General features: G+C 37.5%; 1 protein-coding gene across 4 annotated transcripts; it reads right to left on the reverse strand.

Annotated features, from left to right (window-relative positions):
- Window positions 1-909: 909 nt before the first annotated feature.
- LOC121380652 (solute carrier family 23 member 1-like) lies at window positions 910-53200 on the reverse strand. 4 transcript variants are annotated; one of them, XM_041509579.1, is made up of 14 exons: window positions 53070-53200; window positions 42223-42361; window positions 36653-36825; window positions 23109-23206; window positions 20914-20981; window positions 20195-20376; window positions 18896-19016; window positions 17616-17772; window positions 16488-16637; window positions 14602-14705; window positions 13586-13715; window positions 13042-13185; window positions 3779-3874; window positions 910-3144 (listed from the first exon to the last, which is right to left on the reverse strand). In XM_041509579.1, the coding sequence occupies exons 2-14, from the start codon at window positions 42343-42345 to the stop codon at window positions 2795-2797; spliced, it is 1896 nt and encodes a 631-aa protein (XP_041365513.1). In that variant the 5' UTR covers window positions 42346-42361; window positions 53070-53200; the 3' UTR covers window positions 910-2794. The 4 variants fall into 4 exon arrangements, with proteins under 4 accessions (XP_041365513.1, XP_041365514.1, XP_041365511.1 ...); XM_041509580.1 differs by lacking the exon at window positions 53070-53200 and adding an exon at window positions 45704-45813; XM_041509577.1 differs by lacking the exon at window positions 53070-53200 and adding an exon at window positions 45425-45572.
- Window positions 53201-72089: the final 18889 nt, after the last annotated feature.

Raw genomic sequence — 72089 nt, forward strand, 5'->3', positions numbered from 1 at the left:
GGCAGGCAGTTTGTATTATTTGGCACACATGTGTGTTATTGGCACCTCTGGCAGGCAGTTTGTATTATTTGGCACACATGTGTGTTATTGGCACCACTGGCAGGCAGTTTGTATTATTTGGCACACGTGTGTTATTGGCACCACTGGCAGGCAGTTTGTATTATTTGACACACGTGTGTTATTGGCACCACTGGCAGGCAGTTTGTATTATTTGGCACACATGTGTGTTACTGGCACCACTGGCAGGCAGTTTGTATTATTTGGCACACATGTGTGTTACTGGCACCACTGGCAGGCAGTTTGTATTATTTGGCACACATGCGTGTTACTGGCACCACTGGCAGGCAGTTTGTATTATTTGGCACACATGTGTGTTACTGGCACCACTGACAGGCAGTTTGTATTATTTGGCACACATGTGTGTTATTGGCACCACTGACAGGATGTAGCTCATCTGATGCAGGGTGTGATAAGATTGATGTCTTCAGTGAACATAAGATTGATGTCTTCAGTGAACCAGTTGTTTTCCCTGTCCAATCCACAACTGGGAAAGTGCATTTAAAAGATATTAATTAATTAATTGTCATTTTTGAAAATATTGATGTATATAACAGTCACAAATTGTATAAAATCGCCCTACCTGAATTTTTATCGATGTAAATTCCCAAAATATTACAAACAAATTTTTATAATTATAACAGCTAGCATTTCCATTTAGTTGAAATACACAAATATCTGTTTCTAACATCATTTTCATGACTTATTTTAATGTAATGATGTCCCATTTAACGTAATGTTTATTGAAGGATAACATTAAGATTTTTTAACAAGGTTCTCCAATCAGAATAGAGTGAATCATCTAACGTTGTGAAGTTTGTAATTATAAATACTTAACAACATAACACCCAGTAACTTTGTAAAATATTTAATATAAAAACCATTGATATAGCTACATTATGTGTCTTGTGACAATAGTACATATGAAAAATCAAAGTTTCTAACTATAACTAAAACAACAGAGTAAATAACAGATTATTCTTACATAGAGTGCAGTTATGTTTTAGCATTATGAATATTATAACCAATATAAAAAAGGACAATTAGTATAAACTATGTATAAAAATATGTAATTGCATTTGTAAACTATACAATATATATGAAATAAAACATTATGTATTCAGTTCATTTCTTAACAAAAGTTAATTAATTAAAATGGAAACACCCACAGGCCTGTACATACAATTCAAAATCTACATATACAACCTTAGAAGTGATTATGCAATTCTGGGGTTGTTTGTTTCAAATTTCAAAAATAATAAGTTAACTACATTGTATATAAAAAAAACCCACACCATCTGTAAACAGGAATTCCCTTAAAACCAGATATTTTCTATAGTCCCTAAAGCAAATACCCCTTAAAACAGGATTTTTTACTTGATCCTGTGAGTGTCTGGTTTACACTGTATATATTATAACTAATTTATGGATATTGAGGGAATTTTAAATTAAAATTTATAGAGGGAATTTTAAATTTAATTTTGGCTAATGGTGGTTCTTTAAAATGTTTACAAAATGGCTTATTGTAGTGTATATTTAAAATGACATCCTCTGTATCACTGCCTTTTGTACATGTACTATGTTAAATGTAGTGCAAATCTTCTTGTTAACAGATAGGACTGAATACACACTGTTACAACAGGAAGAGGTCACGTATGAAACTATAATTATATGTCATGGTGAATCATAATATTATTTGAGATAGCACACCATTATTTCTGGTGTACATGAAGATGGTGCTGTTGTAGCCACCATGGGAAATTTGACAAAATAAAAAAAGATGACGCACAATATCAAAATCAACGTATAATATGTAATTCAGGCTTCTTAATTCCTGATCCATTCAACTGATTGTTTTTTCTCTCATTCCAACCAGTGTACCACAACTGGTCAAACTCTGTGGTATGTGCTGTCCTGTCTGTAGGAAAGTGCATATAAAGGATCCCTTGCTGCATTATGAAAAATGTAGCAGATTTACTCTGATGATTATGTGTCAGAATTACCAAATGCTTGACATCCAATAGCTGATGATTAATTAATCAATGTGCTCTTAATTCCTGCATCATTGGGATGTCACATAGCTCATAGGTAGAGCACTAATCTCAAATGTGATAGATCAAAGAACTATGGACTTGGTTTTTTTTTTTGCCCATACCAACCAGTGTCCCGTTACTGGCACTTCAAAGGCTAGAGTATGTACATGTAGGCTACTGTCTTGCCTGTAGGAAAGTCCTGCTTTTCCAGTAGGAATAATCTATTTTTTGGAAGCAGGTATCCTCTCAAGCAAATGTTAAAATGACAAAATGTTAAACACCAACTAGCTCGAAGTCAATATTGCCCGAGTAGGGCAGGACACAACCCAGAGGTAAAGTGCATGCTTGATGCATGGTTGTTCTAGGATCGATCCCTGTTGGTAGGCTCATTGGGCTTTCTTTATTACAGAAAAATTATGTCCTGAAAATCTGCCTGGTTTGTTCCCCATTTATATAATAAATTAAATTGGAGTATGTTTGACAGTAACTGTATGTGAATTTATGACTAATAAATGATTTCGATTCTTCTGAAACACCGGTGAAACAAGAAGAAAGCAATCATACTTTTAAAAAGTTTAAAATCTAACACTAAACTCAGTCTGGACAGGTTTATCCATAACCCTATGAGATGGGGGTGGGGGTTTGGGTGTTAAATGGGACAAATGCTCCCCTCCCCCCAATGTACGCCTATGGTCTCAAGAGGGTTAAAAGTGTGTGACATCAGACTTTACAAAAGCAGGATTGTCTAATCCTGCGGACCCTGTTAGAGCATGATTGTCTAATCCTACAGACTTTGATGTGGCAGGATTGTGTAATCCTGCACGTATGTAAGTCTCAGATCCTTCAGAATTGTGTTCCTGTGGTTCTGATGTTTCCTGTCTTCTCTTATCTTTTATGAATGTTGGACACACCGGCACATACTTGGTACACCGCATCTTGTTGAAGAATCTTTGTACCAAGGGCAGGTCGTATACAGACATGTCGGCAGATCCATTACAGTCTTTGCTCGCGTCCACTTTCTGCCAGTTTGAGATGCCCCGTTCTTCAGGAGTTCCTGTTAAAATCAATATTTCATTTCTGATTGCAACTTTTTTTTAGTATAAAATAATATTCAGAAAATAAGTGAATTTGATCTGAAATGCTGCAAAAATTTCCTTTATTTAATAATTATATTCACATAATTAGTGATTTTTATCTGAAATGCTGCAAAAATTTCCTTTACATGTATTATATTCACAAAGTAAGTGAATTTGATCTGAAATACTGAACAATACATATACATATGACCTTTATTTAAATATGACATAGAGCTTTTATTTTGCTACCACATACTTGCTGGCCCTATGCTTATAACATTTTAAAGTCTAAACTCAAAGCTTTGATTGATAGTCTCATGCACCCATGAAAACTATAGTCAAAGACCACAATACCACAAAATAAGCTCTATTTTGTTCGGATGTGTAGTTGGATGCACATGTTTGTGGTGTAAAACAAATATGGTTTTTATAGGTTTTTAGAGCTTGATATTTGACCATAATGAAATTTAATCATTAGCAATACTGCGCATACATGTATTTAAAATTAAAACACTGCTAGGGAAATTAGTGCTTAAAAAACAACACATTTTGATGACTTAATTGAATTGAATTTTGTTAAATTAAAAACAGTTAGAGAACCAAAAACCTTACCAGGTATTGTGTTGTCCAAAACTAGTGCGATTATTCCTCCCACTAACATGCTGGTACTTAATAGTACAGTTAATATCTGATCCACAACATCATTATCTAAATAAATAAAAAAATATATATACGGTACAGTAAAACCTGACATGTTGGTACTTAATAGTACAGTTAATATCTGATCCACAACATCATTATCTAAATAAAAAAAAATATATATATACGGTACAGTAAAACCTGACATGTTGGTACTTAATAGTACAGTTAATATCTGATCCACAACATCATTATCTAAATAAATTAAAAAAAGAAAAAATATATATATACATGGTACAGTGAAACCTGTAAAAACAGGACCCTGAACAAACTGGAATCCTGTCAAAACCAGACATGTTTCATGGTCCCAAATGTTGTAAATTTTAAACCACAATCCTATAATCACTGAATCCTGTATAAATCAGATAAATATTACATCCCCGACATGATCCGGTTTAGACAGGTTTCACTGTATACGAGACGGACATTACCATCTTAATTTTACTGCTATTAAGTTGTTTCTCACTATCAGTTAAAGTTAATTTTGTTTTGTTTAATGACACCACTAGAGCATATTGTTTATTTATTAATCACTAGCTATTGGATGTCAAACATTTGATGATTGTGATACATAGTCTTAGAGAGGAAACCTGCTACATTTACATTTCCACCCTCCGATTAATGGACTGTTAATAATGACTAACATTACATCTTAAATACACAGTCTTATTTAGAATATCAGTGTTTGCTTATTCAGTGTGTTTGTAGGGTGTATACTACCAAATCAAATCCCATAGATGACAAAAGTAACATATGTGGCTAAAACTCCTACCTGCAGCGTATCAATCGTCATAAATGCCACAGATATAAATACTACCACCCCTCACCCTTAAAGTGAATGAGAAAAAAAATTGGGGTTCAAGCTGCTCATTTCTGAGATAATGAGTAGCATCTATGACTACCCTAGTTCTGCACAAAATTCGAGTACTTTTTTTTACATGTACCCCATACATGTTTCAAGCACAAGGCTACTTAACACAGTAGTACTAGATGAAATAAAATTGCATACATTTTTTTTTCAGATGAAACTTTTTTTTTTTCACAACCAACACACTCACATTTATCAACAATCACAGAACTTGTGGTGTTCACTTCTCTATTCAAAAGAACTTTGACCCAGGCAGACATTATTTGGTTTAGTACTACCTGTATACTCATTTTAATCTTTGTAAAAGCTCAAACTTCAATTTTATTTCCTAATATATATATTTTTTGTATATACAAAACTATATTGGTGGTGAAATCTAGTTATGACTATTAAAAACATTAGGATTACATGTACCAGAAAAATACTAAATATATACAGACATTGGAATTTTAAATAAACAAATGTATTTACAGTAGGTTTAGTTATTGTAAAAGTCCTAGTGGTCTAAAAGAAATTTCATTGAAAGCATACTCGAGAATTTAAAAAATATATATTACGGTATACTTACAGAGATTAAGGACTATATGCATGTAAAGTGTCCGACACTAATAACTGAGCCAATACGGAAATTCCCAGTAGCTACGGCCAGAAGGAACACTTTATCCAACTACAGTAAAAGCCCTCTAAACCGGACACTCATAGAACCAAGTAAAAAGTCTGGTAATAAGGGGTATCCAATTTAAAAAGGTTCGCGATCTATTTTGTTGTGATCTTTAAAGAGGGACATTAAAAATGTCCGGTTTTGAGAGGATTCCGATTTATGGAGGGTCCGATTTTGAGAGGTTTCTGTGTAATACTAAACTACCTCTACATATATGTATAAAGAAGGTGATGAATATTTACGTTGTTAAGCTTCACATTATTAGCTATCCAAACAATATGGACTTTTAATTTTTTTATTATTTTCACTTTGATAAATATATTAGTTTTAAGGAAATATTTTAACTATTTTCATACTTTGATAAATAGTTCCATGGGAATATTTGAACTATTTTCATACTTTGATAAATAGTTCCATGGGAATATTTGAACTATTTTCATACTTTGATAAATACTTCCATTGGAATATTTGAACTATTTTCATACTTTGATAAATAGTTCCATGGAAATATTTCAACTATTTTTTTGCTGTTTCAACTCCAAAAAACTGATACACTCAGTGAAAATATTTACACTGCAAATTGGGCAAATTTGACAGTAAATCTCAGAGATGTTCCACTTAACAGGAAATGGTTTATTTAATGATGCTCTCAACACATTTTATTTATGCTTATATGATGTTGGACCACTTAACAGAGTGCATAAAGTATTGCTCTATTGATCCACTTAATCTAGATGTTACTTGAGCACAAGTTATAGGTAGAAGTTAGAAGTACAGTTAATATTATTAGTCCAGCCTGCCACAGACCACAATTATTTATGCTTTATTACCCAGCGGTCACTCATAATAAGGAAAATATTTTCCATATTTTTTCAGTGAGAAATATTCTGTATTGGTCTAACTAACAATACTATTGGACAATTTGATGCTTACAAACCAATGACCTTGTCGGTACTAAATATGACGTCATCACGATTTGGCAAAGACACAAAATGACGTCATGTAGTTTAAAGAGTTTGCGTTTACGGCTCTCTGTTTTTTGTGTTAAATTTATAACAAAATGTAATTTTAATGCATTTTATTATAGATTTTGTAGCAGAATAAAAAGACCTTTTGTTTTTGAAAATTATCTATGAACGTGATTAAATTACAAAGCTACAGCTATTCTCAGAACAGTGCATAAAGTGGTTTACATCGTTTCTATACAGGTTGGCCTTCGTGCATGTGCGTCAAAAATAAAGGCTTTTAAAGAAAAAATAGCTGACGTAATAAATAGAATAACTAACTCGGTACCAGTTATTATCAAATTTATGTTCCTCATGAAATAAAGCTAAAGCTTGTGACAACTGAAAATTATTTCACTTGGGACATTCACTCGGGATTATTTAAAATATACATTTGTCTGCCTGGGGGCAACATATCCTGAAAAGGACAACCCCTGTTGTCCAGCTCTTTCTCCCAGGATATTGGTTTAAACAAACACACCCACTAAACCTGGCTAGAGTACATCCATTTTATACAAAATGTACTAAATTTGCATGGGCTGGAATTACAACCAAAAAAAAAAAAAAGTCTTCAATGTTAATATGTTCTCTCTTGTTTAATAGTTGCCACATCAAAGCTGTACTAGTATGCCATAAAATAAACAGTCTAACTGCAGACTACTTGTGCGGATATATTTATCGGATTTTGGTTAACTAAATGGGAAGATAACTGTGATGAGAAGACAACTATGGTCTGTTGCCAGCCATTGGTGATAAATGTTGTTTTATTTGGCCCTGTAATTTAATATGAACTAGTATCAATGTAGCAGCAAATAGTGTGCTTGAAACACTAAAGGATGACAATATTTTTGAAGAACTAAGATAACGTAACTCTCAGATGCTTCCTATTTTGTCTGAAATGAGCAGATTGATCCCTATTTTTATTTTTTATTTTAAGGGTGAGGGGTGGTAATATTTAAATCCATGGTGTATATGTTTTTATTTGTGGGATTTGATTTGGTGGTATACATCATTCAGGATAAACAAGTAAAAACTAGTGCAGTGATTTGTGTTGCTAAAGTTATTTCCCTTCTAGGCAATGATTTGTGTTGCTAAGTTATTTCCCTTCTAGGCAATGATTTGTGTTGCCCAGTTTCACAAAACATTATAAGCCTAGTTTTGCACATAAACGTAAATCTACGACTAAACCATAGTTCTTATTACTATTAACAATAAACCAAATGAAGTTTAAAACACACATATTTTGTTTCCTTTTGTCAATAAAATGCTCCATCTTCCGTAATGATGTCATTTTTTGCGTGTAATAGATTCCAAACACATGTAAACGTATGAACTGCTTTAACTGCTACTCACAGACATAAATTTACAATGTTTTGTGAAATTGGCTCCAGTAGCTTAAACCAGAAAATGTAATTTCACATGTGCTTTTGACAAATTTTATGTTTATGTATTAAAATAAATTTGTAATTACCCAACACTAAATTATGTTTACTACATTTCTATAGATTGTATGATAGAACCAGAATATTAAAACAAAAATAGTTTTTATTTATAATTCCACCCTATACTGCTCTAACAAAAACTGTTTAATCTATATCATTTATATAAAAGACAACTCCCCACCTGGATAACCATATTATATATACTCTTCAAAAGAAGAAACGCAAAACCACATTGTCGTAACATTTGGAGAATTGATTTAATTATTGAATGGTGAGTCCGATAATTACCAAATGTTGGAGGATTGTTCACAATTCACTCTAGTCCATTGTGAGTAAGTGATAGGACACACCACCAAGGTCAAGGTCATCTGGAGTCAATACCGGGTGTGGCCTCCGCGTGTGTTGACAACTGCCTGGCACCGCCTGCCCATTGAAGCAACCAGAGTACGAATGACGTCCCGGGGGATGGTGGCCCACTCGGCCTGCTGCAAGGGTCTGGGGCTGTGGTTGTCGCTGTCGGAGGCGTCGGTCCAACTCGTCCCATAGATGCTCATTTGGGTTCAAATCCGGTGATATCGATGGCCAAGGAAGGACATTAATGTTGTTGTTCTGTAGGAAAGCCGTTGTGAGACGTGCTGTGTGAGGCCTGGCGTTGTCATGTTGGAACACTGCGTTGGCGTTGGCCATAACTGGAACGATGTGTGGCCGGAGGATCTGGTCAGTGTAGCCCTGTGCATTCAGGTTGCCCTGCACGTGGACCAGGTCAGTTCTGCCAGTGTGTGAGATGGCTGCCCACACCATGACACTACCCCTGCCGAATCTGTCCACTTCCTGCACGCAGTTTGCCGCATAACGTTCACCACAACGCCTATACACGCGACATCTTCCATCATGACGTCGGAGCAGAAATCGGGACTCGTCACTGAACCACACCTGTCTCCATCGCAGTTGAGGCCATTGTCGATGAATCTGGCACCACTGCAGTCGGAGTCGACGGTGTTGTGGTGTTAAGATGACACCTCGAACTGGACGTCTGGCACGAATTCCTACCTCACATAGGCGGTTCCGTACGGTCTGGTCGGATATCCTGCGCAAACCTGGTATTGCTGCGGCTGTGGAGGTGGCAGTAGTCAATCGTTCCCGAAGGTGGCGTACCCGGATGTAGCGGTCCTGCCCGGGGGTAGTGACCCGTGGTCGACCGGATCTAGGGAGGTCACGTGTTAATCCATGTTGCTGGTAACGGTCCCACAGTCTGGAGATGGTGCTTGGGGACACATGGAATGCCCTGGCAACGGCCGTTCTGGATTCGCCTGCGTCTAGTCGGCCGATGGCATTGTTTCTCTGCGGTTCACTGAGACGTGGCATGTCCTGGATTGTCAACTGTCGGCCAGATACAGAGGCCAGGCAAGCGAACACCCTGCACTTTTATACTGTCGGTGTTCATGTTGCACGTGCAGACAACGCATGTGCAGTGGTGACATGGTTTGCACGTGGCTGCGTTTTTGCGAATATTCACATTTTGAAACTTTATTTTACAGTAGCTGCGTTTTATCGAATGTAACCGTGGGAATGTGTTTGGGACATGCAATGACCTTATATTCACAAAGCATGAACCGGTAGGAAACATAAAATCGGAGTTATAACCCATTTGTACCCTTTTGCGTTTCTTTTTTTGAAGAGTATATAATATCTGTTATATTAGCATGAAATATCAACATACTAATACTACTGATTATAGTATATTTCAATGGTATACTTTGACCAGGGCGGGAAGGAAATGTTTTATTTAATAACACACTCAACACATTTTATTTACGGTTATATGACATCGGACATATGGTTAAGGGCCACACAGATATTGAGAGAGGAAACCCGCTGTCACCACTTCATGGGCTACTCTTTTCGATTAGCAGCAAGGGATCTTTTATATGCACCTTTCCACAGACAGGATAGCACATACCACAACCTTTGATGTACCAGTCATGGTGCACTGGCTGGAGCGAGAAATAGCCCAATGGGCCCATTGACGGAGGCCGATCCCAAACCATGCATCAAGCGAGCGCTTTACCACTGGGCTACGTCCAGGCCCTTTGACCAGGGTTGGACGTAGCCCAGTGGTAAAGCGCTCGCCTGATGCGCAGTTGGGGTAGGATCAATCCCATTAGGTTATTTCTCATTCCATCCAGTGCACCACAACTGGTATATCAAAGGCTGTGGTATGTGCTATCCTGTTTGTGAGATAGTGCATATAAAAGATCCCTTGCTATTATTAATGGAAAAAATGTAGCAGGTTTCCTATCTGAGACTATATGTCAAAATGTCTGGAACGAGAAACAGTCCAATGAGCCCACTGACAGGGATTGATCTCAGACTGACCGTGCATCAGATTAGCACTTTACCACTGGGCCACGTCTCGCCCCAAATTTCTGACTATAATACTAATGTCTAAATGTTACACGTCATGGCTTTGATACTTTGATATACAAGTCATGGTGCAATAGATGGAATGAGAAATAACTCAATGGGTTCACTGATGGGGATTGATCTCAGACTGACCGTGCATCAGGCGTGCATACTCTACCACTGGGCTATGTCCCGCCCCTCACTACTGTAATCCAGGCCCTGCAATGGAGTGCCATATACACTTTCTTAGGCATAGACTTTGATATTGCTTAGTTACCAAAATCCAAGATAGCCACTGTTCAAAGTCCGTCAAACATGAAAACGTGTATAATGTTTGACACAAATATAGTAGAATGATGATTTTGGTGGTTTTTATGGGGTTTTCAGGTATGCCCAACACAGTGGTGCCTTCAGGAAACATTTTAAACGTTGCTTAGTTACCGAATTCCAAGATGGCCACCACCCACAATCAGTCAAAAAAGCAAAACCTTTATAACTTTTGACAGAAATAATATGATGATTTTGGTGTCTTTTATGAGGTTTTCAGGTATGCTCGAGCTGCAGGTGCTGTCACAAACAACGTTTGGCATTGTCTTAGCATTCAAATTCAATATGACCGCCACCCCAAAAACTGCCAAATCATGGGAACTTACAGAAGAGCAGCGCATGCTTGCCTGTGAAATTACCATGCCAAGAAGTTCCCCGTCACCCCAAACCCTCGATGAAAACAAGCCTTCCCCCCAACTTCAAAGTTATAGAGGAAACAAGCATCAATTCTAATCTTGATTGTATGTCTGCCCTCCGTGAAGCAGATAAGCACGAGTTTCTTATATCCTTCATCAGGTGTGGTCTACCAAAGGTTGATGCTACTTGTGGTACTCCGCCTACATGGGGTGGTTCACACGCTCTTTTGTTTACTGCAGCAGTACCCTTGATGCGAGTAGGATTTATGCCCCTGTGACTGACTATGCTACTGTGCGTAAGGGTCTTCAAAACTTCTGGAGTGTCCATCGGCAATTTACACCATCTCAGTCCCTCATAGCTGTATTTGGTGATGAGGGTGTGTTTCATACTGTGGCTGACATCATGATGGCTGAGCGAATGAATTCTCTGATGTTTATGGCATGATGGAGATGTTCCACTGGGTGAAGATCCTGCTGAAGTGTGCTGGGCGGAATCTGCAAGGTTCCGGTATTGAGGATGCTCTCAATGAGACGGAAGCTTATGGTAAACTGACCGTAAACTCAGTTTTGGAAGGCAGCCATTATGTTCGTTCCTTCCATGGAATAATGAAGGTTTCAGACCTGATCAGCTCGTTGATGTGGGAGGCGTTCTGGCAGTAGTTAGCTCAGAGTGGTAGCAAAGTAAATAATAACATAATGATATGTGGGATTGAGGTGCACAGGGCTCTCTGCGAAAAGAAGAGGTCGATAGAAACATTTGCAGAACTTGTCCATCAAGCCTCAGAGCTTCAGGACAAATTTGAGCCACTGGAAGCCCTACCCCCCACATCAAGTGTCATTCGTGGCCATATCCAGAGAGCATGTTTTGTTGTACGTACAGCCCTGTGCCTTCTCGATGACCCCCACTCAACTTTAGACCCAAGGAATTACGGATGGGTGATTGATAATGACATCCTGCTGCCTACATAGTGTCTAAATCCACTACCCCATGGGAAGCTTGTAATTTGTAAATGCATGGGTAAGTGTGACACAAAGCACTGTCCATGCAAAAAGGCAGTGCAAAACTGCGTGATCTTTTGTCACAAGGAACGAAAATCAGTATGTCAAAATAAGTAGAGTGCCTAACAGGTCAGTGACATCTTGGGTATTGAAGATAGGTCACTGCAATAAATGTGGCCTGTTCATCCAATGTTGAGATAGGACATGATTATAACTTACTACTAATGTTTTAATTTCTTCATATGTTAATGATTTAATTTAGTATGCAAAGAAAACAGTAAATAAGTAAGAATTTAAGTTTGCCTTATTAGCACATAGCTACCAATGGGCTTGTTAAGTGATCAGTGTTAATTGGATTTATAAATCAGGCCATTTCTTTCTTTCTTTTGTAATGTACCTGTGTGAATTTTATCAATAAACGTATTAGTATTAGTATTATTGTCATTATTATTAGTACACTATATTTTCATTCTTAGTGCTTGAAATCATAGCTATACAATATTCATACCATGACTGACCACAAAAGACACCAAAATCATCATTATATTAGATTTCTGTCAAAAGTTATAAACGTTTTTTTGTTATCGACGGATTGTGGATGGTGGCCATCTTGGAATTTGGTAACTAAGCAACATCTAAAATGTTTCTTGAAGGCACCACTGTGTCGGGCATACCTGAAAACCCCATAAAAACCACCAAAATCATCATTCTACTATATTTGTGTCAAACGTTATATACGTTTTCATGTCTGATAGACTTTGGGCAGTGGCTATCTTGGATTTCGGTAACTAAGGAACGTCTAAGATGTTTCATGACGTCACCAATGTGTCGGGCATACACGAAAATCCAATAATAGACATCAAAATCATCCATCTACTACGTTCTGGTCAAAAGTTAAAAACATTTCTGTTTCGGCACTGGGCTGATGGTGGCCATTTTGAAAAATGGCGATTTCCGGTGTTCGCTACAAATTTCGGAATTCCACCTAGTAGATTTTTTATGCCTGGGGCAGCCCATACTCAAATCAAGTGCAAAGTCTATGCCTAAGAAAGTGTATACGGCACTCCATTGCAGGGCCAGGACTACTGTACAAGACCGTGATTAAATAAAACGCACTTGTCTGTATGACATCAGGGTGGCTGGCCACCCATCTAGGGAGGGCGAGTCCAGAAAAGAGAGCCAGACCAAAGATGAACAGGTTCCTTGAGGAGTTCATGTCCACGTGTTGCAGGTTTGACAGTCCCACTGCAGTTACCATGCCTGTGAAAATATCATACAGAGATTATTTCTTTATACAGAGTAGTCCCACTGCCGTTACCATGCCTGTGAAAATATCATACACATATTATTTCTTTATACAGAGTAGTCCCACTGCCATTACCATGACCGTGAAAATATCAAACACAGATTATTTCTTTATACAGAGTAGTCCCACTGCTGTTACCATGACCGTGAAAATATCAAACACAGATTATTTCTTTATACAGAGTAGTCCCACTGCTGTTACCATGACCGTGAAAATATCATACACAGATTATTTTGTTTGATGATGATACAAACAAATTGATGATAAAAACTGATGATAATAAAAACAAACTAATGACTATAAAAACAAACTGATGATGATAAAAACAAACTGATGATGATTAAAACTACATACTGAACATCACAAAGAACATTCCGCCGATGATGGGTTCGGGGATGGTCAGGAAGAGAGCGCCAAACTTTCCAAAACAACCAAGAATAATCATGATGATTGCTCCCACTTGAATCACAGCTCGACTTCCCACCTGCATCAAACAACAGCTGTTATGCTTCCATTCCAGGCAACATAATTAAATGTAGCATTTTGCATAGAATTATTGTCTATTATCGTGCAATCGCTGTTTGTGTTGGCCGATTATGATGACTGATTAAAGCAAATCCATAAACTATACTAGCAGATTATGACAGTCGACTTTACATTACAAAATCGCTCATTTGATCTGTAGGTCATTGTACAATGTGGCTGAAATAACAGCAATAATAGCTTTTCCCCTTAATTTTTTATGCACTGCAGGATAAAGATAATAACTAGAATATCAGCTTTATCCTGTTCAGGCTGAATGGGAAATTTCCCATTCTTACCTTCACAGGATAAAGCCGATATCCTATGTCATTGACTAGTTATTCTCTATGTAAACTGAATTTGCTTGCTAGGTTGAGCACTGATAATAACAATTGTCAGGTATTGCTCAGTCATAATGATTTTGAAATACTTTTAAAATTAATGATAGCCGAGAATAATGTCATCACTTTTCATATTATACTTGGTCAATAAGACCATCACAGTTGCAGATGATATCAAAATAATATGAAACATCATGGCCATGTAACAGACCGAACAATTGTAAAATGAACATCAAGCTATTGGGCCAACATTAATGTTGATCCCTATACCAGTATATAACCATATTCCTAATGGCATATTTATTCAAGTACAAGTTGCACCAACAGGTTCAGGGCCCATATTTTGGAAGCCATCTTAGTGCTACAAAATAGTAAAACCATTCTAGGCTATGATGCCACTATGGTGTGTGATGTAATGATGTCATAGCCTACGATGGTTTTACGACTTCATAGCACTAAGATAGCTTTGAAACTCCCTGGCCAGTATTTTAAAAAGTTATTTCATACCTTAGTGATTCCAATAGCACCAATATTTTCACTGTATGATGTATTTCCTCCACCGGTACCCCATGCACCAGCCAAGATACATGTAATGCCCTCAGTACCTATTCCTAAAAGTTAATGCTTAGTATTTAAAGATTACATACAATATGCATGACAATTAGATACCATTTATCTGATGAGGTTTTTGTTTTAATAATATAATTCTTTATTTTCAGAGGGTAAACACATTCAGTACAAAGTAACTGGTCTCCCATACATTTTATACATACATACATACAAACATACAAGACTAAGATGTATCTTTGTTGTTGATGTTATTGTATGTTTGTTAAAATAATTATGATGTATTAAGTTATCACTGATTCAACTTTCTTACCAAAATGTATTTAAATATTCATATTATTACCCATATAGTTAAAAATATCTTGGTACATATCAAAGTGATACGTCCTACTAGAACGCCAAGTGGGACGTAACACTTTTGACGTCACACGATGTTATCAATTGGCGCACAACCTTACAGGAACGTCAACGAAACGAGATGAGTGATATAAATTAAGATTGATTATGGGTAATAAATAGTATATTAAACTCGCTACCATTTCCCTCGTGACAATTGAAAATTAGTTCACCCGGGACATAACATGATACAAAATGGAAGCTTGTTTAATATCCTATAAATATGTGCTATTGTTCCTTCTATTATGTACCCGTGTTTCTAATGCATTGTTATACATAGTACATATATGTTGATGTTGTTTATGATGGTTTGTATTTCCAATGTATTTTCTGCTGTTATTTGTCTTCAACATTTTGGAAGTTTTTAATCCTTTGGTGTTGCTTCTGGATGTCCTGACAAGTGGTCATCTGTATCAAGTCAAATACTGCAGCATATTTTATTGATCACCATTGCATACCTGTGTCATTGCAATAGTGAAGTTAACTTTTGACCAGTCTAAACCAGTTGCTCACTAAAAAGCTGAGGTGAATTTGTTTTTTTAATGATTGCGCCAATGACAACTGGAGATAATGTCCTAAAACTAAACGTAAGATTGAGGTAATCAATTAGGTAAGTCATGGGTTATGTAAATTTATATAATTAAATTAACCTAGGATTACTGATGTCTAATTAATGTAGACTGAAACATTGTACCCAGTGGTATGTTTACTCCTGACACTTCCTGCAAGTGTATTTCATTTAGTTTTAACAATATGAACAAAAATAATATAGCCTACAATGGTTTTACGATTTCGTAGCGCTAAGCAGACTAGGGATTTTCGAAGCTATCTTAGCACTATGAAATTGTGAAACCATCGTCGGCTATGACATCACTACAGCATACAATGGTTTTACGATTTCGTAGCACTAAGGTCTCATTACACAGTTCACTTCTGGGTGAGAGTTCATTTATCACGATCCACTGTAGTTCCTAATTGTAACATATGTTATGGTTCACATATTCACTTCTAGCAATTGGGGAAGAATTAAAACAATTGTTCTTTTTAAATGGCGAGCCTTCTGGCTGAATTTTGCCCATGTAATATTGGGCATTGACTTTTGGGGATGTGGGTGTATAGTGGAAGAGCCGATCGGTGTGAATGGGTTAATGAACCAGCTGTTTGGACCAGTACTGCAGCCAAATGCGGTCATATAGAAAAACACAGAGAAGAAAATGTTCTCAATTTTGGAGTAAAAATAAATGCTTATATAATGTATGTTCACAATGGTGTATGTTGTTAGTGCCAATGAGAACCTGCTCTATTGGTAATCTTCATTTGAAGTTGGGCAATTTAATATGGATTTAAATGGCAGATGACATCTGTGTGGTGTGACCCAAGATAGCTTAGAAAATGCCCAGCCATGATATTACATTAAAAGACTTTTGTACCTCGACTAATGGCACTCCCAGGAGGTGGCGGTGCACCAGACAGTCTTGCACATGCGTAGTAATCACCAATAGATTCTATGATGGAGGCTATCACTCCGGCCAGCATCCCAAACACTCCGGCCAAACTCACTGTGGGTAAGCCCCACTGGCCTGAAGTAAATATATATAAAAAGCATTTAGAAATATGTAAAAATATATATCAGTTCTGTCTCTCTCTCTCTCTCTCTCTCTCTCTCTCTCTCTCTCTCTCTCTCTCTCACTCTCACTCTCTCTGTGTCTATCTCTCTGTCTATCTGTCTCTCTCTCTGTCTCTCACTCCCCCTAATATTTCTCAGTTAATTTCTGCATATCTTTCTCTCTCTCTTACTCACTCTTTCTGATCAAACCACCTCAGTGGATCCATTTTTCTCTTTTCAACCAGTGCACCACAACTGGTGAAAGGCTGTAGTATGTGCTTTCCTGTCTGTGGGAAAGTGCATATAAAAGATCCATTGCTTCTTTAGGAAAAATGTAGTGGGTTTCCTCTGATGACTACATGTCAGAATTACCAAATGTTTGACATCCAATAGCCTAATTAATCAGTGTGCTCTGGTGGTGTTGTTAAACAAAACAAACTTTAACTCTCTTTCTCGGTTTCTCTCAAGCATCCTGTCCTTTCTCTCATCCCCTCTCTCACACACACACACTCAGTTTGTTTTGTTTTCTTTGTTTAACGACACCACTAGAGCACATTGATGTATTAATTATCGGCTATTGGATGTCAAACATTTGGTAGATTTGGTAATTCAATATAGTTTTACAAAGGAAAGCAAGAGATCTTTTATATGCACCATCCTATTGACAGGATAGCACATACCAGTATTTCATATACCAGTCATAGTGCACTGGCTGGAACAACAAATAGCCTAATGGGCCCACCAACGGGGATCGATCTTAGACCGACTGTGCATCAAGCGAGTGCTTTACCACAAGGCTATGTCCCGCCTCCACATACTCACAATCACACTCTCTCTTAATCTCCCTCCTTCATTTTCTCTTTTTCCATGTGTATTCCTATATGTGTGTGCAACCATCCATCCCTTCATGCCCATCTCAAGAGTTTCTTCACCAAGACCTCAAAAGAAATACCTGGGTAAGGGAAGCGAAACCAGCTTGACTTGTGTAGAACATCAGATCGGATGTCTGTCCTAGCTTTGTATCCCCACCCATCTGGATCATTAGTCAAAGCCCCACCAGCAGTCAAAGCCACACAGATAAGCCAGGCTACCAAGATGGCTATCAAAACCTGGAAACGTAGAGAAGAATCAAAATGGTACATAATACAAACTTTAGAAAAAGCCAAGTCCAGTGAAACCTCTCAAAACAGGATCCTCTGTAAACCAATATTCCCCCAAAACTGGATGTTTTAACAGTCCATTTTTAATAATTTGTACACAATTTAACCTCTCTAAACTGGATACCTCTTATAACTTAACATTTTATTTGGTTTCGAGGGGTTTTACTGTATATACATAATTTCTAATTTAACAAATTCCCTTCGATTGCAATTACATCTAAAAATGAGCTGTGCTTACTTTTCATTCCATAAAGATATTTTGCAAATCCCAAAGAAAAGTCATGTCAGGTGAACTTTTATTCAACCAACCAAAGAATAGCATGCAAAAATGTGACAGAAACTTGATGCATTTAGCATACCTTGTTCTGGAAAAGAACTCATAATGGCTGTACACAGTTGTGATAGCTGCCTCTAAGCCAAAGCCTATTAAATAACATTGGCATTAATATGTGACATTTTTAGTATCTGCCTTTGCTTCTCTCTCAAATTTAAGGTCTTGATTTAACCCTATTAATTAATTATTTATATTAATTTGGTACACAAACTACTTTAGACACCATGTTTTACAAACAACTTTGAAATCACAGACCCTAGTTTCAAGCCTTGTAAATGGGCACTAAGTTTGTAAACCTGTAGCACATTTATATAAAGTTACAACAGAGTGAAACAAGAGTATGTGAGACTGAAATAGGGAAATACCTTTAAAAATAGACAAGAGTATGTCTCCATAACCGTTATTTCTCAGAGATTGTGCATTAAAAACATTTAAGAAATGAAAAATGCATTTCATGGTATTAAAGACATTAGAATGACCAGAAATATTTCTGATGTATGGAAATGGATAATCTAAACAATAAAATGTAACTAATGTCTGATCTTTAATTATTAAAAATGGCTCTAATGGTGAAAAATGTATAGTGTTTTAAAACTACCTGTCACTTTAAATAATGTATTAACAGTGAAATGTAATCTTTACAGTGTGTGTAATCTTTACACGTTATGTATAGGAATATCTACTACAGAATAACCATACAAAATGTCATCAAAACCAGCTATTATGATTAATACTCACTGGAAAAAGGTTGAATAGTGGTATACGACTCTTCTTACAGCCAGCCCCTTTCACAAACTGACAACAGGGAACATTAACCTTTCTCAAGTACTGAGAAAAAATAACTATCAGAACAACCGTGCTGAAAAATAAAATATCACCTTATTCAATAAGTTGTTGCATGGCTGTTTTCTTGAACAGAATAGTACTAAAAAAGGATTAATATATATATATATATACATACATATTCCAAATTCCGCTCACCTTAAACTCCCCCCCCCCCCCCCCCCCCGGCCCGGACCATATAGATTGGACTTTAAACTTTTAGACCTCCGTTCAAAATTTTATGTCTAACTTACTTTTTTTTTTTTAATGTTATTAAATAGTCCGATCCTCTCTTCTTTCTCTTATTTATTTTTGGACTGTCCTTCTAAAATGCTCCAAATTATATAAATATTCAGCCGAGCAGTCAATTCTTTTTATTTTTGGTTTGTAACTTTTTATTTAATTTAAAAAAACAAACAAATTCTATTAACTTTTTTTACTAACTGCTATTTTCAAAATTCTGCCCATTTTCAACTTCTGTCCCAAGTCATGCCCCTGGCTATCCAGAGACAGGACCCATAGACATGCTCAGAACCTTAGTGGTATATGAGCATGTTAAAATAATCCGCTCTGCTACCTAAGTCCGATGGCTTAACCACTATAGCACCGAGGCTGGTAAATTGTAAAGCAGTTTGTAAGGCCACAGATCTTCCCATTTAAGGTTGATCACAGTTATCTTCCCTTTTGGGACTGGATTGTAGAGCAGTTATTTTTCCATTTGGTTGACCAAACCTGGAAATATATCTGCGCAAGTAGTCGGCAGATTGACTGTGAATATTTCAGGGCAGACAGCTTTGAAGTAGCAACCATTAGACTGAAGCTGACAGGAGAGAGCATGTATAGTTTGCAAACATGTGTAACTTGTTAACACTGAAGTCTTTTTTTGTGATAATTCCAATGTAGAACTTTTTGTGTAGAATGGGTATACTTTGATCAGGTTTAGTGGGTGTGTTTGTTTAAAGAAATATCCTGGGAGAAAGAGCTGGACAACAGGGGTTGTCCTTTTCGGGGTATGTTGCCACCAGGCAGACAAAGGTGCCTACTGATACTGAAAAGTGCTATAGCCTACTAATGCTATATAGAAATATATAATGTAAACAATTGTGGTATGTGGCCATAAATACTTACACCAAGGCAATCCACCATTGTTTGGATGCTTTATCAATAGCTGCTAAGACAAAGATAAACCAATGAGAGCAGTTTAAAAAGACTTACAGCAAAGCAATCCACCATTGCTTGGATGCTTTATCAGCAGCTGCTGAAAACAAGGATAAACCAATGAGAGCAATAGTTGGGGCTATTGTCAGTGGCCCGATGAATCTGAGCAACAATCCCAGCAGTCCACTGAACCCAATCACAACTTGAAACACAGAGGCTACAAGCAATGCACCTGAAACCTGTAAAGAAAAGAATATCTATTTAACATGAGGCATAGTCGCAGGTGAAACCATGATGCAATGCTCCAGAAACCTGTAAAGAAAATAATATTTATTTAATGACATCCTAACATGGATCCAGGTGAAAAACAGAGACTATAAGAAATGCACCAGACACCTGTAAAGAAAAGAACATAAGGGTACATAATTTTTAACTTCGTACCATCTGTAGAAATCTTGATAATGTATGCACTTGTATACTTTTGAATACTGTTGGTGCTCATTTTAAATATTGCACCTCTCTCTGAATACTGAATGTATACGTACCCTTTTTAATTCTGCATCCTCCCCTGTTAATATGTTGTTTAAAAGTTATTAATTATATGTAGTTGCTATTTATAGCTGCCAAACTATCAAAATAAACCTAATATTTCTGCAGATACATGTATTTCAACAAATTTAAAAATGAAAATTGGGGAAAATCATTGTACAAAACTGTATCTGTTGAATTAATTCAAGGGAAAATCTCTTAATTTACTAAATGTATTCCTTAAATACCTCGGAAATTCTTGCATGCCACATTGCTTTGTGATCCGAGCTGCCATATTCTGGTAAGGTTTGATTATCTGAAAACAAAATACTAGTATACATTAGCAACAATGGCAAGCAACCTAGATTGTTCATAACAGCAGAATGATATGTCATGGGAGCTAAACAAAACTGGAAGAACCATTCATCAAGATGCATTATCCTGTTTGAAAATGCAATATTTCCCTATTTTCACATTTATTTCTCATAACTAACATTTTTTTCTCATAATTCATATTTAAATCTCATAAATAAACTACCTATTAATTGATTCCGCATATAATCTTTGGTAATTAATTTGAAAAAATATATTTTTTTAGACTCTATATTCATAAACATAGCCAACATATAAAACCTATCTACCTATTTTAAGTATCTAAATATGTATCATACATTGATTTACCTATATATGGTTATTGCTGTGGAAACTGATTCTTTGGAAATATACAGCCTGTTTGCTTGAATTGGCATATAAGTAAATGAAAAATAGTTTCTTTGCAAATTACCATTGAATTGCATAGGTTAAATCTCATTTCATAATACAGGTATGAAGAAGAAGGATGTTTTATTTAATGACGCACTCAACACATTTAATTACTGTTATATGGTGTCAGATATATGGTTAAGAACCACACGGATATTGCGGGAAGAAACCTTCTGTCGCCACTTCATGGGCTACTCTTTTTGATTAGCAGTAAGGGATCTTTAATATGCACCATCCCATAGACAGGATAGCACATACTGGCTGGGTCAAAGTTCGAACATCACAAGTCCTGCCATTGGTGATAAATGTGAGTGTGTTGATTGTAAAACAAATAGTTTCATCTGGGCAAAAAATGTATGCAATTTTATTTCATCTAGTACCACTGTGTCAAGTAGCCTTGAGCTTGAAACATGTAAGGGGTACCTGTAAAAAAAAATACTCGCATTTCATGCGGAACTAGGGTAGTCATAGACACTACCCATTATCTCAGAAATGTGCAGCTTGACCCCCATTTTTTTCTGATTCACTTTAAGGGTGATGGGTAGTAGTATTTATATCCATGGCATTTATGTCGATTGATACACTGCAGGTAGGAATTTTAGCCACATATGTTACTATTGTCATCTATGGGATTGGACTTGGTAGTATACACCCAGCTATGCTACCGGAAGTACAGGTGTGTGTGCATGACTTTTAGCAGAAAGGAGTTTAGACTATGGTGATCAAAGTTTATAGGGGATCGAGTCATGCTCCCCCAGAAAATATATGAAGAAATTTTTTTTTTGCTAAACTCTCACCACAAGCATAATCAACAACCATCTAAAATCCTCATGAATTAAGAATACCTTACAGTACATATGATATCTGTTGTCACATTTCAAATAGTGTAAAGAGAATTAAAAATAACAAGCATTCTGAGAGACTGCTAAAGCAATACATATCCCCTACTGGACCCAACACATTGTCATATCTCCCGAATTCAAGGGCCATAACTCTTTTAAAAATGGGAAAATCTCCATAAAAGGGAAACTTGATAAAGCTATATACAAAATTTCATCTCAATTTCTTCAAACATTGCCAAACAAAAATCTGGAAACAAATTTTCATATCTCCTATGTTCAAGGACCATAGCTCTGTGACAAATGGGTAAATGGTCATGAAAGTAAAACTTAGTCTGTAACAGAACATGATAATATAGACATCATTTTAGCTCAGGACGGGACGTAGCCCAGTGGTAAAGCGTTCACTTGAAGCGCGGTTGGTCTGGGATCGATCCCCGTTGGTGGACCCACTGGGCTATTTCTCGCTCTAGCCAGTGCAACACAACTGGTATATCAAATGCTGTGGTATGTGTTATCCTGTCTGTGCATATAAAAGATCCCTTGCTGTTAATCGAAAAGAGTAGCCCATGAAGTGGCGACAGCGGATTTCCTCTCTCAATATCTGTGTGGTCCTTAACCATATGTCTGCCGCCATATAACTGTAAATAAAATGTGTTGAGTGCATCATTAAATAAAACATTTCCTTCATTTCAGCTCAATATATCAAGGCATTGTGAAAAAAACCCCATGTGGGACAGACAGACAGACAAAAAGGCAGAGATGAAACCTATAGTCCCCTCCGGTTGGACCAGTAGGGGACTAGTAACAGCATGCTGTTTATTTTTTATGTCTGTTCCTACACGATGTGTCTGTGTATGGGCAGCTCCACTGTTTTGTCGTCATCAGTGCGATGATTGGTGGAATGAAGGAATAACTGCAACTCTGAACTATGGGCAGTCTGGAATAAAAAAAAAAAATTCTTTATACATTTTTTACATGAACATTCATGAGCATGTAGATATGGTATCCAGACCTTTGCCAACACTGTTCAAATCCTTAACCTTATTTTTAATATTACCCTATCTCTAACCTTAACCCTAACTGTAATCTTATCCCTAACTTTGACCTCAAACTAACCCTATCCCTAGGCTACCCTACCGTAAACTCTAATCTAAACCCTATCCCTAGGCTACCATACTATAAACTATGACCTATAACCTACACATATAACCAAACAATGTTCTTGACCATAATTTTAATCCTATCCCTAACCTAACCTTAATCCTAACTAATTTAAGTGTGATTCTATCTACAACCAATAATCATATTGATATACAAGTTTACCTTTGTTTGACACTCAAAAGCCAATCTGTATTTTTTGTTTTAGGCTGTCGATAAACATTAATTCATTTATTCATTCATTCATTTCTATCTCTAACTTTTATAACCTTGACCCTAACCCATAACCGTAACCCCAATTTAATCTGTTGGTAAACAGTTTGTCAGTTAAATATGTGCCATCAAACGATCTATAGAGATGATTAGCAATTTAAGTAGGCCTATATACTGGTGTATAGATTGTGCTAGTACCCCAAAAACGATAACATAACTGTATATATGGCATTGCACCAAAACATTTGGGGAGTAACTTTAATATTTTGCTCACATTAATATATGGATATCTGCCACCTTCTGTAAAAAAATGTATACAACAGATTCAGGCACAGTGGAGCCTTGATTTTTAATTATTGGGGGGGGGGGGCAAATAATTATGAATCAAAAATATTTGTAATAAAACATGAGAGAGAGAGAGAGAGAGAGAGAGAGAGAGAGAGAGAGAGAGAGAGAGAGAGAGAGAGAGAGAGAGAGAGAGAGAGAGAGAGAGAGAGAGAGAGTGAGAGAGAGAGAGAATATTACCAGTATATATTTGCGCCCTAGATCTCGGTCAGCGCCCTCAATGTCTACTTACTTCCGCTGTGCCTGAGATTCAAACTTTTATGTTAAAACAGATGCGAAGCTCATTGTACTTATTTCACTCCTGTTAGGCGATGAATTTTTTACTTATAAATTTGAATCTGTTGCTATTTTAATAATATTTGACATACGAGCCTAAAACTATGATTCATAACAAATGTTACAATCGATGTTAATAAAATTCAATGATGAGAATTACAATGACACTGAATGATGTCAATTTCTCAAACCTTAATTGACAGCCGCACGTTTTTATATGGCGAAAGTTCAGTCAACCACTTGTCGCTAACGTTCGCAAGTCTGATTCTTATGCTACGCACATAAACCGAATTACCACTTCGGCAACCAATCAAATAGTTCGCAAACGTTAGCGAAACATTCGCTGCCTGGACTTGGGGCACTTAATGAGCAGGTGCGTGCGCAGGGGGGGGGGGGGGTGGGGTCGAACCCCCCCCCCCCTCACGGCGAATTTTTTTTTCACATCCCGATTTTTTACATTCCTGTGAAAGCAGCTCGGCTAGCCAGCAGAAAACACCTCAGAATAGCCCTAGAAGGGGTCAATTTGTCAAAATTCAAAACCTCGAACCCCCCACCCTGCAAAATTTCCTGCGCACGCCCCCGATGAACTGTCCACAAGTATTGACTTAAAACCCAGTGTGTGTATGATGTGTACAATGCAGTGTAGTGACTAAAACCCCCATTAAAATACACATGGTTTCAATAAATCGTACACGTTTTGCATTTCTGGAGATTTACACAATATTAGATGACCTTCGACCTCCATTAGCCAACTGGCTAATGTGAGGATCAAACATTTGCTTAATTCGATGTAGACTTTTCGTGCTTATCAGCTAAGTTCACTAATTAATGACAAAAATCATTTCCGCATCAGATACACAGTATTATTACTTTTAGTTCGAACGGACACAGAGAGTGGTGGTTTTTGAGAAAAGTATTGACTTAATGTGCACAGTACACTACATTACTTTCAATTTTGTGTTAAAATTGTGTCACGGAGTTCCCCAGTATTTGTAAATACTTCGATCCAAACAATTTGGAATAGTTGTAAAAATGTGGTGAAGAGCACAACTACTGAAATAAATTCTAGACCAACATCAGTGATGAATGCATCTTCGCAAGCCAAAGTACCATTTCATAATGCAGTATACTACATTGGCGTAAGAAGGGGAGGGGGAAGGGTGGGGCAAGGGGGAACACCTTTTTTTGATCCAGTAGCAGCAGCGATGGTTTATATATATATATATATATATATATATATATATATATATATATATATATATATATATATATATATATATATATATACACACAGTTGAATCTCGTTGGCTCGAACCCCGTCGGTGCTCGAGAAAGTGTTCGACCCATAGGGTAGTTTGACCGAACCATTCGGTCAACATCAAATATTTCTGTAACATAAGTTAGAAAGTTGAATTAGATAGGTGTCAGGACGTTTCGGCCCCAGTACATGTTCGGCCCCTAATGCAATATACGGCGATCTAGTGTTCGTGTATACAGATATATGCTGTATTTGGTATAGTAACACCGGTAATAATATAAATAAAATACACTTTTATTAACATTAATTTGTCGAATAACATTCATTGCGTGCGCGTGCGTGCACACACGCACACGTGCGCATACATACAATAGGCCTACATACATATTATACACCGTGACACGCACACACATAAACATGTACATCATCGCGTTCATGTAGAATATCACTGATGAATGATATGGTGATAAAATAAGGAAGCGAAACTTACGTTTAGTATGTTTAGACTTTCATGTTTGTATATTACGTTTTAACATTGTTTCACGAACGATTCAAGTGGTAGAGAGTGATACAAGACAGAACTTACCTAAGCCACGATGCTATCACAAACAACTCAGACTAGGTTCAGGAACTGTGCATCCATATGTGTTTTTGCTGTTTCTTTTAAATGCTAGAACACTGAGATGTGTGTCCAGGACAACTTGGTTGAACTTTAATGGGATATAAGCACGAAAATAAAGTTGAACTGAACAGAACTAGAACATGTTTTAATGATGCTACTTTAAATTTACCTACCGGCCTCAGTGGCGCAGTGATTAAGCCATCGGTCTTCAGGCTGGTGGGTACTGGGTTCGGATCCCAGTCGAGGAATGGAATTTTTAATCCAGATACCGACTCCAAACCCTGAGTGAGTGCTCCGCATGGAAAACATTCTTTGTGATCGTACTTAATTTCTGTACACATGTAACCCCTACTGACGTCAAACATCAGTGGTTCCAATTCTAGCCACATGTAAAGCGCCCCTATTATGGGAAGGGTCTACATGGTAGAACAAACGCAAAACAATTTATTGCAATTTATTAAATTGTATTTACACAAACAAGAAAATCAGTTCATTTTCATGTTTGGATTATCAAAGCTAATTACAGTTTTGGTTGGTTGGATATTCTTTAACACTCGGATATTATGTTCAATTAAAAAAAAAAAAAAAATCACAAAAAGAGAGAAAGAAAAAAAGAGAGTGAGAGAAAGAAATTAAAATACTTACGATAAAATTTAATAACAAAACACAAGTGACTGAATAATTTGATTTATAAAACAACAATAACCGGGGCCGAAACGACGGGTTATGGGGCCGAATGTGTAGCGGGGCCGAAATGTCTCGAAAGCATTAGATACATATTATTCGAATCTGGGTCGTTTCGCCCTAAAACCATTTTGAACTCTCCGTTGTTTCGCCCTTAGTCCTATTCACCCAGGATTGGTTCGCCCCAAATCTCATTTGTACTGAGTCGTTTAACCTCAGCTGGGTATGTAGTATATTTAATAAGAAACCACAGCACATCAGTAGTATGCAGTGTGACTGTTCATAAATTAATTATTAATGTGAATACATTGTCTGTATATTATCTAAGGCCTGTAGTATTTCATGTATATGGCTGAGTAAATGATACTGGAAATAAACAAAATTATAATATTATTTTTATCTGTAAATATAAACATGCAATGTGTAACATCTAAAAATCAATGGATATAGGACAAATCAATGAATAAATGTACTTTATTAACAAAATAAAAATTATTGCGAATCGAAACATGGGGCAAAACGACTCGGTTAGAGGTACGAATCAACCCTGTTCAAAACGACTCGGGTGAATTAGTAATAAGGACGAAACGACCTGTTAACATATTATTTTGTTAACTGCAAACTTAAACATTTCATCAATGTGTTATATGACAAAATATCAGAGTGAAAGGATTTATTAGAAATTACTCCTGTGATGCAAAAGCCCTTGCCGAAGTGATGATAGCTGAGTACCTCGACCCTGGTTTCATTGAAAACTAGTCTGGTAGACGTGTTCAGAATAACGCTTCCCGCCGAGGCCAATTGTTTGATTGGTATCACGGTTCATCGAAAAGGCACCGTGACACTAGCTGTACTTGAAAGACTTTTTCCGATAGCTGCTGGCTGAACACACAACATGACAGGTATGGCAAAGAAAGGATTGCTTGGCTAATGTCGCGATTCTCCGATCCATCTATAACTCGTTCCGTCTAAATTATTATAATCCAAAGGTTGTAATAACCAACTGCGCAAGCGCGCCAATTGTTGGTCCTTTTCGGTGGTTTACAATTTGATATTTGATATATCACCAGTTCGAGGGAAATATAGCTAAAAACACAGACGACTCTGGACGTATTCGACCCATCATCAGTTAATATAAGGGTTTACCGGACAAAAAACTCGGGACTTCGTTTTTGGTTCAAGCGTTGCGGTATGATCGACCCTTCCGAGGTCGAGCCAACGAGATTCTACTGTATATATATATATATATATATATATATAACGGGGTAAAAATATATAACACTGTATGTATATATGTTTTATTTTATTTGCTACTTATTTTATAATATTTTATTAATGGGTTATTTCGTTTGTTTTTAGGATATTCGTCGTAGAGAATACCCTATTAGACAACGCCCTAACCTTTCTTTCCAGTCAAATTGGAGTTTAGCCAATGATATTTTATTCTGGTGTCATGTGACATTGGTCACGGCTAGTCCGTGCCACATTCACATTGAACAGCAAGCCATCAACACACGACATAATTCTCAACTATTTCTTGATTATTTTTTCATCTTTTCTGCGACGGTTACACAGGATGAGGAATTGTCATTAATACTCGGCAACCAGTTCGGTCCATAGCCCACAGCCAAGGACCTTTATTTGACGGTTGCCAAATAAACCGAATCCTACCCAGCATTGTTGTCTTTCTGATTTGAGGGATTTAACCCAAATGCTACAATGGAGCCGACGTAGGGACTCGAGATGACGTCATTTCCTGTGTTGGGACAATCCGTGAACGGACAGACGGACAGTGTGGAGTGTTGTGTTGGACATTGAACAGTACAAAAACTTGCTTAGTGAGCATTTTGTGTGTTGTGTTCTGTGTTCTGTGTTCTGTGTTCTGTGTATTGTGTATTCTCTATTCTGAACTGCAGTTCAATTTAATGTGAGTAGAAGCTTGTTTTATTGACAGAGCTCTGGTATTTGTGTGTTTATGTATACATATATTTTTTTGTAATTAGGTGGATGTAATTTTTTTATATAACCACTCATCAAATGTTAAAATACTTTGAAATGTTGATAGTATCATTTGTTTATCACTTGTGAGATTTTTTTTTTTTTCTGCTGTACATCTCACAATCTTTGATTTTTTTTTAGGACTGTTAAATCTTGTTTGATGAACGTGTTTTTTTTAAAAAGTTTTTTTTGCTTGTTTATATTTACGTTACACACTTGGTCAACATAGCTATAGTTGTGCTTACCTGTTGAGTAGTTTGTAGTTTGCAGTTTGAAAGCTAGTTTAATTTCGCTCATATTTGCGAATTAAATGTGTATTGTAGGTTAGTTTAATATAAACTTATGAATTAAATTTCGAATTAAATTAGAAATTTAAATTTAAATTTAAAATTTAAAATTAAATTATTATTTATTTATTTTTATTTTTCATTGCACGTGTTCAACTCACAACTAACATAAGCACGCACATGACAGTCCTTTTCTGACTTGATTTAGCCTTACCAGTTGTTTTCCTTTCAGCTTTCTTCATTCCTTATTCTGTGTAATAAAACACAGCTACTCGTTAATATATTATTGTGATTGACAATCAACATTTAAGGATGTCTTGATAATTAAGTGGTAGTGCTTACAATTACAATCTGCAAGGATACTGAAACACTCTTGGTTATATAGTTCCCTTAGTTGTTTTATGTCCCAAGCGGTACAGGGTGAAGTTTATTTTCTACCCTGTGGTCCTCTTGGTATTATATTCTTTGTGTTTGGTGGTATTGCTGAGGTATTGAATGATGATATCGGGATATAGTTGCTAGATTTATTTCAGTTTTATGACTTGAGTTTCTCGTGCTGTAAATAACTAGATTTGTTTCTATTCCAGAGAGGTCCTGTGATTATAGTCTGGTTTATTGTTTTGTTACGGGATGGCAAAGTTTTTAGGTCATTGGTCTGACGAGGAGCAGGTTGAGGACGAACCTCCTGAAAACATTACTATGGAAGAACTTCCAACCTTGCTCGCCACTTTTAAACAGTTAGGTATTAAACCTAAGTCTGACACTCCAGAAGATTTTAAAGCTTGGGCTTTAGAATATGCGAAGTCTTTAAGTGATTCCTCTCCAGCTGGGCAGACGCCGCCGATTGCTAATACTTATCAGCTAAACCAACCACCAAGAATCTCAGTCTTTTCAGGTGATAGTGGAATTAAGCATGAAAGTTCCTTTGATACTTGGGTGTACGAGGTTGAGTGTTTGCAGAGAGATAAGAAACACTCCACAGATGTCGTGGCTAGGGTTGTACGCTCTTCTCTGAAGGGTGATGCAGCTCGAGTTGCGATGAGGTTGGGTCCAGAGGCGAGTGTGAATCAGCTTATTCATAAGTTGAAGAGTATTTATGGTTCAGTGGATGAGGGCGAAGCGTTGCTTGCAGAATTTTATAGTGCTCATCAAAGGGATGATGAGGATGTTTTATCTTGGGGTTGCCGAGTTGAGCAGTTGTACTACAAAGCTTTCAAGTCTAGTGGGCATCTTGCAAACTCCAACCATACGTTACGAGCTCGTTTCTGGGGTGGACTTAGGCAGTGGATGAAGGATTGTAGTAGACACATCTTTGATAAAACTCAGGACTTTGATAGATTAAGAGTTGAGTTACGTCGGGTAGAACAGAACCATCATGAGTTTATTTTGACAGAGAAATCCATTCCCAGCAAGAAACCAATCCCCGCTAAGAGAAGCACTGTTGCTGTAGATGCATCATCGACTGATGAGCCAGATGGTATTAAAAGATTGGAAGCCATGATGTACAAACTGTCTGCAAGATTTGATAAGCTTGAGAACAGGTTGAATGACACATCGCCCAAGACTACAAATCAAGAGTTTCCTACCAAACCGATATCTACATCGATTTCACAGGATGTGAGACGACAGTCTACCATGGACAATGGACAGAGACAGAGACGCAGACGACAAATAGAATGTTATAAGTGTGGTCAGCCAGTCACATTGCCCGAGGTTGCAGAAACGAGTCCGTTCATTTAAACTGAACAGAACTTTTGTTGCGGAGCAAACAAAGGTAAACAAGGAAAGTAGCTCCACTGTATTTGCCAATTTTGTACCCGATGGTCTTTTAGGAAAAGCCAACGAGGTATCAGTTTTGGTTAATGATCACGTATGCACTGCTCTGTTAGACACTGGCTCGACAGTGTCTACAGTTAGTGAAAAGTTTTACTGTGAGTATTTGTCGGATGAAGAGATTCACCCACTTACTGAACTTTTGAACGTTGAATGTGCAGATGGGGAGTCTTTGCCGTATAGTGGTTATGTGGAAGTCTCTTTGGTTTTACAGGGGTTTACTGATAAACCAATGTGTTGTTTGTGCTTAGTGGTTCCCAACAGCGCATACAATGCTACTGTGCCTGTTTTATTGGGGACTAATGTTTTAATTCCAGCTTTGAATGACTGCCGTCATAAACATGGCGAAAGGTTTTTACAGGTTGCAAACTTACACACTCCATGGTATCTAGCCTTTCGTAGTATTGTTTTACAGGACAAAGGACTTTCTAGAAGTAAAGGAAGATTGGGACTTGTTCGAAGTGCACAGAGGAATAGTATGGCCATCTCACCAAACTCTTGTGTTACTCTTTCAGGTTTCATAGACAAGAAGATTCCTTTCAGGAGTACGTGTGCTATGATGGTAGCTGCCGGAGAGTGTGTTCAACCTGATTTGGAAGTTGCTCCAGTGGTTGTTAATTACCAGTTTAACTCTGTTGCTCCAATAGAAGTGAGATTGTCTAATGTTACGACTAGGACAGTTGTTATACCACCCAAGGGTTTGTTATGCGAGTTACATGAGGTAACATTGGAAGATGATATTTCATCTGACAATGATATAAACGGTGATTGGTTACTCCAGAAGATGACACTCCCGAAGGAAGGTCTTACTGAGGGGCAACTACAAAGGGGTACAGACCTGATTTTAGAGTATCAGGATGTATTTTCGTCTGGCGACGTTGACATTGGGCACTGCACAAAAGTACAACATCGGATCAATTTGGTTGATGAGACGCCCATCAAGCAACGCCATCGCCGGATACCTCCATCTATGTATGAAGAAGTCAAGCAACATCTTCGACAATTATTGGTTGCAGGTATTATTCGAAAGTCACATAGTCCATGGGCTTCCCCTGTTGTGATTGCCAAGAAGAAAGATGGTTCACTTCGCATGTGTGTTGACTACAGACAGTTAAACCAGCGCACAGTGAAAGACTCTTATGCCTTGCCAAGAACAGAAGAACTATTCGACTGCTTGTCTGGTTCTAAGTTTTTTTCGGTAGTCGACATGAAGAGTGGTTATCACCAAGTAGAGATAGCGGAGGAGCATAAACCAAGGACTGCTTTCACAGTATGACCACTTGGTTTTTACGAATACAACAGGATGGGTTTTGGACAGACTAATAGTCCAGTGACTTACCAGCGTCTTATGGAGGATTGCCTGGGAGATCTTTATTTACAGAAATGCTGTATCTTCATAGACGACCTCATAATTTTTTTCAACCACGTTTGAAGAGCATCTTCAAAGGCTCAAACTGGTGTTTGAACGTCTGAGAGACTACAACCTAAAGTTGGCACCAAAGAAATGCTCATTCTTTCAGGATCAAGTGAAATATTTTGGTCATATAGTGTCAGCTGAAGGAGTTAAAGTCAATCCAGAGAAAGTGGAAAAGATTGTTAATTGGCCAGCTCCATCAAATCCTGATCAACTTAGACAGTTACTTGGATTTATGGGATATTATCGCAAATATATTCCCAATGTTTCAGCAATAGCTCGTCCCCTCAACAGTCTCCTTCCACCGACCAGAACAAAAAACAGAAGAAGAAGTCAAATATGAAGCGAGTTGAGGTTGAGTGGGTATGGGGTGTAGATCAACAGAATGCCTTTCAATGACTGAACGAAGCCTTGACATCGCCACCCATACTTGCATATGCTGATTACACTCATTCTTTTGAGCTTCACACAGATGCAAGTGAGTCAGGGCTTGGTGCGGTTCTCTACCAGGAACAAGAGGGGTTGAAGAGGGTCATCGCTTATGCAAGTCGTGGAGTTTCCAGATCTGAGAGGAACTATCCTGCACACAAGCTTGAATTTTTAGCTTTGAAATGGGCCGTCACAGATAAATTCAGTGATTATCTTTATGGTCATAAGTTTGTGGTGTATACCGATAACAATCCCCTCACATACGTTTTAACAACGGCCAAGCTCGATTCCACAGGGCACAGGTGGTTAGCAGCTTTAGCATCCTATGACTTTTCTATTTTGTACAAGCCAGGGAAAAGTAATTCGGATGCTGATGCTCTTTCTCGACTTCCAGGTAGAGACGATACAGGTGATGCAACATTTGGTATTACAGCAGAATCCATCAAAGCTATCTCTGCGGCATGTCAAATTCCCTGTTATGTTGAGAGTCTTTGTATGTCAGCTGGTGTCATTGACAATGATGATGAAGAGGGTGCCTCGATAAACAGCATGACGTCCCGAGATTGGAGACGCCACCAGACTGAAGATTCTACTATTGAACCTTTCCTGAGAAGCATGACTCAAGGTAGACGGCCACCATTGCATGCATTACCTCGTACAGCAGAAGCCGTGTCCATGCACAGGGAGCTTGATCACTTGATGCTGCATAGAGGTGTTCTTTATCGCTCGACTACTGTCAGGGGAGAAGAGAGAGATGCAATTAGTGCTTCCTACAAAGTTTAGAGACGCAGCATTGCGAGGTTTGCATGATGATATTGGTCATATGGGACGTGAGCGAACTCTTTCTCTTTTGAAAGATCGTTTTTTCTGGCCGTTTATGTCCAAGAGTGTGGATGAGTGGGTGAAGAGATGTGGTAGGTGTTTGCGACGTAAGGGACCAACGAACAGCAGAGCTCCGCTTGTAAGCATTACCACCAGTCAGCCGCTTGAACTTGTTTGTATTGACTTTTTGACACTGGAAACGTCCAAAGGTGGGTTTCAAAACATCTTGGTTATTAAAGACCACTTCACAAGATATGCTCAAGCCATACCTACAAAGAACCAGACTGCAAAAAAACACTGCAGAAGTTTTGTTCAATCATTTCTTTGTTCACTATGGTTTTCCTCGGCGCTTACATTCGGACCAGCGTGCTAACTTTGAAAGTAAACTGTTGAAAGAAGTGTGTGACATTGCAGGTATCAATAAGTCTAGAATCCTATGGGTAATGGCATGATAGAAATATTCAACAGGACATTACTGGATATGCTTGGCACCTTGGATCCAGGTAAGAAGGTTGATTGGAAGAGTCACGTAGCGCCCTTAGTTCATGCCTATAACTGTACTAGACATGAGTCAACTGGTTTTTCACCATTCTTTCTTATGTTTGGCAGAAATGCACGACTTCCTGTAGATGTTGCTCTGGGGTTGGAATCGATCCAGGGTGAGAAGAACCTGAGTGACTACACAGCAGGCTTGCGCAAACGATTACTGGATTCTTATGGGTTAGCAGTCAGAGCAGCAGAACATAGTCGACAGCATCAAAAGAAAAACTATGATCTCAAGGTGCGTGGTTCAATCCTACAGATAGGGGATAGAGTGTTAGTTCGTTGCTTGGCGTTTGATGGCAAACACAAGATTGCGGATAAGTGGGAAGAGGATCCTTATATTGTGCAAAACCAGCCGAATAAGGATATCCCTGTCTTTGTAGTTCGTAAAGAGGATGGACACGGTCGATGCAGAACACTGCACAGAAATCTGTTGTTGCCAATAGGATCTCTTCCGGTTTCCGCAGACGACAAATCTGGAACACTTAAGCCAAAGCCAAAACCACGAACAATACCTGCGGCAAGGATACCTTCACCAGAATCGGATGATGAATTGGACTCGTCAGTAGATGAAGATTATGTTGATCTTTATGAGGATTCTGTAGTGTCGGCTGGAGTCAACGGTCCCACTAATAGAGGTCAGTACCCCTTCCGCTGCTGACTCGGAATCTGTTAGTACGGTGCGTTCAGGCAGCTCTTCTACAGTAGAAGATGGGGAAATCATCTCTAGAAGACGCTGATGCAGACCACAGACCTGTTGAAAAAGAGCCAGCAGAAGATGTTCCTTGTTCTGATTCCACTCCGGAATCTGATACCAATTCAAGAAGCCCTATACCTGTTCACAGCCGATCTACTAGGGAGAGACGTCCTCTTAAGTGGTTCACCCAGGGAGATTTTGTCATGATGCAGAATCATGATTGGAGAGATCGGGCTGGGTTCCTGGCTAACATGGCTTCAAACAGGTTATTTGAACAGATGCCTTCAGACGCAGTGAATGCTGTTTTACAAATTGTTTTGAGTGCGTCGAAACAATTTGATGTCAAATGACGAGGACGTCATTTTTTAAACTGGGGGGAGTATGTAACGGGGTAAAAATATATAACACTGTATGTATATATGTTTTATTTTATTTGCTACTTATTTTATAATATTTTATTAATGGGTTATTTCGTTTGTTTTTAGGATATTCGTCGTAGAGAATACCCTATTAGACAACGCCCTAACCTTTCTTTCCAGTCAAATTGGAGTTTAGCCAATGATATTTTATTCTGGTGTCATGTGACATTGGTCACGGCTAGTCCGTGCCACATTCACATTGAACAGCAAGCCATCAACACACGACATAATTCTCAACTATTTCTTGATTATTTTTTCATCTTTTCTGCGACGGTTACACAGGATGAGGAATTGTCATTAATACTCGGCAACCAGTTCGGTCCATAGCCCACAGCCAAGGACCTTTATTTGACGGTTGCCAAATAAACCGAATCCTACCCAGCATTGTTGTCTTTCTGATTTGAGGGATTTAACCCAAATGCTACATATATATATTGATAAGGACTACTGACATCAGTTAAAACAATATGTATCTTGGTCTGGATATTTGCAAAGGCAAAAATTACTTTCAAAAATTTAATTTTGCATTTGACATTCTGTCGAAGTTTATCATGATGGTCTACTTTCAACTAGGTGTTTGCTAGGTGGTGTGTGGTTATGTGCGTGACGGTGTGAGGATTACTTCGCATTCAAACTTTGTAAGACTGCCTGTCCGCTCGTCTGCAGTCATATCGACTAACAATAGAAGAAAAAAAACCATACCACGTTACTGCTGTCGGCTTTCACAACTGTGGCTAAACAATGTATTGTCAAAGGTTTTTTAGTGGGGAATTCAGACTCGTAACAACACTGTACACGCTTTGAGAGAAAAGCAAGATTTTGTATTTTTGTTTGGCAATGAATTAGGGCAGGGTGGCGATAATCAGAGGCGGTGCGGCAACAAACACGACAGGGTGGCACAAAACGGAGGCAGGGCGCAGCGCCCAGCGCCCCTCTATTTATTGCTATCTAGAACACTGCTATATATGTGTGTGTGTGTGTGTGTGCCCCCCCCCCCCCCCCTCCCCCCTTGGCACCTTCCTACGCCACTATACTATACGGAATGGTACCTTAGCTTGCGAAGTTAATATGACGATGGTTGAGGGATATTAAAGCAGTGGCAAATGCGGGAGTGGTGGTGGATGGTGTTAGGGGGTTTAACTCCCCCTTTAGCTGCAAAGTAAAAACAAGTTGCACCTTTAATTTGTTTCTGTCTTTCACTGTAAACACCCACTTGTAAACACACGCACTGGGGACCCCCCCCCCCCCCCCACACACACACACACAGCGACACACACGTACCCAACTCGGTGAGATATGTAGATCTGCGAGCACGCATAGACGTTACCCCCTTCTTACAATACTAGATCCGTCCCTGTAAATAATAAATAAACTCTCAGACCCACCTGATACCGACTGTGGTTTGGATTAGGGTGGAAATGCCACCCACAAAGATCACTGTGCCAATGAGCTCACTCTGTCCAACTATATCGCCCTCACCATCAGCGTTGGTAATGCAGAAATATGTCTCCATCAGGATTGGGTAGGAGAATGTGGCACCAAATGCTGTCAGGAATTGCTAGAAATAACATTATTAATTTATGTTTACTTCAATGGTACACACTTGTCAAATGAAAAAAACAAACAAAACAAACAAACATAAAAAATAAGAAGAAAAATCATACATAGAACATATAAGATAGTATAAATGAATTGCATTACACTAAGTTATTGTTGATTTATACCATACCTCCCACCCCCAGCAAAAGCGGGAATAATAAAAAGACAAGAGTAGCCAACCGATGGGGAACATGATATGCCAGTCATGAGTTTAACAAACAAGCATATGCACACATTAATCTATGTGTTACATGTATGATTGGATTATCATTATATGAAATTTGAAAATGGGATGGATTAATTATTTTATACCAACTTCTGACGATACTGCAGGCGTGTGCGCTGTAATTTTAGCAGTGGGAATCTAAAATGTGGCGAGCAAAGAGGGTTAGAGTCATATCCCCTCGGAAATTATATTGGAAAAACGTTTTGCTTAAGCGGGGATGGTGTCGAGGTCGATGGGAAAAACATTTTGCTTAAGCGGGGATGGTGTCGGGTGGATGGGTTCATCCTCCGATTCCCTCCTCCTACATAAGTGCCTCTCCTACACCAACTAGAAAAAGTGCTGCTGATTAATGAAGTTATTGTTCTTTATTAAAAAGGGAACAGTTTTGTAACATGTGTACAATGGCGACACTTTATATCGACTGCGAAACATACTTTCCAATGGTGTTCAGAATCTAGACATATGTGATTTACTTGCGATACAAAAAAGTAAAGTTTGTTTTATTTAACGACGCCACTAGAGCACATTGATTTTTTTTTTATCTTATCATCGGCTATTGGACGTAAACATATGGTAATTTTGACACTGTTTTTTAGAGGAAACCCCTATCGCCACATAGGCTACTCTTTTACGACAGGCAGCAAGGGATCTTTTATTTGCACTTCCCACAGGCAGGATAGCACAAACCATGTCCTTTGTTGAACCTGTTATGGATCACTGGTCGGTGCAAGTGGTTTACACCTACTCATTGAACCTTGCGGAGCACTCACTCAGGGTTTGGAGTCGGTATTTAGATTAAAAATCCCATGCCTCGACTGGGATCTGAACCCAGTACCTACCAGCCTGTAGACCGATGGCCTAACCACGACGCCACCGAGGCCGGTATAACGCTCATTTTTACATAATGAGAATATATCTGTATTCTTATTGGTCGTATAACCTTATCTCGTCTTCTACCTCTTTCTTATCCTCTCTCTTCTCTTTATAATATCCCAGATTAAACCAATTACATGTATGTATATTTACTACTCTTGTACTTACTTACTTACTTACTTATGTGTATGTATGTGTGAATCTATGTATGTACATATGTGTATGTATCGGAGGACATCCGGATACGTGTGTACGTATATGGATATATGTGTTGTATATTTATTATATGTACAACAAAAAAAGAAAGAAAAAAAGTTAGGTCATGGCGACCCTCTCCCGTCCTTCCACTGCGTCACCAAATCGTTCTCAGAGACCTTGCTGCGCTTTGCCTCACGCTTTCATACTTTTGAGGTCGCAGTGGGAGCGCCAGCGTGATTGCATTTGAGTGTGACAGGGTATTATTGTGTGCTTTGAAGGAACGAAGGAAATGTTTTATTAAGGACCACACATATACTGAGAGAGGAAACCCGCTGTCGCCACTTTATGGGCTACTCTTTTCGATTAGCAGCAAGGGATCTTTATATGCACCATCCCATAGACAGGATAACACATACCACAGCCTTTGATATACCAGTCGTGGTGCACTGGCTGGAGCCAGAAATAGTCCAATGGGCCCACCGACGGAGATCGATCCCAGACCGATCGCACAACAAGTGAACGCTTTACCACTGGGCTACGTCCCGCCATGTGTGCTTTTAAAGCGTTCTGGTCATGTTCCATCTATTACCACAAATGAAAGAAATGTTTTATTTAACGACGCACTCAGCACATTTTATTTACGGTTATATGGCATCAGACATGTGGTTAAGGACCACACAGATTTTGAGAGGAAACACGCTGTCGCCACTTCATGGGCTACTCTTTCCGATTAGAAGCAAGGGATCTTTTATTTGCGCTTCCCACGGGCAGGATAGCACACACCATGGCCTTTGTTGAACCAGTTATGGATCACTGGTCGGTGCAAGTGGTTTACACCTACCCATTGAACCTTGCGGAGCACTCACTCAGGGTTTGGAGTCGGTATTTAAATTAAAAATCCCATGCCTCGACTGGGATCCGAACCCAGTACCTACCAGCCTGTAGACCGATGGCCTAATCACGACGCCACTGAGGCCGGTCATAAAAATTAGATGTCCGTGCCCCAGTAATGGTAAGCATAATAGACTCCATCATATATGGTCATGTGTGATAGAAAAAGTACACCTGAGGTGGTGGAAATTTGGACCTGGTCCCATGGTCGAAATGTTCACCACCGAGGGTGTACTTTTTTTTTTAATCCCACATGACCAACGACACCATATCAAACGCAACCGTGCAATAGCCGATGTAGGATAGTTTCTTAATTAGCTGCAACTGGCAACTCATTTTGCGTGCCCCTATCCACTAAGGTTCAGGCACGCCCACCCCGGATTCAGCCTCTGACTTCGCCAGTGACCGACTCCGGGGCGGGAGGGGGGGGGGGGGGGGGGGTGTGTGAGAAAGATGCAGGTGACAATTTTTAATAGTGTGGTAGGACCACTTAAAAACGGGATAAAAAAACTAAAATAATTTGGGGTCTATCATTACGTATATTTATTTATTATATTAATATAATAGCACCATAATTAAAATTAAACCTATAACATTCTATTATTTTATAGTATGATTAGTAGGTGCACAATTATAATTAAGTTTTCAATCGGGCAGTTCGAAAATAATATATACTATAATTATATATTTAATAATAATATTTATATATATATATGTATTATATATATTTTTTTGTTTATTATTTAAATTTAGCCCTGGAGGAAAAAGGATTCGCAAAGGGGGGAACCCAGCGTCACCGAGCAGTCCGGCGCTCCAACAGGCGGGGGCCCAATACGGTCAGTCCGGATTTCCATGGGGGGGGGGGCGTTCCGGGGGGGGGGAGGCTTCCTAACAGGCATCCCTACCGGTCCAAACCGCCAACGCCCTATCGCACCCAAATATGCACCCTACCACGGCGTCCCCCCCCACCCCCCCCCCCCCCCCCCCCCCCCCCCAGGTTATCCATACAACACGGGTGGGCCGTAATTAGATGAAATGAATGGTGTGAATATGATGATATATGAAGATAAAACCCGCGAGCCGCCGTCTGGTGTGGTGGTGAAACGTATATGATGTCGTTGTTGATATTGGTTAACAAGTGGATTGATCCAGTTCTTGGAGTGAGGTGCCCTCGCCGTTCTCCTCAAGCATTCGTGAGCTCTACACCCGAAGGGGTGCGCCACCTAAACGGATGACAAATGTCATTGCTATATAATCCTCGGTGTCACCCAAGAAACCACTTATTCGTTAAGTGGGTGGCACCGAGTACCGGTCAGGTTTTTTTGTTTGTATATATACAATATTGACCGATCAAATTATTACCGTTTAAAACCTGTTTGATATTTAAAAAGAACGGGTACATGTAAATTAAAATAATACTAATTTAAAATGCTAAGAGGGAGGATTTAACAACTAATAACTAAATTTATTATAACAATTAATTAAAAATATAATAACTATACCATACATAATTAAAAACTAAAACACATTCACACCCAGCCATATATTCCGCCTGTGAAGGGCGGCACAGACACTGCCAGGTGTATGCGCCGCCAAGTCACGGCGAAAAAACAACATTCACGCAACCACGACGATAGGCACTGACTCTCGAGAGATGAAGTTGTGTTTGGAGAACGTGGAGGAGTTAATAGACTAATTTACAATTACAATAAACTACTCAAAATAAACAAAAGGCGGCCATTAGTATCTTAATGCAAGGGCGGTCAGAGGACGTAATCGTATGCAATAAAATGAGAATTCTAAATCCCTGAACGGAGCCTGCAAGAGAAAGTACAATGGAAATACAGTGGCTAGTGACTTACTCTTGTCCAATGGTGGTATACTAATATATTTAATGTAAAGAGCTCAAGGCTTTAATAAAACTGGATAATTATTTGGATAGACCTCTCCCGCTGAAGACAAAAACCGAAGGCAAGAATCGACTGCAAGAATGAAAAAAAAAGTTAATTAGCTTTCTTCCATGGGGTAGCTCTGTCCTATATATACCTGAAGATGAGAGAAGTTATAGTTACATCATTCTTTTACGAGAGATTCGTCTAGTTAGACCACGGTTATTGCGGACGTTGAGTGACAGGTGTAATGATCGAGGGCGTAGATTCGTTTAGTTAGACCACGGTTATTGTGACCATTGAGTGACAGGTGTAATGATCGAGGGCGAAGCTTCGTTTAGTTAGACCAGTCATTGCGACCGTTGAGTGACAGGTGTAACGATCGAGGGCGTAGATTCGTTTAGTTAGACCACGGTTATTGCGGCCGTTGAGTGACAGGTGTAACGATCGAGGGCGTAGAATCGTTTAGTTAGACCACGGTTATTGCGGCCGTTGAGTGACAGGTGTAATGATCGAGGAAGTAGACCGATATCTATTACACCCGTCACTCAGCGGTCGTAATAACCGTGGTCTAACTAGACGCATCTCAAGTGATGGATGAGGTAACTACCTTGTACCACACCCCCATGACGACACCATGGTCGTGAAGAAGTTTTATAATTTAATTTTAGCGGGCACATTTCACCTTGCTTTGTAGTCTGAATCGGATGTAGCAAATGTGTGGGGGTTTTGCACAAGAGAGCACTAGCAGCCCGATAGGAGTTGGTAACAGGCGGAGGGTGCGCAACGTCCTTTTTAACGTTGCTAACTCCCTCAATACTGGCTACACTACGCTCAAGCTACGCCCTCGATCATTACACCCGTCACTCAACGGCCGCAATAACGTTAACCGTGGTCTAACTAGACTAATCTCTCGTAAAAGGATGATGTAACTATAACATGTTGATCACTATTATAACTATCATCCTACAAATTTTTTTGTTTTTTTGTTTTCTTTTGGGTTTTTTTTTCTCAATAATTTCAGTTTGGTTTGACGTAAGAAGAAAAGTAAAAGTGTTTTGGAAATTACCCCCCCCCCCCCCAAAAAAAAAAAAAACCCCAAAAAATCCCCAAAAAACCCACCAAACAAACAAACAAAAAACAACAACGACACACACACACAAAATCAAACAATCGATTCACAAATAAATAACTTGTAGCGATAGTATGACAAAAAAAAAAAGACGATCCCTGAATTCAGCATTCCATATTACGACATCTAAAGTTCTACAAGAAGTACCTGAAAACCTAAAAGTATGCACAGATACCAAGGTGGACATTGTTCAACCGTATACAGCATGTTCCTCTGCTTGGGAGGTAGACTCTTTGCATCTTCAACCACCTCTATATTGACACTATCCATTTATTGTCAAGGATAACTGAAAAATAAAGCGTAAATTCTCACAATTTTGCGATCTTGCAGTGCAATGTGAAAAGACTTGCACGGACAATGCGATGTTGCTTAAGACAGCTTAAGAGAGCCTAAGACCGCCAAAGTTAAAGTTTGTTTTGTTTAACGACACCGCTAAAGCGCATTGATTTATTAATCGTCGGCTATTGGATGTCAAACATTTGGTAATTGTGACATAAGTGTTAAAGAGGAAACCCGCTACATTTTTTGTTTTACATTAGTAGCATGGGATCTTTTATAAGCACCACCCCACAGACAGGATGGCACATACCACAGCCTTTGATATACCAGTCGTGGTGCACTGGCTGGAACGAGAAATAGCCCAATTAGCCCAGTGATGGGGATCGATCCTAGAACGACCGCGCATCAAGCTAGCGCTTTACCACTGGGCTACGTCCCGCCCCGTGCTGTTTTCCAAATGCTAGTTAAAATGGCATTTGAAGCCATCCAAAGCTTAAATTTAACTTGCGTTATATAATGCTTTTTGATAATGGTAATGACTATAAATTATAATTTAATTGAAAAGGAATCCTCTTTATACATACTAGAAATATATATATAGTGATATAATTATTATGGTTTATCTATTTGTCTGGTTGGGTTGTTTTTTTTGTTTTTTTATTTTGTATAAAAAGGTATTTGTTGGTATAAGTCTATGTAAAATTTGATGCTGGAACCACAACAGTGTTGTGTCTTTCAATGAGCAGAATGATAAACTGTAATACTTTGTCCATTCTGAAGATGCAAAAACGCATCCTTCTTCTGAATATTTAATTTTTTAAATTTATTTTTAAATTTTTTAATTGATTTAATTAGTACTTTATAGAAAGGTTTGCTTCCCGATTTGTCCTTTAAGAGGAGCTCAATTTTTGATGGAAATATAGGATGTTTACTTAAACTGAATGTTTGGTTATTTGAATTAATTTTTTCCTGTATAAAAGATTTGACTGCCATTAATAAAGATGTATATTCTAGAAAATTTTATCTTATGTTATATTTTGCTTTAAATATATCAAAATTCGTGTATCATCCTTTGTCGTCTAATAAATCTTGTATAAATATTATGCTATTTTCAATATACTGTTTATAGATTATGGTGGGGGTTTTTGTCTATAAATATATTGTTATTGTACCAAATATTAGAACTTAATATTTCATCTTTATTCCAGCTATTCAGTACATCTTTCCAGAAAACATTTTAAAGATTCCTTTTCTTAATTTGAATAAAACAATCTCCGTATATTACTAACTGTTTAGTTGTTAGTATATAGTTTATTACATTAAAGCCTTCCGGCTCATAGGCATTACATTTTATATACAAATCAATAACATTTGACAAGTGGTGCATAATTGGAGGATGGACAATTAAATATGTTGAGAACGTAAACATAATGCATTTTAAAGATATTTACCAATATTACACAATTCTTTTCTGTTTTGAAAAGACAATAATTGCACAAGTTTAAACACAGATGGTTTGGGCTAGTAGTATTTCTTAATTATTATATTGAACGTAATTGCATGTACAATGGACATTTCAAAATAAAGTGATATTCATCCGCTATAGCATTCTGATTATACATCTGGCATTTCTGTTGCGACCTTTCATTACCATAATATCTACCTTGTTCAACAAACAACTGGTGAGAAGAAACACGAAATTTTGTTATAAGAGTAGTGTAACAATCTGGCAATGATATTCTAAGGTAGTACTACAAGCAAAACGTATCTATTAAATGCTTATATACATTGCATTTAAACCTGTTACAGAATGAAATACAGCTATCCATTTGGAGTGTGACAGAAACAGTCATCTTATCCATGTCAATTTCAATGCTGTTGTAAAATGTTTGATGTCTAACATTTTAATTCCACCAGTCTCATAATCTTGCACCAAGACTTCTCATTTTATTTTATCTGGTTTATTTTGCCATATAAAATTGAAAAAGCATTTTATTTATTTGTTTCAACATCTGCATATTGAGATATAACATAATTTTCCACATCAATAGCTATACCCTTAATATCTTTAGAGTGTCTAATTAGTATTTCAGAACATATTATAAAACTATAAGGTGACAGTGGATCGCTTTGTCTACATCATTTTTCTAGGTTAAAACTCTGCGATAAAAGTCCATTTTGTAATATTATCGACACTGAATTATTATAAAAGGTTTTTATCCAATTTTTAACTGAAGATTTAAAATTTAAAATATCTAAAGATTGCTCAATAAAACGCTAGGAGACCGAGTCAAAAGCTTTTTCAAAATCCACTAATACTAATATCCCTGGTATTTTATGATATTCAGTATGTTGCATTATGTCATAAATTAAAAATTTTCTAGGGTCGACCACCCCGTAACAATGAATGGCGGTTTACATGCATATAACATAAAATATAACATATATATATATATATATATATATATATATATATATATATATATATCAAAAAACAAATTATCAATATACATGTATGTACATGCGATCATTACCGATAGATTTTTATCCCCTTCAGACAGATTAGCCAAACTACTATTATTAGGACGGCAAGAAATTTACTGCCCATTATCCAAAAACATTTATCAATGCACCAATAGGGTCAAACAACAGTAAAAGTCAGTAAAATGATATCAAGTGCTACAATTTACTGTTTATTATCAAATTTAGCTATTTGCTCGGGTTTACAACATTAATTCACTCGGGACAGATAATCCGTAATTCCTCGAGGCTCGTTAGTTATTCTCTAAGTAATTACAATCATTAAAAAGTCTCTATTAGTCGATAACATCTTAAACATTGCAGCAAACTCAGGAATGTCCCTTTAATCCCAATTTTCCCCTTTTTATACTTTTGGCGTTAATATTCAAAATTGACCCTATTTGTCAGGTTATCCCTGTCCCGAGTCAGACCCCCGATTCTATCGGAGGCCTAACTTGGGATAGGCGTGAGCAAAACCCTAGTGGTATATGGACACGTTAAACCAGTTACTAAGCTAAGCTAAAAATGCAATTAACGTTTAATACCTTACCTCGAACACCGCCTAAAAGTACTAGTGACCGAACACCGCCTAAACGTACAAGTGACCGATGAGCCAGTGTCTGTATATTAAAGACACACATGTATACAACAGTAGCGCCTGACGTGGTAATTTCTGTGTCCACTCAAGTGAAAATGTCATGCATGACTGCCCAGAATGTTTTGTTTATTTTGTTCTTCAGTTCTTAAATGCATAATATTTATAAGACTGTGTAAAATATCTGTGGACATTACGACTTTTTGAACATTTAATAATTTACACGTTACTTACATATTCAGAGTTAATAGTTATAACAAATCCAATGTTTCTGGACTTCCTAGTGTATCTCTAAATGCAGTTTATACGAAATGCAAAAGTTGTCTGCCTTTTATCAATGACCCATTTGGCCTCAGATTACAGTTATCTTCCCATTTGGTTGTCGAAAATCCGGAAGTTTCACCGCGCAAGTAGTCTGCTGTTTGACTGTGATTATTTCATGGCAGACAGCTATGAAGTGGCAACTGTTTGACTGAAGTGACAGGGGATAGCATGTAGTTTGTAAACATGTGTAACTTGCTGACATTGAAGACTTGTTTGTGGTAATTCCGGCCCATGCAAAAGTAGTGCTTTTTGTGTAAAATGGGTGTACTCCGGCCTGGTTTAGAGGGTGTGTCTGTTTAAACCAATATGCTGGGAGAAAGAGCTGGACAACAGGGGTTGTCCTTTTCAGGGTATGTGTCCCCCGTGCAGGCAAAGGTACATACAAAACTTCACGGGCCTGCTGATATTAATAAAAATGTTATAGCCACTAAGGCTATATAGAAACATATAGCGAAATTAATTGTGGTCTGAGGCCATTTGACATGCGCACTTTTCCATCGTAAAACTAATGTCTGGATAAGAGAAAAGCATGTTGACATGAAAATCCCTGTGAATGCGGGGCGGGACGTAGCCCAGTAGTAAAGCGTTCGCTTGATTGTGCGGCGTCGGTCTAGGATCAATCCCCATCGGTGGACCCATTGGGCTATTTCCCATTGGGCTATTGCCAGTGCAGGCGGTCCCTCCTCTCCCCTCCCCCCACCTTTCCTGTCATGGACGGAGGAGCAGGCCAAGGCCGGCTCTTGTGCCCACGACAGGCGTGCGCTACAACAGCTTGTTCTGAATGTGCACGTAAAACCCTATGACCTGACCTGACCTAACAAGCCTCCGTATTTTTATGGTAGAAGGCCTGCGCTCCATTTCACAATGCGATCTTACCTTATGCACTTAAGGTGATCTTAGCGCTAAGCGCAGGTTACTATTTAGGTAAATTAGCAAGGAACATGCGCTGTTGACCATGTTATCTGCGAAGGTATATTTTGGTTCGGTTTGTTTTCTCGTGCACGGTTCGCGCAATCAACATCCGATTTGTTGTTGTTCATTTGTGAGATTTTTCTTCACAGTTCGTGAACATTTTCAGTAACAATAAAGTTCAGACAAGTAAGTATCTCAATACAAAACGTTACAAACCCTTAAAACCAATAATTTTGCTAAGTCTTACGATATCTGGAGAGGGGATACAACCAGGACAGAACAGTTGGAACATGTCCAGGAGAGGTGAAAGGAACGCACCCCAAGTCTGTGGGCACTCTGTGAAATTTGTCGTGACGTAGGCATTGTTGTGCTTCGAGCGACATCTACCGGTGACATCAGAATACTAACTTTCAAAATTATTTCAAGCAATTGGAACATGGGGATTCCCATGGTATTTATCGATATAAAACCTGCTTTTTCACTCCATTTGATAAAAACGTGATCTAAGTGTGTTACAGGTTTGTAGATTAACCAAATTGTAATTTATTTTCGCTGGATGGAACTAGGGCGTGCGGCTTTAAATAATAAAAATATTCCAGGGAATGTAGTTTTAAGACGACCAGAAACACATTGAATATACAGTCATTGATATTCTAAGCAAGAAAATATATTCAATATGTAAGTTTAATCGTAGAAATATTTTATTAGTAGGAAACATTTTACAATGCAGCAAACTCAGGAATGTCCCTTTAATCGAAACAGAGGACATCTTTAAAACAAATTCCTCCCAAGCACCCAATAAAGTTACATCCCGTAGATACATTTCTAGTATTCTATAATGATTCTTGGAATTTCATATTTTGTGTAGCTTCTGTAAAATTTGGTGTTAACTACAGGTATATGTAAGCGCTTTTAAAGATTCATCATTGTAGTTACAAATGACATATTTTGCTAATTTTAACATTTAATTATGATAAATAACTGTATTTTTATTTGTTGATTCCACACATTAATCATTTCATAACTAACTCAAGAATATCAAAACAGCAATGTGCTTCAAATGAATGTAAATAGTGGTTTACCAAAATGTGACGTCACGTTTAACATGTTGGTTATGATCCTCTACAAATTAAAGGTTACAAATTTATATTTAAAAAAATGCTACTAGAAATGTAACGTTTTATGGATATATTCAGTTAGTTACATGATCTTGTTGACTGTGTTGACTGCATTACAATTCTTATTTTCTTTAAATGCTATTAATGACGATGAAGAAGTAAGCAATGGTATAAAATCACTTAAGCTAGGTAAAAACCCAGGCCCCATTTCACTAAACATCGTAAGTTTACGTCTGCTACTAGCAGTTATACCGGTCGTGCGTTTGCACGTGTTTGGCGTCTATTTCACACACAAAATTACATCATTACGGAAGCTGAAGTATTTTAAAGAGAAAAGAAAATGAAATATGTGTTCTTCTAACTATATTTGTTGAACTATAATAGTAATAAGAATTATGGTTTAGTCGTAGATTTACATTTACGTGAAAAACTAGGCTTACGATATTATGTGAAATTTGGCCCAGTACAGGGGCCTATTTCACAAAACAAAGTTTATGTCTGCGACTAGCAGTTATTCGTTATAACGTGGGCATGATTATTCCATTGTTTAATAAAGATCCAAATAATTATAGAGGTATTTCACTATTAAATATTATTGGAAAATTATTTATTCTATTTTGGAAATCAGGATTAGGACTTGGTTAGAAGTACATGTCTAGAATTATTTTCTATAAAAATGTATATTCCTACTTATATAGGTATAAGAAGTATTGTGCTAAATGTGTTTTTAAAATATTGGCGCATTCGCTGTTGATGCCTTATAGGTGACTTATAAGTAATTAAATCACATCTAATGAAAAAGGATTAATGTAATATTTGATACTAGATATCAAATTTGTCTCACATGAGTAAGTTTCCAACAAATCCGTTCTTGGAGTGGCAGTTCTCCTACCGGCGGTGCAGGAAGGATGAAGTAGTCTTTTGCCGTGCTTGCATCGGCGGCACACATTTAACACATTAATTCATTTTAAAGACGAATTCTCCTCCTCGGTGTGAACACTGTTATAATGCAGCAGAGAAACCTCACCCATAGAGGGTGTTGGCACAATGATTTTGTATACCGTAACAGTCATTTTAAGATCGGGACCCATCTTAAAGGTCACCTGTATTAACCTTGGCGACCATTTTGAATTTTGTCATATGTGAAACCTATTTTTCTCTATTGTAGGTGCCGTTTAGCCTTCTACCAGATGAACTGATATAATTTTTAGTTTAAAATACCCACTTTATTTTAATATAATGTGTGTATACATGAACTGTCAATGTTAACAACTTCAAGAGTGGCCAACAAATTGGACACCATATTACAGATTTTGTCATACATAGAACCTTTTGCTAAGTTTTGTTGTAACCATTTTCTGTATGTAGATGGATTAGTTCAGTTTAAGGTTGGAAACCTATGTTGGTGTAGTACATGTGGGTTTTATCATATCAATAAGTTTTAAATGTAAATAATTTAACGTTGAGTGCTGGATCTCTAGATTGTAACATTCCACAAACATTAACATTCTGATCACCCACATCATCAGCGACATCCTCATTTACATCACCAACATCTGCAAACTACAGTTACCTGCATGCGGTTATCCCCTGTGAATGAAGATAATCACCTGTGGCATCAAGTCGAGCACTGTTTAAAGCATAAGTAAGTGGATTATTGTTGGTCGAGCACTATTTAAAGCATAAGTAAGTGGATTATTGTTGGTCGAGCACTATTTAAAGCATAAGTAAGTGGATTATTGTCGGTCATGATTACAAAGTCCTACCCGTACAAATAATAATTAAACTTTTCTGGCGATAGTCTATACACATCCTCAGTTTCCCATCTTTCTTCTTGGCAAGGACAACGCTAGAAGCCCAAGGACTGTGAAGGTTTGGTGCCTCCTGCTGACAGAAAACTTCGCAGATGACCTCGTTCTTTTTAGTATTTGGCCAGTGGAATGTGTGTGAAAGGAATATCGTAATTTAAATTGATTTCATGTTTCACCTTTGTTGAAAGACCAACATCCTGATCATTCTTTGAAAACAAATATTTAAATTTCAATATACATTCAAAAAATCTTTCTTCACTTCTTCTTTAGTAAATCCTTCTGTGTCAACTTCTACCTGTTCCAGTATACCTTGTGAATCCATTTACTGACCAGATGGCAAATCCTCAAGTGTGACTGGTTGTAGTTCACATGACAAAGCTTTTGATGGGACAATGGTAACATTGAATACATGAACTTCAGTGTCATCTGACATTTTCCTGTTATAATACATGATTGTTCGTGCAATATCAAGATTTTCTGATAAAGTAGAATGAGTTGTTGCTTGAAGTAAAGCGCATATCTGAGGATTGTCAATACTCTTAGTCAGGTGTCCCTTAATTATAGCAGTACTGTTTCCTGGTTTAGTGATGTTTTGCGACTCAGCACTCCGAACTAGAGCCAATATACCACCATTCTTCACCAATTCCTTCTCCAGTAAAACACTACATTTGAAGGCTAAGTGCCAAGGTGTATGCAAGATCAAATATCTGGGGGAAAAAATCGTACCATTAGTGGTCCTACAGTCTTGCCAGAAATGTGACAATACATTTGTCCCAAGCAATACTGGAACTCTTCCATTATACTTGGTGTCAGGAACTATCAGAAGCTAACAACACAGACACTCTTTTCCATTAATTCCACATCCCAGGATGAAGAAACTCTGACCGTAACACAGTCTAAACAAGGTAAGTGATCTCCTCCAGCACATTAAATATCCAACGTGTTATTCAAACGTTCAAATGGAATATGTAACAAATTCTTCTTGTAAAATGTGGTGTAACAAAGGTCGTCGTATATATAATTAAATTTCCGTTACATTCATTACACAGTCTAACGTCATCCCATTGGCCCAGCCGTAGAACCGAGAGTTTGTTGATTTCTCGATGAATGTAAAAATTACGTCAGGGAACGTCATATATTGGTAGTTTGTCTTTAATTATACTGAGCGTTATACCGGCCTCGGTGGCGTCGTGGTTAGGCCATCGGTCTACAGGCTGGTAGGTACTGGGTTCGGATCCCAGTCGATGCATGGGATTTTTAATCCAGATACCGACTCCAAACTGTGAGTGAGTGCTCCGCAAGGCTCAATGGGTAGGTGTAAACCACTTGCACCGACCAGTGATCCATAACTGGTTCAACAATGGCCATGGTTTGTGCTATCCTGCCTGTGGGAAGCGCAAATAAAAGATACATTGCTGCCTGTCGTAAAATAGTAGCCTATATGGCGACAGCGGGTTTCCTCTAAAAAACAGAATGACCATATGTTTGACGTCCAATAACCGATGATAAGAAAAAATCAATGTGCTCTAGTGGCGTCGTTAAATAAAAAAACTTTACTTTACTGAGCGTTATTGTTTAAGAACTAACAAATATTTCAAAATAAAATATGAACTTGTAGTGTTATTATTAGTAAGTACAAATGTATGTTTAAAATTCAATTAAGTATTGTCTATTATTTCTTTTACGTTCATGAATTGACCGCAATTATTTTTTGGTTCATGCAAGTATGAACCGAAAAAACAATGTGCACACTGTATGACTCTGCGTAGGGCGTCATACAAAAGTGTGCACATCGTTTTTTCGGTTCATACTTGCATGAACCAAAAAATAATTGCAGTCAAATCTTATAATTAAATTTATATGCATACTTTAACAATACATAACTGAATTTATTTTGTTTAGCTTTAAATACGCCTCTAGCATTGTTTGTGTAAACTTCATTGATACTTAGGTCGCGTAAGAATGCAAACGTTCATTCACTATTATTTGAATCAGATGATTTTTTTTGTAAATGACGCCATTTCCTCTAGCTGCTGTGCATTTTTACGGATCATTTAGTTATATTTTATGAAAGTGAATGAAGGAAACGTGTCTAACATTTATGCTGCCGGTGAAACTGTTTAATTTTCGCCAATAGCTGTAGAACATCGCTTACAAGTAAGTTACAGGCGTGAAGTTTCCTACATGATTTCTTTGGCCACCGATCGAGTCTCGTGTCATGATTAGCGAAGAGATTTTTTAGTGTTTTTTTTTTTCTTTTAAATCAATGCGTATAGATCTACATGTCTACCCTGCTATAGCATTTTCAATTAATTTATCGTATAAATTTTTTTGTATTGCTTTTGTAGCTTTCACGTGTTTTCTTCAAAATATCTAAATATGATTGCTAGAATAATCCGGTTTGTTGCACAAAAGTAGTGCGTGTCGGGGGGGGGGGGGGATAGGCGTGGCTTAAATGTTTTCGGTTCATCGAGATATGAACGAAAAAAAGTAAGCACCTCTGGACCAATCAGATTGCCGTAAAGTGTATAGACGCAAAGAAAATTTAATTATATGGGTATGAACAAAACAAATCATTCGCAAACTTATGTGAGAACGGCTTCGCCGATTCACACTTTGCAGATGATTTGTTTTTCATACCCCAATGAAAGTAAAAGAAATAACAGACACTCCTTAAATAACGTCATCGTCATCCCATTGGTCCAGACGTAGCAACTAGGGCCTCCACGAGTCCAAAATATTGGACTTGGGTACTTAAGGGTCAAACTCGACCCGGATCAGAGTACCCGACACTAGATGATAATGAGACTAAGGAATAAAGTAAAATAGCATTATGCATCTTAATTCCAGCGCTGAACATGCATACCATTCCATGCCATTGTATTGCATTCCACATATTCAACTTTTGTTTTCCCTCCATGTCTCAAAGCCCTGTAATACAATCGGCGGCAAGCATATGGCAAAATGGCGTAAAAATATAATTAAACGAGAGTGCTCTTCGTTGCACGGGAAGACCTACTCGATAGAGATATTTGGGCAAAATGTGCCTTCTACCATTACAGGATTCCCCCTTTATTCTACACGCAAAGTTAGTTACAATCCATGTAGAAATGCGTAATGATTCGTTTGTAACTCTATATAGCTGTTTAGCAGTATAGGCCCTATGAGTAAATGGGGTTTTTTATCCAGATTCCGGCATTTTGGTTTAATTCGGGCAAAAACGGCCTGCCTCCTGCTCCCCTCCGCTACAAAAATGGGAGCCCGTACGCCTATGACTAAGCTTTCGACTTATTATCACATACAGATGAAAGAAAGAGCTATAGAAGACATGCTAGATAGCTAATCATCGTGTCTTTTCTATACATGTGCACTAGCTCACTGCACCAGTTACGACTGAACAGGTGCATTTATGAAATGAACAATTATAATACTTACCCTCTCAGCGGACGAAAAGAAGAAGCCACATGTACATTATCCGTTTCGGCCTTTTCATTTGAAAACAAAACTGCTTTACTTAAGAGAAACGGGTATACGCATATAAAGCTGGAGTGTCTACAAAAAGTTTATTTGCATAACCCGCTGGCCGGATCTTTTCTGAACAAGTTATACTCAACAAGAAAAGTTTCTATTATTAAGCTTTGCAACCCTATATAGCTGTTTGATAGTAATGCTAATATAAATAAATGTTATCCAGATCTCTTTATTTTTATTTTAAAGTTACATTCTCTGGTTACCATATTATAAGATCATGTACAAATGTGAAATACAAGCTCAAATGCACTTTTAAAATATTCCAGGAAATGTAGTTTTAATAAGTTCTGTTATATATATACTACTCAAAAGAATTTAAGGGTCAAAAATGTATAACCAAATAAGTTTCAGAGTGTATTAGATTGATGATGTAAACTACACCAAAAGTTTTATTTATTGTTCCATATTTACAAAAAACCACAAATAAACGTCACTGTATACAAGAAAGTCACATGACATGCTGTCAAAGTTGAAGGTTGTCAAACATGGATTTTACACATTAGAACATTCGTTTAATAGTGTGTGAATCCACCCCTGGCGCGAATACACTCGACACATCGTTGCCTCATGCTGTTGATCAGACGTCTGAAGAAATCTTGGGGAATGGCCTGCCACTCTGCCATAAGAAGTTGACCCAGATCATGAAGGTTGGCCGGAGGGGCATGGTTATCCCGAACTCTCCTGCCTAATTCGTCCCAGGCATGCTCTATTGGGGCCAAGTCAGGCGAATATGCTGGCCAATCCATCCTGGCGATACCTTGTTGTCTGAGAAAGTCCGTTACCACCCTGGCGCGGTGGGGTCTGGCATTGTCATCCTGCAGAACTGCCCCGCCGCCAATCTGCTGAAGGCCTGGGAGAACCGGATAATCTCATTCAGATAGCGGATTCCATTCAGATTGCCACCCACCACATAGAGGGGGGTCCTGTGGTGGATAGAGATGCCGCCCCATACCATGACGCTGCCACCACCGAACCGGTGACGTTGTCTAACGTTAACGTCAGCGAAGCGCTCCCCAGGACGTCTGTAGACACGAACCCGACCGTCGTTGAACTGGAGACTAAACCTGGACTCATCAGTGAACATCACTCGACCCCACTGAACACGTTGCCACCGCAGATGAAGCGTGCACCAGTGACGTCTGGCCGTTCTGTGACGTGGTAGGAGTGGTGGTCGAACAGCCTGGCGACGGCAGCGTAGATTATTGGCTCTCAGACGATTGCGTATGGTTTGATCAGACACTCGAGTTCCAGTCGCAGTCCGCAGATTGTCACGTAATCGGCGTGCAGTGGTTGTGCGTTGACGTAGAGCCATATTGGTGATGTAGCGGTCCTCTCTATTTGTAGTGCTTCGGGGTCTTCCCGAACGTGGACGATTTCGAACAGAATTCGTTGCTTGGTACCGTTGCCACAGTCGGCCAACGACACTCTGACTGACACCAAGTCTCAGAGCAACATTTCTTTGCGTATTGCCATCCTGAAGCCAAGCAATAGCCCTTCCTCGATCTTCGATAGTCAGTTGAAGTCGTACCATTGTCGAATTTGGAGTGTGCACCGTACACGAACGCAAGCTCCAATTATACGGAAATTCAGCATTGGGAACATGGAATACACGTGCAAAGCGTGCAAATGAAGGCTTTGTGAAAATGCAAGTTATGGGCACTTAGCAGACCTTTCGCTTTTGCCCTAATTTACGTACAAATGTAAGCATGTTTTCGCCATTAGAACTAGTCGACAGTGTCAATGACAGTGGATTTTAATTCATTTATGGGTTGCTTAGACCCACTTTCGTCAAAATGGAACAATACCATGCGTGACATTATGGTCTAGCTAATATAATTGACATTCAGAAAATAATGTCGAAAATATCGTCTGACCCTTAAATTCTTTTGAGTAGTATATATATATGTTTATCGTTTTGAAATGTTTTGCCACAAACGTTTGTTTTTGCCTTTTTGACATTTTATTTTTGGTATTTTGTCTTTTTTCACGTATGTGACTCTTTCACAAATGTTCACATTGTGTTTGATTATTTTTGTATACCCATTTAATCTTACTTAATAAAGACCATTCTGACTGTGCATTAAAAATATTTGATTGAACATTTATGTAATACAAAATATTGCATGCGTAGTTACGTGTTCACTAAAATGACGTCATGTCCCTGGCAAAGACGCTCAGGGGTCTGTCAATTTTACCAAATTCAAAGTAAGTTACGTTAATTAATTAAACGTTTTTTAGTCATAATATAGAAAGGTTGTATGCAATAAAAACAGAACCACATACCAGTTGCTTTTCCCATGTTATTTATTGGACTCGTTTTTATTGCGCAAGATTTAGGCTATAGGCCTACCGCGCGGTCTCGTAGCATAATATTCTTGCGCTCTATAAACTCGTGCAGTAAATAACACGGGGGGAAACAAGACAGCCAATAGTTTCGATATAGACAATAATATATGAGTGGCCGTTAGATACCATTTATTTTACAACGAGTTGTTTTAAAATGTATCTAACGAGCGAAAGCGAGTAAGATAAACGTATCTAACGGATACTCGTATGAATGTATTATTCTATTTCTTACATATCCTAAAAAAACCCGGGTTTTAAACAAATTTTTACATCTTTTTCGACTAAAAGTTATTTACAGACTTTACACTTGTAGCTAACTTACGTGTCACAGACAAATGCTTGTCAGGTTAACTATACGTCACAGTGTATACGATTTCGATCGTGCTGTTTTTCATTATATAATATGTATGGCATTGGTGACCTGATCATCACCTAGGACCAGCCAGTCGTAAGTCTTGACATTGTTAAGACACGTACATGTGTAAACAAGTATGTGTTAACAAAAATAACAAATGATGTTCTCACCAACGGGTGTGTAAGAAATATGTTTTACCTTTGTTTGACACGATGTGTTTTTGTGTTGACGTGTTGCTAAACATTCATTCTTACTGAGATACGTGTCGTCATTCATTTAATCAGTTAACCCGGAAAGGAATGCTTTGTTTCAACAACACGCTGACAGATTTCAGCCTACGGTTACTTGGTTTCAAGTTCTAGTTCTTTATTGCTTTAAGTTTTTACGACTTATCAGTATAATACAATGTACAACAAAATAATATATATATACAGGATATGTACAGGATTATGGTGGAGAATGATTTAGTAAATACTACTAATAATTAATAATTAATTAATTAAGGTTCTATTGACTTATATTATTTAATACATATTAGTCATTATTAAGTATACGGAGAGATACATGTATTATTGGTTTAATATACATGTAATCGAATAGTACTATACTGAATAAATATAAGTACTGTTAATATTAACGAATTTGCTCCAATAGCTGATCTTTAACGGCATTTGCTCTAAATAAATATTTTCCGAGATTATTAACTTCTTTAGCACTGTAAGACGCTAATAGCTGGGTAAGTTTGAAAACGCTTGGACGTCTATGTTAATATGTTTTAATAAATTTCATTCTTAAATCATTATATCGTTATATCATTAATCGTGGGCACTGGAGGATAAAAATGATACTCGTGTTCTATTTCATTTTTTTGTCACATAGTGTACATTTTCTCTGTGATCTTGCAATATTTGCATGCCTGCCAAATTCTATATTTAATTTATGTGCACATATTCTGATTTTAGTTATTTCTTTTAAATGACAAACGTCCAATGGTTTTCTAAGATAATCTTGTAATATGTAATTATTTAACAAGTGTTTGTATTACTTACCTTTGGAGTTATCGTTATTCTACTGTAACATTGTTGCTTGAATACGTCAGTTATCCTTTCTCTAATTACATTGTAAGCATTGCTATCAACATGTGATAAGTTCCATACATAATTTAAACCTAGTTCGTTTAGTTCCTGTTTGACCTTCGTTAACCAGTCATCTGCATATTGAACCATTTCCTCATATATAGCTCTTAATATACTGTTACTAGTGCTACGCAGCTTTATCCAATATTTAAAAATCCGTAATTTTCTTATAATTTGCATTGGAAATCGTCCTAATTCACTATAAACAAAATCATTACAAGTTCTTTTTTGTACCCCTAATAGTCTTTTACAGAACTGTATATTAATTTGTTCAATGTCTTGGCCAGGATGAAAACCCCACATTTCAGATCCGTAACTAAGAATACTATTTTCATAGGTGTCAAACACAGATAGCATTGTTTCAATATTAAAATAATTATTATTACACACTTTCAGTACTGAAAATAAAGCTTTTCAATCCTGTTCTGCTAATCTCTTCTGTGTACGACTACATTTTCCATTATAAAAAAATAATATAATATGCCTAGGTAATTAAATTCATCCACAACGTCTATCGGACAACCGTTATAAAACCATTTATCATTTTCTCGCACTTTTTCTCCATTTCTAAACACCACAATCTTTGTCTTACTTGTATTTACAGTCAAATCCGATTTAAGAGTATAATCAAATAGTGAATCAAGCATTTTTTGCAGTCCCTTTGGCGTTTCAGCCAGCAGCACCATATCATCAGCATACATTATTAAAAATATGTTTAACATTTGTATCTCAATATAGTCAATATAGGCGCAATTATCTGATAGCAACTGCATTTCACAGTCATTCACATACATAGAAAGTAATACTGGATATTACTAATAGTAACCACGCCCTTTTGAATTATTTTGTACCACAGGTTTTGTCTATTAACAAAATCGAGAGCTTTGCTATAATCTACAAAACAACAATAAAAACGATTTCGATTCTTCAGTTTTTGTGGAGTAAATATGGCATCTATAGTTGACAGATCTTTTCTAAACCTAAACTGTGCGTCAGAAATAACATTATTCTATCGAAATTTATTAATCTGTTATTTAGGATTGAGGTAAATAATTTTCCCAAACAGCTAGCTAGAGTAATTCCTCTGTAAGTATCTGTATCATTAACATTTCCCTTTTTAAAACAGGTATAATACAACCAATTGACCAAGCATATGGGAAATGACCTGATTTGTAAACATTATTAAACAGCAAATGTAGACATGGCATCAAAACATCCTTACAAGTAATAAAATATTCGTGTAAAATATTATCATACCCACAGGCTTTACTATTCTTCGGGTCGTGTATCGCATCACATATTTCTTTCTCAGTTATGTCTCCATCTAAAGCGCTAAAAGACGAGCTTTCAACATGTGTATAATAATCTGATAAAAAATCATCTGCCTCTTGGTTAGAACGCTGAAGCAAGGTTAAAGAAATGGTTACAGAAGTCATCATTACTCAGCTCTGACCTGGTATTTTGTTTTCTTTTTTGAAAATGTTTGTAAAATCTCTTTGGGTTGTGTTTACGTACGCGTCTAACATGAGGTTACTGCAACATTCGACCCCGCCCTTATTTAAAGGGGCAGTCTTTCACAAGCCCTATAAGAGCTATAATTTGGCCAACTATTTTAAAAAATCAATTAACTCCTTAAATTTACTTTCGATGAACCGTTCCAAATCATGCGCCTAATTACTTAATGAAAACTGCGCCAAATTTAATATTTTGGACTTGATCCTAAGGGACATTAAACAATTACCAAATTACACTTCGCCTTTTATAGCGTTATTCGGGAGCATACAAATTGATAGAAGGTGGGGTTCTCACCATCGAATATGATCTGGCGGAGCCCTGCGATGTTGGTTGGTTTAGGCCTTTTTGTGGGTTCTGTTGGGCTTGGCTAGGGCATGGTATTCGTTATTGAGTTGCACTTCGGGGTGAATGTCAGGTTCTGTTCGCTGTCCGAATCTGGGTTTATTTCCTGGCTGAGGTTGGGAGATCGTCTCCGTTTAGTAGAACTACGGGGGTGGGGGGTGGTGGGGGTGGTGGAGGTGTGTGGAGGTGGAGGATCGGTCCAGTGATATGAGCGCTAACTTAATAGCAAGTGCATTGGCCTTCATCTGAGGATTTATGGAGATAAACTACGTCCGGGTCAATGTCTAGGTAGTTACCTGCCCTACGACAGGCACATCCGAAACGGTGTCGCGTGGATCGGTGGTCTTTACTGCGGCCGCAGCGGTAGTCATGGGGGATGGGGGGGGGGGGGGGGGGGGGGGGGGGGGTGGATCTAGGGGAGTCTGTCACTATCTTATCTGTCGCTAATTCTGTCTCAAACTCAACTCTAATTTCTGCTATACTCTCTGGTGTGATTGGGCTAGGCCCGCTACCTTGTCTGACGTTGGAACCGGAGTTAGTGGCTTCCATTATTGGTATGTTTTAGGTTTAATTCTAAATTTATTTCTCCAACGCGGTAAGCCCGTAAATAAAGAAAGAATTTTGAAAAGATATTAGATACACTCATTAGATACGTTATAAAACAACTCGTTGTAAGATACATTTTTTGTAAATGGTTATTATACGGCCACTCAAGCAGTATTGTCTATAGTCTCTCTGATCAAAGAGAAGCGCCTTGCCTTAAATTACTAACTTTGTTTACTCCGTGCATACAGGAGCGGTTTACGCAACACGGGAGTGGAGTACTCGGGAGGCAAGACAAGACAAGACAATAATTTATTACACTCAGGCCGTATTCTACGGCATATGAGGACATGTGTTTAACGGTAGGACATGGTTTACAGGAGCAAAAATAGTATAATTTTAATATTGATAATAGTACAGATATAATACAACTGCAAATATGAGTAAATATGATATTTTATCAATAGTATATAAATATAGCTTATGATGCAGTAAAGGAAAATACGCCTAAAGAGAAACAAAACAACTATCCCCACAGAGCAGGAGTAATCATGTTTTTTGTTTTGTTTGTTTGTTGTTTTGTTTTTTGTTGTTGTTTTTAAACTTTTTAATTTGTTAAACTGTCCAGGTCGGGATTTAGCTCAGTCGGTTGCGTTGTTGTGCTTGTGTCGTAGGATCAAACCACCTCTGATCCATTCAACTGATCGGGTTTTTTCTCGTTCCAACCAGTGCACCACAACTGGTCAGAGGCCGTGGCATGTGCTTTCCTGTCTGTGGGAAAATTATCTTGTCTGTGGGAAAGTACATATAAAAGATCCCTTGCTACATTAGAAAAAGTGTAGCGGGTTTCCTCTTATGACTACGAGTCAGAATTACCAAATGTTTGACATCCAATAGCCAATGATTAATAAATCAATGTGCTCTAGTAGTGTCGTTAAACAAAACAACCTTCTTCTTGTTGTTAACACATAAGGATCATATTTGACCTTTAATTACATTTTGGTATTTAGAAAACAAATAACAAAATTCCAGCTCCGTCCCTATTTTTGCTGTCTAGTTGAATAAAATGTGTGGAGTGTAGTGTTGTTTTGGACATAATATTGATGTAGGAAAACGTGCGTTTTCTAGCGTTGTCAGGGCAAGCTGAATGCTGGGTTTTTCCCTTGATCTTCAAAAAAAAAAAAAGTGTGATATGCCTTTTGAAATCTTAGTTTGATGATTGCAAGTAGGTTGACCTGTGTAGTATTTGAATAACCCACTGGTTTGAAGTTACTTATTATATGTGGTACTATCTGATAACAACTGTACATGTGCATGCCTTGGGTTGGGTAAATAGGAGATAAGCTAAATCAACAACTATGTAATCTATCGCAAGAGATAATGCATTCAAAGAGCAAGCAGAAAACTACAATGCAAAAACAAGTCTAATCTGAAATCAAAATGAATACAAAAATACAAATGCAACGTGACTAACAAAGAAGAGAGACTATAGACAATACTGCTTGAGTGGCCGTATAATAACCATTTACAAAAAATGTATCTTACAACGAGTTGTTTTATAACGTATCTAATGAGTGTATCTAATATCTTTTCAAAATTCTTTCTTTATTTACGGGCTTACCGCGTTGGAGATATACATTTAATTTTACTTACATGCCACAGAGTAATCGATTTCGACTGTGCTTTTTTCATTGGATGTATGACAATTTCAACCTGGTCATCACTTCGGAGCATATGTCTTAAAATTGTTATCACACGTATATTTATGAACAGTATGTGTTATAAAAACTAACAAATGATGTTCTCACCAACGAGTGTGTAAGACATTTAATTTAAAGTAAGCCACGACCAGTCGTGGGGCACTCTTTTTTGCACTCAGACAAATGGCTCCATGGTGAGGTGGTTCGATCGTACGACGCAAGCACTTCTACCGACTGAGGTAGATCCCGTCCCATAATTTGGTTGATATTGTGTATAACAGCGTTTTTAACCGCATACATTAACATTGTCGCCTATGGTATTTTATTTGGTATAGTAGTACAACCTGGATAACATTTGTTATGCATAATCATAACACTTAGATATATTTAGTAATTTTTGCTAAACTTGTTTAATAAAACATATTAAACATGACATGCACAGTGTAACTGAGTGTTCAGCCATTAACAAACTTATGTTATTCATCAATGTGCTTTCAATTTTTTTAACAAAACGCAGTGACATCGCCGAAAATTGTGAAATCCATGACACCAGACGGCTTACAATAGCTTACAGTACGCTCTTGACTCGCTTATTACGCTCTCACTGCGACCATATGTGTTCCCAGTTTGATCATCAGTGCGCTCTCATTGCATCCAAGTCGCTCTCACTACGCTCTCAATACGTTTGCAACTCCCTCCTGCGATCTGAGGGCATCAGTCTACTTTCAGCCGCTGTGTGTACACCATGCCTTTAACAGAGGGAAAGTGCCAGTGTCCAGATGACGAGGCAGGGGTCGAGGAAGGTCGTCTCCATCACAGTCTCCACGGTCGCCCAGTCTTCCCCCATCTGAGTCTGCTCACAGCTCCCACGAAGAAGACCCTCCAGAGGAGAATAGTGCAGCTGAATCATCCTCTAGAGATACCAGCCCAGCCTCCCTTGCCAAAGCCAAGAAGGCCAAGAAGACCACGGACCTCCCTCTAGCAGAGGAGGAAGCCATGGCTGAGTGGATACAGGAAAATGATTGCCTGTATAACAAGAAACTGAACACCTATACAGACGAACAAAGGAAGGATAAGCTTTGGGATGACAAGGCGGCAGAGATGGGGAAGACCAGCGATACCTTGCAGATTTGGTACAGGTCTCTCAGGACGAAGTACGGCCACCTTCTGAAGTAGTATTCTGGTCAAGGAGCGACGGAGCTGACTGAGCGCTATGAGTGGGTGTTGGGCACAGTTTGCTTTCCTAAAGACCCATATATATGAAGTACAGCGTCACACAGTGTTCAGTGTAAGTCAAAAATTAAATATTCCATCAAGGGCTGCACAGGCACGAGGGACGTTCCATCTGCTTGCAAACATCTCACGAAACTGTTTACTACCTCTATATGTTGTTTTTCTTACCGCTTCCATTAAGCTGTTTTGTTCACTCTTCTGTTCTCTCTTCTTATTTATACTCTACACACTGTCGTCATGTATACCTCTGTTATGTATCCTTTTTTGTCACTGTTTTCTGTCTTATCCATTGGAACAAGGTTAGGTGTATTCGACTTCAAATTCATTACCTGCTATTTCTAAACAAGTTATACACTAAATCATATAAAATTAGAATTTCCATCGTTGTAGTTAAAAACAATAATGAAGTGCTCAAATAAAACAAAAATAAAGGCATTATGGCAAATTTACGAATTTTAACACTTAACTGTCAGGGACTCGGGGATTCAGAAAAACGTAAGGACATATTACATTATTTAAAATGCAAACAATTTAATATATATTGCTTACAAGATACCCACTTCACAGCAGATTTAGAGCAATATATACAAACTCAGTGGGGATATAAATGCATATTTAATTCATATAAGGCAAACGCTCGAGGGGTTGCAATTATGTTTAATACTAGTAATAATTTGAGTACAAAATACACAAAATCAAAATAGATAATTCTGGTAATTTTATTATGTTGGATTTAACAATAGAAAGTGAAAAGACTACACTTGTAAACATATATGGACCAAATATAGACAATAAAACATTTTATGAAAATATTTTTGACAATATTGTAGATCTGGATAATGATAAATCTATAATTTGTGGGGACTATAACTTGGTTTTAAATAAAAAAATCTAGACACTCAAAACTATTTACATGTCAATCATCCAAAGTCACAAAAACAAATCATAGAAACTATGGAAATTTTAGATTTAAAAGATCCATTTAGAGAACTATATCCAAATCTTAAAAGATATACTTGGAGAAAAAAACCTCCACCTAAACAAGCTCGATTAGATTTTTTTCTTATAACTAATAATTTAATGCCATTTGCTGAAAAGGTAACAGTTGAAAATAGCTATCGTTCCGATCATTCTGGTGTAGTTTTACATATTAAATTTAATCAAATTAAAAAAAGGTAGGGGATTATGGAAATTTAACAATTCGTTATTAATTTGTAAGGAATAGGTCAAAATAATTAAAGAACCCATTTGGGAAATAAAAATATCAGTATGCAGTGCCAATTTATAATGTTAAAAACTTAAAATCAATTGCGGATAACGAAATTCAATTTATAATAAATGACCAACTATTTCTTGAAACATTACTTAGGCAAATTAGAGGAAAGACAATTTCGTATTCGGCTTTTAAAAATAAAACAAGAAACGAATTAGAAGTTAAACTATGTGAGGAAATTAAAATGCTAGAACAAAATGAAAACATTGAAGATACAAAACAAATTGAAGATAAAAAAAGAAGAATTAACAGAATTAAGAAAAGAGAAACTCAAAGGCCACTACATTCGATCACGGGCAAAATGGATAGAGGAAGGAGAAAAGCCAACAAAATATTTTTGTAATATGGAATCTAGGAATTATTCTAGCAAACTAATTTCAAGAATTCAATTAGATAATGGAAATAAAATTAGAAAACAGGAAGAAATTTTGAAAGAAACCAGAAATTTCTATGAAAAACTTTATTCTGCGCCACTTGGGCAAAGTGATAATGATATAACTGAAAAATTGTCTAATTTAAAATTTAATAAACTAACTGATGAAGAAGCTAATAGATTAGAAGGCGAATTGACTTATTCAGAAATACTGTCATATCTTAAAACCATGAAAAAATTATAAAAGTCCAGGCTCAGATGGATTCTCAGCTGAATTTTTCAAAATGTTTTGGATTGATTTAGGACATTTTATAACCAGGGTCATCAACTATAGCTATTCTATTAAAGAAATGTCAAATGTACAAACATTAGGTATAATTACATGTATTCCGAAAGTAAATAAACCAAAGGAATTTCTTAAAAACTGGAGACCTATAACTTTACTAAATTGCATTTATAAAATGGCTTCAGGGTGCATCGCTAACAGAATAAAGCACACTTTGGACAAAATAATAGATAATGACCAAACTGGTTTTGTAAAAGGAAGATATATTGGAGAAAATATAAGACTAATATATGATATTATGCAATGTACCGAACTGAATAATATTCCTGGATGATTACTTCTTATAGACTTCGAAAAAGCATTTGATTCATTATCATGGCCATTTATAGACAAAACACTTGATATTTTCAATTTTAAATCATCAATAAAAGATTGGATCAAAATATTTTATAATAATTCTGTCAAGAGTAATACAAAATGGATTTCTATCTCAACCAATCATTTTAAAACGGGGATGCAGACAAGGCGACCCACTATCGCCATACATTTTTATTATATGTGCTGAAATTCTTGCAATTATTATTAGAAATAACCCAACTATTAAAGGCATAAATATAGATGGTGAAGAATATTTAATATCGCAATATGCTGACGACACATGTTTTATTCTAGAAGGATCTACCGAGTCCCTTCGCAGTACACAAATGGAATTAGACTATTATGAACAGATTTCAGGCCTAAAAATAAATTATTCAAAATCAAAAGCTATATGGATTGAGAGCAAAAAGTTTTCTAAAGATGTTTACCACCATACAAGATGGAAATTGGACTGGGGCGCAACACAATTCAATTTATTTGGTATTAATTTTTCAGTAGATTTGGAAAATATTACTGCAGTTAATTATGAATCTAAAATAAAAGAAATGCAAAACTCCATGAAACTGTGGTCTATTAGAAAAAATAGTTGTTCTTAAAACTTTAATAATACCTAAAATAACACATCTTTTAATATCATTACCTAATCCTGGAGAAACGATCTTAAAAAACTTAAATACGTTATTTTTAAAATTTATATGGCAGAACAAGCCTGAAAAATTAAAACGTGATTTAATAACTCAAGACTATAAAGCTGGAGGTCTTAAAATGATATACTTAAACAGTTTTATGACTGCCTTAAAATGCTCATGGCTACGAAGATTATTTATAAGTAATTCACAATGGGTAAACCTATTTAATTCGGTTACTGGTATAACAACAAATGAGATATTAAAATATGGAGACTATTATTTAACAAGAAAAATTAAAAATATTGCAAATAGATTTTGGAGAGATACCCTACATAGCTGGCTAAAAACAGAGAAAGAACTTAATCCTCAAAACGTAGATGATAATTTATGTATTAATATTTGGCTGAATGATAGAATACTCATTGATCGTAAGCCATTTCTATATAAAAACTATTTTGAAAAAGGAATTGTTTTTATAAACGACCTTATTGACGAAAAAGGTGATATTTTAAAATATGATCAGTTCATAAAAACCCCAATATATCCAGCAATTTTATTAGCTATGCTTCGTTAACAAATGCAGTAAAAACGTACATATATAGTTTAGATGATTTGAAAGATAACAGATTTAAAATGGTTAATAACCCAATTCTTCCATTTAAACTTAATCTTTTATTAAAAAGACAACGAGGATGTAAGGATATGTACAACTTATTAAACTCTAAATCCATAACTCCAAAATCGCAAGCTAAATACACCAATCAAGGTTTTATCTTTTCATCAAGTGAATGGGCAGAATATTATCTACTTCTTTTTCAGAGCACTCAGGATTCAGCATTAATATGGTTTCAATATAGACTAGTTCACCGAATCATAGCTAAGAACACTTTCTTATATATTATTCACTATGTTGAGTCAAACATGTATAGCTTTTGTAACAACCATCCAGAAACTATACCACATCTATTTTTCAGATGCAATAAGGTTCACAACTTATGGGTTGCAGTACAAAACTGGATATTGACTCAGACTGGTATTATAATTAATTTCAATAAAAATAATGTCATCTTTGGTATTATTAATAACGAAAAATCTAACTTCCTTAACTGGTTAATAATTAACATAAAATATTATGTTTATGGAACTAAGATACAAAAAACGAATTTAGAAATCAAAGTTGTTAAAAATCTGTTGAAGCAAAAGTTTGAAATAGACAGATTTATTTTATATAAAAATTGCAAATACGAAATGTTTAATAAACAATGGGCTCCATGGGCTAATTTATTTAATGATAACGAGTAAATGAAATATATGATGTTAGCTTAAGTTTGTTCTTGTCTATGGCTTGTTCGGAAATAGCGGAAAACAAGAAAAATAAACATACAACTCACGTATAACCTTATCTCGTCTTCTACCTCTTTCTCCTCTTTCTTATCCTCTCTCTCTTCTCTTTATAATATCCCAGATTAAACCAATTACATGTGTGTATATTTACTACTCTTGTACCCACTTACATAGGTATGTGTATGTATGTGGGAATCTATGTATGTACATATGTGTATGTATCGGAGGATATCTGGGTACGTGTGTATGTATATCAGGCGCGTGCGCAGGGGGGGGGGGGATTGGGGTCGAACCTCCCCCCCCCGCTCAAGGCGAATTTTTTTTTCATATCCCGATTTTTTACATTCCTGTGAAAGCAGCTCGGCTAGCCAGCAGAAAACACCTCAGAATAGCCCTAGAAGGGGTCAGTTTTTCAAAATTTGTGGGGGGTGGGCCCCCCAGACTCCCCACCACGGGCTTCGCGCCTGCGGCGCTCGCGGTGTCGGGCTTCGCCAGACATCTCGACCCCCCTGCAAAATTTCCTGCGCACGCCCCTGTATATGGATATATGTGTTGTATATTTATTACATGTACAACAAAAAAAAGAGAGAGAAAAGTTAAGTCATGGCGACCCTCTCCCGTCCTTGATAGTTTCCACTGGCCTCAGATTACAGTTATCTTCCCATCTGGTTGTCCCAAATCCGGAAATTTGACCGCGCAAGTAGTCTGCTGTTTGACTGTGATTATTTCATAGCAGACAGCTATGAAGTGACAACTGTTTGACTGAAGTGACAGGGGATAGCATGTAGTTTGTAAACATGTGTAACTTGTTGACATTGAAGACTTGTTTGTGGTAATTCCGGCCCATGCAAAAGTAGTGCTTTTTGTGTAAAATGGGTGTACTCCGGCCTGGTTTAGAGGGTGTGTCTGTTTAAACCAATATGCTGGGAGAAAGAGCTGGACAACAGGGGTTGTCCTTTTCAGGGTATGTGCCCCCCATGCAGGCAAAGGTACATACAAAACTTCACGGGCCTGCTGATATTAATAAAAATGTTATAGCCACTAAGGCTATATGGAAACATATAGCGAAATTAATTGTGGTCTGAGGCCCACTGCGTCACCAAATCGTTCTCAGAGACCTTACTGCGCTTTGCCTCACGCTTTCATACTTTTGAGGTCGCAGTGGGAGCGCCAGCGTGATTGCATTTGAGTGTGACAGGGTATTAGTGTGTGCTTTGAAGGAACGAAGGAAATGTTTTATTTAACGACGCACTCAACACATTTTATTTACGGTTATATGGCGTCGGACATATGGTTAAGGACCACACATATACTGAGAGAGGAAACCCGCTGTCGCCACTTTATGGGCTACTCTTTTCGATTAGCAGCAAGGGATCTTTATATGCACCATCCCATAGACAGGATAACACATACCACGGCCTTTGATATACCAGTCGTGGTGCACTAGCTGGAGCCAGAAATAGTCCAATGGGCCCACCGACGGGGATCGATCCCAGACCGATCGCACAACAAGTGAACGCTTTACCACTGGGCTACGTCCCGCCATGTGTGCTTTTAAAGCGTTCTGGTCATGTTCCATCTATTACCACAAATGAAAGAAATGTTTTATTTAACGACGCACTCAGCACATTTTATTTACGGTTATATGGCATCAGACATATGGTTAAGGACCACACAGATTTTGAGAGGAAACACGCTGTCGCCACTTCATGGGCTACTCTTTCCGATTAGCAGCAAGGGATCTTTTATTTGCGCTTCCCAGAGGCAGGATAGCACAAACCATGGCCTTTGTTGAACCAGTTATGGATCACTGGTCGGTGCAAGTGGTTTACACCTACCCATTGAGCCTTGCGGAGCACTCACTCAGGGTTTGGAGTCGGTATCTGGATTAAAAATCCCATGCCTCGACTGGGATCCGAACCCAGTACCTACCAATGGCCTACCGATGGCCTAACCACGACGCCACAGAGGCCGGTCTACCACAAATGACAATAGTAATAATGTATTAAATGAGCAGTTTATACAACCAATGGTAATTTTACACAACACATACCGCAGTATATTGCAATACGTAAGTGGATATTGCAATATATCGCAGTATAAAAAATAATGGCAAATACCCACCCTATTAATAACAGTAATAAAATTTATCTGTTGATACTTTTTACGAGTTACAGGTTATTTGTTCCGAAACGTTTTAATTTCCGTAAGCATTATGGTGACACGGGTCGTGATCCATTATATATTATGTTAATGACATAAGTGCCTATATTTTCTCCACACCTTTAACAAAAGACTAATATAAGAACATTCATGACACATCAGATTGGAAAAATACATCACAATGCATTCATTCATTCATTCATTCATTTCAATTGATTCGTGCCTGTATTCAATTAAGATTCAAGCATAGGCTAGTATAGTGGTTAATGGCTAGTGGTTAGTGAGAGAGAAATCAGTGTAGTGGTCTTACACCTATCCACTGAACGTTAAAACTGTTAATAATACGTATTCCTGTTTATGTCCAGACGGCGGATGTCCGCTACCAGACAACGATTTGTAATCTAATCTACCAAATATGCACCTACCAAACAGAAATCACAAGTAGTACCAGGGCCTCTTGAGCACCAAGATATGCACAAATGAGCTAGGTCTCTAAGCGTCGCTAACTGTGTCACGAAATAAAAAGATGTTGGTGGGGTTAATGGGTTTCCTGTCAAAAACTGGAATGTACACTGTAAGAGTGACGTCAGTATTGCATCGTAGTAGAGTCAATCTGTGAGAAAAAACACCTTAACCCCCCAAAAATTGCTACAAAAGGTTTTTTAATTGTTTCTGGTACTCTTGGACATAGGGAATAACATATTAAAAATCTATCAAAATCTGACTAGCGAAAAGCTGTTAAAACTGGGTCAAATCCAAGATGGCCGTTTCTGATTTCGCACTCAGTAAAATTAAATCAAATTTAATTAAATGACTATTTAGACCAGCCAAATGTTTAACAAATAAGTAAAACTCATTTAGTTTTCAAGTAATGATTCTATATCATAAGTGCATAATCTTTCTATTACGTCAGTGAATTAATAATTCAAAAATTCAAAATGGCCACTATGGTTCATGGATGCGATAGGAACCGTTTACTTTAGTCACTTATGTAAGCCCATGGGAATTTAGTGATAAAACAAACTACTAATTTAAGATGTATTAGGGTATTAAGGAGATCCAATATAATAAAAACATTCCTAAATTTCATTTGAATGGCCACAGAGAAACAAAATGGCTGCCAACCTACATGTATACATTGACAGTATATGGAAAATGCATATATACTTAGTAATTGGCTAAGTAACATTTATAGTATAAAAGTGCAAAATGTGATAAACATGCCACTTTGCATGCAGTTGGGAGTAAACCTTGATATAGGACTAACCTGGCAATGACCTCCCAATGGCCAGGTGACGTCACAATTCAATATGGCCGCCAATTAACTATTTCTTATTCTGTTTATATCACATTTAAAAGTGCAAGCTGTAAAATATTAGTTGCAATGACACATTTCAGACAATATTATTACTATATATGCGTTGCTGTTATATATTAATCTTTTTTTTAAAATATGAATATACTGATCAAAAAAGAAATGTGTCTAATCATAAATGCAAGACCAGAAGCAAGCCTTTCTCAAGATATGTTCCTACTTAGAAGGTAATGATGAGGAACAATTAACAATTTCTGACCTGAGGTGTAAAATGAAACCATTTTTATGCTGGAATTATTCTCTTCCATATGGACATTACTACCTTAAGGACAAACTAAAGCATAGCAGGAGGGGAAGGCCTTCATGACTTAGTGACTATGACAGAGAAAACTGCACAAATACTTCAGTCTTACTTCCAAAGTGCTAAGGAAGGTGATGAGGAATATCAATATACTTGAAACTACTGCCAGTCAAAAGTGACATAAAAAACAATATTGCTTCTGTTACTGACCAGTGTCCAGATAGTTGTATACTGAAACTGGATTCTGCTTTGCAATTAATTCTAGACACCCTTCATACGATGCTGGATTTGCTATTTGTTGGAAAAGATACTCAGAGAAAAGTGGCAGTCATTGGTCAGTCAATTATTCAAGTTGTTAATCCAAGTGCTGTTTGTGGTGCCATTACAGACGAGACTTGCTGCCCAGATGCACCATTTATATCAATCTAGATTCCTTATAGACACTCTTTCTGAAATGGTGTTTATCTCCTCCTCTACTGAAGTGCAATGGTTTGAAAAGAATGCCGCTAATTCTGTTGCCCCAGATGTTCTAGGCAAGGATAATGACCTGTTAGACACAACATTGTTATTCGCTTCAGACCAGATTGACCACAACATCCTCACAATAGATGGAAAGAGGCTATTTCATGGGTTGGGTATGATTGCCATACTAACACCAGGAAAGAAGACAAATCGTATTGTACCAAGAAAAACGTCTGTCTAATTTAAATGTAACAGGAAAGACAAAGATCAAGATAATAGACTACTGTTTTGCAAACTCTGTCTGCTGCAATGTCAAATTTCAAGAACTTCCCAAACTCAGTGATTATGATAGGCAAGTAGATATTTTATGGGAACTGTCGTTCAGTTTCAACAAGCTGACACCAAATTGGCAGAGCATGGTGCATATTGTCCATCAAGGTCATGTTCACCCTGGTCAGTCTTCTGTTGTGTTTTTTCCCATGATAGACATATACTTTGAAGACAAGACGTGTATTCCATTCACACTGGATTACCTTTTAAATCTAGCTTTGAAGTACTATGTATCCCCAATAATAGCATTTGACCAACCTTTATATTGGAAGGCATCCGAAATTATCAGCAATGGATCAAAGAATAGTAACTTGAAAACGATTGTTTTGATGCTCAGCAGTTTTCACACATTCATGAATGTACTTGGAGCAATCGGTACACTGATGGAAGGCACATGACTCAAAAACATTCTAAAATTTGTTTATGGTGAAAATGCTGTTGTTCATAATGCTGACAGAAAATCATTCCAGGGATCATTCCGTGGTAATTTGTTTTTGTGGACAAATGTCTTAATCGCATGATTATGTCAGACATGATGGATAATGATCCTGTGTTTGCATCACTCGTAAATCAGTCCGAGGAAATGTACACGTCTTCATTGGCAGGTGTAATTGACTTTGGAATCCATAAGAACATCTGAAATGATAGCCAAAATCTAAACAGAAATGGACAAAAGGAAGACTGAACTTTCTGCTTGGTCGACAACCAGTCAGTTATGGCTTGGTTACCAAAGAATGATACAGATTGCTAGAACGTTTGTCAAGGCTGATCGCAAGGGGTCATGGATAATGCACCTGCAAGCTGTATCTGTCGATTTTTGCTGCAGCTGGGCATTTCAAATATCCAAAATCTGCCTACCTCTATTTACAAAGTATGAATGAGTTTGATACAACCCATCCA

This window comes from Gigantopelta aegis, chromosome 9, assembly GCF_016097555.1.
Source record: "Gigantopelta aegis isolate Gae_Host chromosome 9, Gae_host_genome, whole genome shotgun sequence".
Taxonomy (NCBI): domain Eukaryota; kingdom Metazoa; phylum Mollusca; class Gastropoda; order Neomphalida; family Peltospiridae; genus Gigantopelta; species Gigantopelta aegis.

Excerpts from the sequence above, each read along its gene's own strand:
- LOC121380652 (XM_041509579.1), bottom strand. The coding sequence starts at position 42,345 with ATGGATAGTGTCAATATAGAGGTGGTTGAAGATGCAAAGAGTCTACCT. Across the intron at positions 23,207-36,652 it reads CAAACCACAGTCGGTATCAG|ACTGCCCATAGTTCAGAGTT; the intron begins GTGGGTCTGAGA and ends TTTTTATTCCAG. Across the intron at positions 20,377-20,913 it reads GGCATGCAAGAATTTCCGAG|GTTTCAGGTGCATTGCTTGT; the intron begins GTATTTAAGGAA and ends TTTTCTTTACAG.